General features: G+C 35.8%; 1 protein-coding gene and 1 long non-coding RNA gene across 2 annotated transcripts; both read right to left on the bottom strand.

The window, feature by feature from the left end:
• Nucleotides 1-15212: 15212 nt before the first annotated feature.
• Nucleotides 15213-32978, bottom strand: LOC108354547 (uncharacterized). The gene is made up of 3 exons (XR_001846515.1): nucleotides 31308-32978; nucleotides 24135-24856; nucleotides 15213-15223 (listed from the first exon to the last, which is right to left on the bottom strand). It is a non-coding gene; the product is annotated as an uncharacterized LOC108354547 (long non-coding RNA).
• Nucleotides 32979-55439: 22461 nt separating this feature from the next.
• On the bottom strand, nucleotides 55440-58179 carry LOC108354528 (uncharacterized). The gene is made up of 2 exons (XM_017605710.1): nucleotides 56416-58179; nucleotides 55440-56342 (listed from the first exon to the last, which is right to left on the bottom strand). Exons 1-2 carry the CDS (start codon nucleotides 57733-57735, stop codon nucleotides 55485-55487), a joined length of 2178 nt encoding a protein of 725 aa, XP_017461199.1. The 5' UTR covers nucleotides 57736-58179; the 3' UTR covers nucleotides 55440-55484.
• Between the last annotated feature and the right edge of the window lie 12191 nt (nucleotides 58180-70370).

Here is a 70370-nt window from a genome sequence, read left to right as displayed (position 1 = left end):
TGTACCTCTAGGCAACTTTGTTTTTGTTTTTAATCTCAAACCGCTAAACCGCTGAGAACCATTTCCATGTACATTATTCCCCTTGAATTTGACAATTTACTCCCAACCAACCAACTGCCGCTAAAGAAGTTTCACTTCATAAATTCAAGAAATGTTCTTAAGCTTTCAGTTACCCTAATTCTTATGTATCTGTCATTGTCTCCAGTTTTCGTCTTTATCTTCACTTTTGCCTTCTTTTTTTTTTGACTTGATCGTTATCATTTATTTCTTCATCTTCTTATTTATCTTTATTTCAAAGCTTAATTTCAAATGTGTAGTGAAACAACAGGCGAAACATGTCAAATTGTACATGTTGCAGCAACATCTATACACAATTCGAAAATGTTTAAACGACGGTTTTGGCCGTGATTTTCAACCAATTGTGAAACCATAAAAACTCTGCTCATCTACGTAAAAAATGCCTTTGCAACGGTGTTCTTGGTTTTGAAATCGGTTCGGTAGAATCGCCAAACGAACGGAGACAAAATTTATGTTAGCGTATTAATATATAAATAGATGTACAAAATACAATAGGGGTATTCTCGATCCGGTGCATACTGCCTAGCATGGAGGATAGTAGCATAAATAGCATGATTGGCTAATTTTGTTGTTGTTTGAACATATGAAACAACAACAATCATGCTATTTATGCTATCTATCCTCCATGCTAGAGAGTATGCACCGGATCGTGACAACCCCTATAGTGAATGTGCATATGAATAAAAGAGATTATTTATTTAAGAAATGCAGCTCCAGAATTAGTTTAGACTTAAAGCTATCACGAGAATTTGAGAAAACGTTTAAATTTTTCCAAATTTGGTTAGTCTGCCTCAGACAACGCGTAAGCGGCACATTACACATAAAGTTGGTATTGTTATTTGGTAAACGAAACATGTCACTGAATCTGAGATCCCGAGCAGGACAATTTCAAAGAATTAGTTATGGCTGATGACTATGTCCCTAATAAACATTTTTCTACGCATTTCTAATGTAGGTAATGCCAATAAAAGGCACCTACTATTATAATCGAAAATGCTGCAGTTCCACCGGAGGGAGTGAATTGCATATCTGGTAAAGCGTTTTTGGACCTTCTCTACCCTTGAACATGAACCCGAATAGAAGAGATCCCAAATGATGCTGCAATACCCAAGGTTCGATCTTACAAATGAGAAATATAAGCTCTTAAGTGTGAAGAGGTCTTGAAATTCATTTGAATTCCTTATTACAAAGCCAAGCATCGACCTCGCCTTGGTGATCATAAAATCGATATATTTAGAAAAGGACATTTTCGATGTAAACATGACGCCCAGATCTTTCTTTTCATAAATTTTTGTAAGTGATGCAGTGTCTAACCTATAGTGGTAGTCAACTGTCATTTTGCGTCTACTGTACTACTGTGATTAGCACGTGAACATATGTTCGTGTGTGGGGTTTGTACTTGATTTAAAAAAAATGGTTGCATATATTTATGCATTGTTTTAAATTTCCTCAACAGTGGGGACTAAAATAAATGAAAAATCTTTTTTCTTCATTTGGTTCTTGATTTATGATAAATTGTCTCATTTCAGTTTAATTTATTGACAAATTTTACAAAGCCAAATTACTTGATTCCAGCATGATTTGCTTATAAATTACAAAGCAAAGCCGTAAATTACGATAATATGAACTTGATTTTAGTTTTGTTCCTAAGAACGCTTAAAAAACCTAAATCAAAATGAGAACCAAACCAAAAAAATGTGAGAACAAAACTGTCGAGAACGTTCTCAACGGGAATTATACAAGCAAAAAAACCCTCGGGAACGTTCCCAAAACGAACAATACTTTCGCGAACATTTTTAAAAGGACAAATTGGGAACAAAAGTCTCCGGAACGTTCTGGCAAAGAACAAAAATTTAAGGAACTTTCTCAGGAAGAAGAATTAGGAACAAAAGTCTCAGCAACGGAAACAAAAATCATCTGAACTATTCGCGAAGAATGAAAGGGAGAACAAAAAAAGTGCGGAAGTATAGTTATTCAAATTAAGTCGACGAAAGACTTAAGCTGATGCCACATAAAACTTTTGCTTCGCTTTTCGTGACACATTCGCTTTGACAGATAAGATAAATTGTATGAAAATGCACAATGCATGCCACATAAATCGTCGAAGCTGCAGCGCGAAGCGAAAAGATGGCCAACTCCCATCTTTTTGCGCGCTTTGACAATCAGCCAGTTTAATATTTATATTGTTTCATCCAAATTCGAGTTTTCATGCAGAAACATAAAACTTAATTACATTGCTGATAATTTTAAAGCAAAATGTGTGAAATCCACAGCAACTTTGACTAGTAAAAAAGCGGTACAAAATTGTTTTCTTGGCGTTCATTGTGGCATACGTTTTGCGTTTGGCGCTTTGCTGGCAAAGTTACAAATGTCACGCAAAGCTACAAAGTTTTACAGTTGTCCACAAAATAATAGGAGTGGGATATTTTAACCTGTTTTGGCTATTTGTCTTTAGTTTATTTAATGTTTCGTATTTTTTTGTAAAAGCCTAGCTGGTAATACAACAAACACCATATAAATTTACATTTTCAAGTTTGTACAAAAATTATAAAAATTCTGCAAATTTTCACCAAAATTTCAAACTATTTAACCAGAATCTTTAGAAAAAATGTTGGTATGCAGTTTTGTAGCCCATTCAATTCTAGTCTGAAGAAGTGCAAGTTTCAAGCTGCTAAAAAATTCCGTTGATTTTTGAGAATTTTTTCGGTTGAAGGTGTTTCACGTTTTTTCCATACAAAGTATGTTCGACAATTTTCTTTTATATGGGGACAGTGCCAGCAAAAAAAATTGCCAAAAATCAACGGAATTTTTTAGCAGCTTGAAACTTGCACTTCTTCAGACTAGAATTGAATGGGCTATAAAACTGCATACCAGAATTTTCTCTGAAGATTCTGATTAAAAAGTTTGATATTTTGGTGAAAATTTACAGAATTTTAATAATTTTTGTACAAAGAATGAAATATGAATTTATTCGTTGTTTGTTGTATACCCAGCTTGACTTTTACATAAAAATAATAAACATTAAGTAAACAAAAGGCAAATAGCAAAAACTGACCAAAATAACGCACTCCTATTATTTTGTGTATCTGTCATCAGCTTTACAAGGCCAGTATGCAGCTGTCAAGAAAACGGTCAAGAAAAATATTGCCATTATTTCGTGTGTGTCCAGGGAACTTTAATATCTGATATTCCCCAGCCTGTTGCCTCACTCTTTCCTAAAGAAATAATAGAACGGGCATATATTCTTCTGCTAACATGGGTTTCCTTGTGCTCTGTTTTCACTTTAGAAAACCGTAATAGAAAGCGTAGCGAATTTCATAACAACTGCGTACTACCTTAAGGAAATTTGACTCAAGCAAATTTCTTATTCATTTCTTGTACGTAATTTTATATGGAGTTTTTGCTTTTCTTGAAAGTTGCATATTGGCCTTAAAACTCGAACTTTCCTTGCACAGAAAGTGAAGAATTGTTCCATAAATAGACAGTTCACCCTAATGATAAACGATGTGGCAGTGAAATGATCCAGTTTTCCTGTGGCTCAGAATTAACAATCTGGTTCTAGTTGTTCTATAGCTCAACGTTCCCCAGACTTTGGATTTTATTGGATACTATTTGAAAACGTTTTAGATACTTCCGTTCTTGTTTCGTACTCAAACGGAACGTTCCTGACAGTTAAGTTCTCGAGTTAAAACTCGAACTTTCCTTGCACAGAAAGTGAAGAATTGTTCCATAAATAGACAGTTCACCCTAATGATAAACGATGTGGCAGTGAAATGATCCAGTTTTCCTGTGGCTCAGAATTAACAATCTGGTTCTAGTTGTTCTATAGCTCAACGTTCCCCAGACTTTGGATTTTATTGGATACTATTTGAAAACGTTTTAGATACTTCCGTTCTTGTTTCGTACTCAAACGGAACGTTCCTGACAGTTAAGTTCTCATTATGTTCTAATTGAGAACTTACTTAAAATTTTTGTTCTCATTTTGTTTTGTTCGCATTTTTTTCTTTACGGAAACGTCTCCGAACCTTTTGTTCTCATTTTATTCCCATTCAAAGTGCTCTCAATACTTTTGTTCCCGTTTCTTTTTCTTTTTATTGACATTACACTTTGTCCTCGTGCAGAACTAAACTCAAATTGGAATGCGTCCTCGGTCGATGGAAATAAGTACAAATAAGAACACAAGCTTGGTCTTTTTTTGCCAGGCCACAGAGAAATCGCAGTAAACTGTACCACAGGTGAGAGGTAAGACACCAATGAGGAGGCGTGTCCGAGAAAAGAGTGGAGCAGTTTTTACCATGTATAGTTGTTTTATTTCCTGCAAATACATATTTTTTAAAGTGGTTCCCTGTAAGTGAACATAAATATTTATTCAGCATAAATATTTAGGCAAACAAAATGAAAATGTCTTCCCTAATTAACTCCTCGACGCTTTGTTATGCTCCACATTGGGGAATCAATTTCTCAAAATAGTTCCGAAACTAAAGTTTTCAACCAATAAATTTCATGGACGTGTCACAGAAAAGCACACACATATATGTATGTATTTGTATATGCGTATGCATTTCTGTAATATCCCTGCGGGAAAAGAACATCAATTGATAAAAAATAACCAACTTATAGTTAGCTTTTTTGCGGGATTTCTATAAATAATTAACTTTTAATCAACTATGACAAAACTAACTTTCAGTGAGTTATAAGGTCGGGCAGGAGGCATGCAGACTTATCGGGAGTTTGTTTTAACAAGCTTGTATTGAAATATCTCCATACAAAATTCCATTGAATACACTTTTTTTCTGCACTTCGCAGATGCTTTCTCATTTTGATGTTATGTCTGCTGGAATTCAAATATGGGACCACCTACAAAAGAACATGTAAACAAATAAGCAAATACATATTGTCAACTTAATACACAAAGGCTCTACTAAGAATTTTTTCATTTTACAGGAGATGCAAAAAACTTACAAAAATTTACAAAAAAAACAGGTAGAGCTTTTTAAAAAGCAGCATGTAACACAATTGTTTTTGGTACTAACACTTAAAAATATTTATTGAAGGTATATTTTCATATTCAGGCCGATTCTAAGCAGAAACTCCCTGGGAGTTTTCTCCTGAGGATTTTGTATATTAAATGGCGGAACTGAGCTTTCAAAAAAGTGTCAAAGAGCTTTTTCGAAGTTCGAAGTTCCCTGGGAGTTAATTATTGGAGGATTTCCTTCTCGGGAGAAACAAATGCGCGGAAAACAAACTCCTCGGCTGCATAAAGAGAATTGGACTGATATTCTTCAAAAATCTATGCAAAACGCAGTTTCGAAAAAAGTGTTGGTTAGTGCCTTTGTGAATTAAGGTAACGATATGTAATGTTAAATAAACTAAATAAATAAAAATGTAAAAAACTGAACAAAAAATCTTTTTCGTTGATATTTTATATCCAAAAGTACTTAGCTATAAGTTAGTTGACATCTTATGGGGAAACCAGTTCTCACTTTTGTGCCGCCGAAAGTAGTTAGTTACGGCAGAAGGAAATAAGTAATACAAAGTTAAAACTAGCTGACTGCTGCGTAGTTAAAAGTTAGCTATAAACTAGCCCCGTTTCTTGCAGGGATTGAACGAAACTAATTTTTTGTCCGAATAACACGAAAACACGCTGCCATTTACAGCAAAATGTCATTTTTGACACTTACAAGCGCGTTTCTGTGCGCGTGTGTGTGTTTCCTTGAAACACGAAAACATATTTGGAAAGTTGCCTTTTATCGTGTCGCCGTTTAATGTTGCTGCAACAGCATACATGTGCATACTAGCAACATCAACAGCAACATATTTAAAACGACAATTTTGTTGTTGTGATGTATGTATTTAAATATGCCTATGTGGTCGTATGTATGTTAGTCAGTGCCTTCGTGTCGCTACTTTGTAACAAAAGTGACTCTTGTCAATTCATCATTGAATGCAGCCCAAGTCGTTATTGAGGATTTTGCAACGTCTGCGCCTGCGCCTGTGGTTGAGCAGCAGCGTCACGTAAAAGCGTCGACTGTAAAGTTTCGAAAACTTACAACACAACAAAAACTGCAAGGGAGCGCGCACACGCCATTAAGAAAAGAAAACTCAAGATGAATACAACAAATGGTGACAGCAACAGCAACACAAGCGTTGCCTGTTGACAGCCAGCAGTGACATGAAAGACGACAATGACAACGTTGATGATGTGGATGATGTCTAGGTATTGCCATGTTATTTCTATTGCTATTGTTTTGTGTTATTGTTTTTGTTATTGTTGTTACAAGCATTGATGTTCACTAAATGCTGACTATGACGTTGGCAATGACAACAACAACAGCACACATATACGATTAAAAACAACAAATCTGTTTAGCGTCAGCAATAGCAACAGCAACAGCTTGACAATAGAAAACACCACGTATCGACCATTGAACGCTGAACATTTGCGGCGTCCATATCTACTTGTCGGTACTCGATATTCGATATTGGATACTAGCATTCGAAGTAGCAAGTATGTATGTATACGCATGCGGCAAGTAATTTACGGGCTTTGACAGCTGTCAGAGTGATATGCGCCTTTTTTATCTTCTTCCGCCGCGCTACTTCTCCGCCATCACTCAACTTGACGGTTGGGGGTTTTCAATGCGTTTTATTTATTTGTACTGTCGATGTTTTAGTTTGTTTTTGTTTCTGTTATTGTTTTAGATTTCCCTTTTTAACATTGGTTTTTGCTTTTTTAATTTTTTTCTAATTTGAAACTTAATTTAGTTATTGACAACACGACAGCTGACATGCACTGTTCTCTTATACATACATACATACTTTTGTATATGTACATATGTGCTTCAGTAAACCCTCTTAACATATTCGTAGCTATTTGCTGCTCTACGGCCTCTCCCTTTTCATATTAAACCCCCCTCGCATATTTTTTCTGTGTTGTAGATACTTAAAATTTATCGACAATAATCCACGTACAATTCATTTAGTGATTTATGTCAAAGTTGCTCTTGTCACCTCGTCCTCAACACCATCTCGGTGCCTTTGAGGTGTGTCACAATAATGTGACAGCTTAACTGTATTTAAATGCACTGCTACGTATTTGATAAGTTATGTAAGTACATATTCATGTGTCTATGTAAATATGTATGTACATATATGGCTGGTAGTATTAAAAATGATGGATCGCTTGGGAAGATTACTTGTTATTTAAAGGTTTTACTATATATGGAAAAACCAGAGGACCCGAGAGACGTTTTTCTGCCCGAACTTGGCTATGTGCATACCTACATACTCGTATATACTAATTATAATTTGACATTTGATATTGACTTCGTCGAATTTCAATCTATTCATTTCTATCGCCCAAAGCAAAATCGTACAATTAAAGAAGTATAAGTTCGGTCGAAAACTAACTTTGTACACCCGGCGCACGTATTACATATCGTGTCTTTCCTTTCTGTAAAATAGCAAATGTGTTTTATCCCCGATTTCAAACAGTTTCGATAATATGCTGGCGACACTGGTTTTGGTGTGAGTAATGTTAAAACTGTTTTTGTTAGACTGTTTTGTGCTTATTACGAATCCGTAAGTATAAAGTTTCCATCAGCTCGAGATTCTGGTATAAACGAGGTTGCCGAAAACGAACTGCTGCGTTGAAAGGCACTGGGACGGGGAGAGACAAAGGCAAATACACGGTAGTGATGAGAACAGAGGGTATTCCAGACCACCTATCCACCCCTTTAAAAAAGAAGGGAAATGTTTTTTATTGAAACACATAAAATTATGACCTACCAAATCGGGGATGCCCTACCTTTTGGTGGTATAATCGACTTCCGTTTTCGATCGAAAGTGGGTTAAACTCACTGGAAGTAAATTTTTTTATTGGACATACATGTTTTTGTCACAGATGCGAATTCTGAGTATAAAAATTTGTTCCTTCTGCTTGAAACTTATTTCGGGAAGTGCCTTTTTCAACCTCCAAATGACCTTCGGACTGGCATTCTGAAATGTGTGAAAATGGCAAACGAAAAAATATGAATTACCAAGTCGAAGATGCTTTATCTTTTGGCCGTATTACCGACTTCCGGTTTCGACCGGTAGTGGATTAAACTGACCGGAAGTCCATTCCTGAAAAAAGTTTTCTACAAAAGTTATGTATTTTGGTCCGCAGAATCTACATCTGTGGTAAAAACATGTGTATGACACACATTTAAAAAAATGGACTTCCGGTCACTATAAGCCCCATACTGGCGAAACCGGGAGTCGGTAATACGACCAAAAGATAGAGCATCCTCGACTTGGGGATTGATATTTGTTGTTTTTCAATAAAAACATTTTCGACCATTTTTGATTCTAGGAGGAGTTGAAGTTTGAAGGTCATTTAGAGGTTGAAAAAAACATTTCCAAGAAGAATATACCAAACAAAAGTTAGGTATTTTTATCCTCAGAATCCGAATCTTTGGGAAAAATATGTGCGTATGTATGTCTGAATTAAAAAAATGGACTTCCTGTCATTTTCACCCAGATAAGTTGATGTTAAAGGAGGATATGAAGAGGAAAATTCGGTTTGAGAAAAAAAATTAGGATAAAGAATGAGATTCGGATTAAGACAAAGACAAAGCCAGGGAAACTAAGAAATAAAAAGACGAATAAAAAGGCGAATGAAAACACAAGAACAAAGACAAGTACAAAGAAAAAATACAGATAAATATAAAGGCAAAGACCAATACTAAGATAGAGATAACAAAAAGGTAAAAAATGTGATAGAGACAGGCGGAGATAAAGATAATCGGTGAAAAGTAAAACTTTGTAAAACTGAAGATTAGTATGTTTTATACTCACTTTACGTCCCCTCACCTCACCTCTCCTCAACAGAACGCACCCCAACTCACCTAAACTCTATTTGACGAATGCGATGAGTCCTAGTCTTCATAGATATTGTCTTTTCTCCCCTTCTAAATATTTTGCTATCGCCGATAAAAAATAACCCCTTATATGTATTTCTTTTATCCTTCTTAAGGTATAATAGTTCATTCTGTCTTATATTATTGCAATGCATTCCTACTTCCACTCTTCTTATTAGTTTCTTGAAGTTATCTTCTATAACTCTGTAAATTTTTAACATTTACTAATTATAGCTGTCAAAGCGATCAATAGCTTCACGTGAGAGATGGGCATAACAAAATCGTTATCAAATGTTCAGCTATCCAACAATTGTTTAAATGATCACACAAAAGGGGCTCAAGTTGATGAGCAATGCTTGGAAGACAGTTTGAATGAAACCTTTAGGGTTAAAATTAGCCGGTGCTGTGACTGCTTGTCAAATTTGTCGCTCACATGCTTATAACAGACAAACGATAAAGAATCAATAGATTAGACCAGCAGTAAATTTTTAGAAGGCGGTTGAGAAAACGGCCTTAAAGACACACAACTGAACTCAGCATACTTATAAATGTAGGCGGTTATGAGAAGGGCGAAGGCCACATTGGTCTGAAGACTATATAGATACATAAGTAACTCTTTATGTTTTTGTGTATTTATCGCTTCTGTTATTGTTGATGTTATTGAGATTGATTGTCGTCTAAGTTAAAGCGCATGTCCATACACACTTACTAGTACCCGTATGTAAGAAGCAAACAAAATACCATTCAAGCGTCACGAAAAAATTTTGTTGAATAGCTTCAAGTTTTTTATTGCCCTTACTTATTAAATAACAAAAGTGTTATGGCTTTTGTAAATGAGTTTGCTTGTTGTTGTGATAAACGAGCAGTGCTACCCATTTCTATTTGTTGGATATTTTTGATATATTTTTGAGCTTAACATTCATAGACTTATATAAGTATGTACGTATAAACCGTGCCGGAAAGCCAAGTTCAACCATAATAATGTTCATTGAGCGATTCGTACTGACACTTTCTCGTATTTATTGCTTTACTCTTCGATCACTAAAATATTGTTATTTAAAAAGAATGTCACAACTTTCAAGATGAGTAAAGAAAGCTTTTCTTATAGCCGGAATATGTTTTTTTATATGTTAATATGTACTTATACTGACCAGAACCATTATTAACCGATCTAAATTTTTCCTACAGGGTAGGGGTACATTCATTAACTTTCTTGGTTTTTTGTCTTCTGTAAGTCGACTGTAATTGTTCAGACACAAAACGATCCTAGCGCGGCGGCGCCAGTGTTTTTTTATTTGTCAATAGAAACTTAAATTTTAGTTCATTGTTTCACTTTTTGTTAATATATAATAAATAATAATAATATTAAATATTTCTGAACAAAAAATGTATACACAAAAAAGTATGCATATGTATGCACTAGAAATGCCGCTTTACAATTTATTGAATCGAAGATCGAATAATCGAGCCCTTCCGATTCGATTTCTTGTCGATTTTTTAGTTCCGACTCGATCCGTGAATAGATACGAAAAAATCGAGAATCGATATTAGATTTTTCCTCAATTGATGCATATTTAGAGGTCGCCCAAAGAGCTCAAAATTTTCCATGTATTTTATTTAGGAAAAAACAATTTTTCATAGAAATCGTATAGAATTCTTGAAAATCAATATTTCTCGATCGAAAAACTTCTTTCTTTTCAGAAGACTTTCAGTAATAATACCTAATTATTTATTGAACCATTTTTTAATATTAACTATTTTTTATAGGAACCTTAAAAGCCCCAAATTGCAATGGGGAACCCTTAAAAAATCGCTAGTTATAAAAAGTGGTAAAATAAAAAATTGAGTATTATTATTGGAAGTTTTCTGAAGAGAAGTCAAGTTTTCTGATCGAAAAATATTCATTTCAAGAATTCTATACCATTTCTACAAAAAAAGGTTTTTAGATTTTTGGACCACCCTAATTCCAGTGGGGACCATTAGAAGATAAAAGGCCTTCTGGGAGCCTTTGGAAGCGATACGCCTTCCGTGTTCATTTCATTGCTCCTATTTTGCATGGAATGGACAGAGTTTCCAGGCCTTCTGATTCAGCTTTCCTTCGAATGGGAAAATGTGCATGAAATAATAATGCAACAGTTTGACCTCAACTATTTGGTAGACACACATCGTTGCGTCCACGCGATTTTTTCTTTTATTTCACTTTGGTTGCTTTAGAAACACACTTTTACGTCTGCATTCCGATTAGTGATGCGCGATGTTAACCGAGACATCGCAAACATAGATATTTGAGTCTATGATTACAAAAAATCTTACATACTACATTAGTTTTGCCCACCTGCAGCCCCTCGATGCATCCCAGTCATTACTGAGCGAAGGATTCACCCAGTTTCTGATGGGAGCTTCGATGGCCGAAGGTGGGAGTGCTATAACTGGTTGCGGACCGAGGATCACCTGGTCTGAGCCAGTTGGTCAGATGTCTCATTACTAGGTACTCCCGAGTGACTTGACACCCAGAGTAAAACAAGCTCGTTATGTTTGACAGCATAATTTAGTCGAGACTAGTTTGGAAGTAGTTAGAGGGCTGGCAAATACCTTAAGTGCGACTTGGCTGTCACTGCACACACGTAACTCCTTCCCCAATCTTTGCAGGCAAGCATGAAGGATGTCCTGCTAATAGGCGCAAAGAAAATATCGTCCTCGCCAGGTTGAAGCTCGATGTATCTGTGGTCCGAGAAAAAATCTTCATTCAGGACTCTCTAGTTTAGGACTTACCACCCTAACTGAGAGTTAGATAGGGTAAGATCAATAACTTCCTGTCTTCTGGGCGTAACAATTGTTGGCTTAGTGTCCACATTGAAGATACTCAGTCCTCTTTAGTGAACACTCTTCATTCCAGATGCGGCAATTTTTCATACCGACATGTCAATTGAATCAAAAATTAGCCCCACCACTGCACCATGATTTTCGAAATGAATTCCCACAATTTTCCAACGTTGTTCTAATTTTTTTCTATTCATGATTAGACTGCGGATTTTTATGCAAAATACGGAGCCTAGAAATATGTACCACTTAACTGAAAGAAAAGTGTATAAATTTGTATACAATTTGTTTATAGTTAAGTGGTACATATTTTTAGGCTCCGTTTTCTCCATAAAAATCCGCAGTCTATCCATGATGCAATGGCAAACGAAACTGAGCCCAATTGATAATGGCGTAGGAACTCTAAATAAAAACAACCTTTACACACATATCGCTAGCTTAGAGTGAAAAGTTGCTAAGTCTACAAAAAACTATCATTTTGATACAGGAAGTAAGGAAAAATAAAAATATACCGTTTCCAAATAGGCCGATTACTTCTTATTCTTCCAGTTGCTCATTCAGGGTGCAGACAGGTTCTTCCGCACTTGGACCTTCCATTTTGTTCGTGGGAGCCCTTGTTTTCGTTGTCCGCACATGGGTTCCGAGGATCTTTTCACCGGAGCGTCGTCATCCAAGCGTACAACATGTCCGAACCGGCGCAATGTCCATGTCGTTGAAAAGCTCATTCGATTCGTCATTCTACCTTCTCCGATACCCGTTGTCCAAGCGATCAGGGAGGTAGATTGCCTCGAAAGCACCCAAAGCTTTATCTTTGTTCGACAAAGTCCACCTTTCTGCTCCAAATAGTGAGAAGAACGGGCATGACAAGAGACATGTAGAGCGTAATTTTGTTTCGTTGAGAGAGGGCGCTGCTTTTTATTTGCCTACCGAGCCCAAGGTAGCACCTGTTGGCAAGAGTTATTCTTCGCTTGATCTACAGGCCGACGTAGTTTGTGGTATTTATGCTGGAGCCTAGGTAGACAAAGTCCTTCATTACTCCAAATTTATAGCGGGCAACAGTGTTGTGTGCTCGGAGAGGCAGAGTCCACGCAGAGTTTTATGTTGCTTGAAGGCACTTTTTTGTCCTCATTCACCGCTAGACCAGCCTCTTCAGCTTTTTTTCTAAACGGAAAAATGCTGCGCTTGCGTTCTTAAGGCCTTAGTATAAAGCCAACGATGTGGATATTATCTGCATACGCCAGCAGTATCGTTCTTTTGCAAGATATAGTGCCGCTGCGATTCCAGGGTGACCGAATTTCTTAATTTACACGCACAGAAAATCTGAGTAATTCAAAAGGATGCAACAAATTTCCATAACGTCAATTTCTACCAATTCGTATGGAATTAGTTTTTGTGTTGTATAAGAAAAAATGTGTCCTCTCACACTTTTGTAAAATATTTGAAGAAAATGAGTTTGGGAAGTTTTTCTGCGCTCCTGTAAAATTTGCTAACTGGACTTGGCAAGTTTTCACTTCAAGCTAGCGATATACATATATTTTACTAGTCGTTTACTTAAAATTCATCTAATTAAGGTCGACGTCAAAGTAACAATCCGCCCAAATTCTCAGTAAAAACTTTTTTAAGTAAATATAGAAATCACTTCTATAAATAAATTACGTTTACGTGACTGAATGAATATAAAATGCAGGTCAAATAATTATAGCTGACCTCTCAATCAATCAAATTCTGATTGAATTATTTATTACAATATTAGAAAATTATATGCATTTAATTTAAAATGAACATATCTGAAAATAATAGAACTAACATACATAACATGCAATACGCGCGTACACCGGTACCTGTAAGTATATAATTTTGTATGTTTGCTTGTAAATAAGAGGAGCTAAGCTCTTTATACTAGGGAATGCTGAATAATAGTTACATATATGTACATAAGTATATTTATCAAAAATCAGCCAAGAGAAATATAACATCCAGGATGATGAACGCGTACCCTAATCCGCAAACTTTAAAATTGAGATCAAAGTCGTGGAAATCATACATAACAGCACAATCTGGAATCATATCCGAAAACGCACTACACAAATTACTATCTAAGAAATAAGCGTGTAAAAGAGCTTCTATTCTACTCGTACTTTTGACAATTCCCCGGTTGAAAATCTACGAGAAAACTCCTTGAAGCCACAAAAATTACACTTTATTTATTGGAGGTAGCAAGCAATATTAATATTTCAGCCTCATTTTTTTAGAGTTGAAGATAAATATTATATAATGAACTATTTTTCTGATATAGGTCATATTTCAGCTTTCGAATCCATATTTTTATCTTATTCACATCGAGAGTTCTACGATTTTGTCCATAGACACACCCAAATCATACACTGCCGCTGTATAGTATGATAAATAGCCCATACTTACGGATAGAAACTAAAGGTAAGTTGTACCGGTTTCAAGCCCTATGAAGAAAGGGGAAGACACTTTAGAAAGAGAGCCTGATGAGCGTCTCGATAATTAAAAATTTAACAGATATAAAACTTATTGGAATACATATGTGATGGAAGATCACTTAAACATCGAGACGGGAGTCGTGCACACTCATCGAACCCTACCCACGTTTGCGAGATGGATGCGGATTCGATAGCTCCCAACCAACACTTAAGGCTCCATAGTTAACATTGGGCCTTTTCTTGAAGGGATAAGGGCTAGACTTGCCCAAGATTCTGTCAAATTCGCCAAGAACAAAGTAGCGGTACTGCTGATTGCGCCACCTCTGTCTCCCTACATCGTGAGACTTGCCCACTTCTCTTTGGTGTTGGCTTGAAAACCTGTTTACATTTTTAGTAGCTCTCGATCTCCTTTGGCTGGCCCTCCTACTGCTTACACATCCAAGGGAGAGAATGCTTAGTTTGTGCACTTACATTTTTCCACTACTAAAAAAGGTAGGTCTACAGAGGTGTGACCTTCTGAATCCGGTTGCTTTTTGAGGTGTAAAGTCGCAGTCAGATTATTTATTAAAGCAGGGAGCAAGTCACCAAGTGGCCATGAAAAATATATTGCAATAAATAAATCTTTATTACGACTCTTCTTTATACAAAGTGTCGCTGAAGTTCCCATGGCGGGGTGCTATGAGTTCATCTCCGGTACAGTGCTTCTATCTAGCAAAGTCTGGGCCTGGTATGGGTTTCACTATGGAATATGACGTGGTCTGGTGCTTCCTGTCCCTTGTCCTTCGTACCATAATCCGCAACGATCAGGCCAATAAATTTCCAGCCTTGACAAGTACTTCGGGACCATATACTCTCCAGTAAGGATGGGATCAGGAATTTAGCTGTCTGTGATTTGTGCAGTAATGTTGCGTTTTCTGCCTTTATATAAACATTTCGCTTGACGAGGCTCGTAGATCTAGGAATCTTGGTGTACAGCTTTTTCTGCGTGAATATTTGCTTATTAATTGACTTTGACGACGCTGTGACCACGAACCCATAAGTGTAAAGAGCTCAATGCAATACTAAACCTTTTTTGAGATGACTTCGCTTGATTTAGGAGCAACACCGTGTTGTCTGTGTGTATGTATGTGCATGAGATTGTTTTTCGCGCCCTTAAGACTACGACCTCCCACATAGCTTTAGTCGTTCATTGCTCCGGTTGGTTCTAAGTAAAACCTCGGAAGACATATGTTGGTCCACGAAACTAATGCGTAGCTCTTCCCCTGGTTCTAACCACAACTCTGATCTTTAATGATTGTACAAGCTTATTATTCTCCCTGAGCCCCGTTGTTAATAGTTGAGGCTGTTTATTGATTACAGCGTGGGTGTGGTTTTTATTGCACTAGTAATACCTACACTCAGGGAAAAAACATTGTAAAATCAATAAAAACGTGCTTAAACGAAGCAAAAACATATTTAAAAGTGACGTAAATATGAAAATTTTTACTTTAAAAATGTGCGTTATAACATTGTAAAATCAAGTAAAAACATATTTGATTTAAATATTTTTCATCGTTATTTTAAACACTATAAAATTTTGAATCGAAAACTTTCATTTTTAATATAACAATTTTCATTTTTAATTTAAGCTTGATTTTTGTTAATTCAAATAACAAATGTGCTTGATTTAAAAATATTCATTTTTAATTCAAATATGATTCACATCAAATCAAATACCTATATTGTTAAATTAAAACTGTGTGTATTCGTTTTAATAATGAAACATTTTAGTTTTTTTATATTCACCACTCTTTATTTATTCACCTTTTTTAAGCCATACAAAAATTATTAGTCAAGGTACAAATTTGTGTTTGTATACATTTTGTAGGTACACACCTATTATGAGAAATAAAAACTTAAAATAATCCTATAAAAACGGTCATATACATGGGGTGGGCCGAAAAACAGCTTTACTAGAGTTCTTATTGTGCGACCCAAGATATTGACCGCAACCGTTCATCTTTCGCACAGATTTTTGCTATTAACCATTAAAAGTCTAAAAAAAGTGGATTTTCGGCCCTCCTTATGTCAAAATAATAGACACTCGACATTTTGACCACTTTTGATTATTCTTTTGTTTGAGTAATATTCATTTATTTTTTATAAAGTTATAGCTAATCATATGGCAAAAGCCATTTAAATCCAAATTTAAAACTTTTTACAAAATTCAGGAAAATTTGCAACTTTTTAATAAGAGTTTCAGAAAAAGATTTAGCATGCATTTTTATAGCCTTTTAAATTTTAATATAATATGTGCTAGCCTGAATTTGCTGAAAAATTCCGTTGATTTTTGATAATCTTTTTTCTCACGGAAAAAAATGCACAACACCGTAAAAAAGATTATCAAAAATCATTGGTGTTTTTAAGCAAATTCAGGCTAGCATATATTGTATTAAAATTTAGCATACTAAAAGTCTTTTTGGCAACTCTTATTAAAAAGCTTAAAATTTTAAAGAGTTTTTGTTGAATTTTCCTAATTTTTGTACAAAGTTTAAATTCGGATTTATATGGTTTTCGTTATGGATGAGCCTTTATAAAAAAATAAATAAATATTAGTCAAAAAACAGATTAGTCAAAACTGGTCAAAATGCCGAATGTCTATTATTTTGTTACAAAATAAATACATGATAAATACAATATTTACAGAGATTTTGGTTTTGCGTATATTTTTCCATTATTTATAGAATATAAAAGCAACGGTTGACTTGTAAACTTAGAAATATGTATAACATTCAATACGTCTACTTTCAAGCCAACTTCATAGGAATTTTTTAACAATTTTAACAATTTCATAATAAATAGATTACCCGGGCACCCTTTTCGTTTGGAAAGAGATTTATTATCTGCTCTAGCAAATTCACAAAATCATTCCCTCTTAGTATAATGTCATTTGCAATAACTTCGTCAATGACAATGCTTATGAGGTCGTCCCGGTTCCCGTTGGTCAAATGTTGATTCTTTTTGTAGGATTGCAAGATTAGTTTCCCCTTGCACGTTTGTTAAAGTAAACTCGGTAAATGCTTGTTCAAGTAATATTTACATAATTATAATGTAATTTAGTTTAAAATAAAATTAATTGAAATTACTTTACTGAGACAGTGGGGCGAAGAAGATGACTGACTTGATGGCATAAAGTTGTTTTTTGTAACCATTCAGTTACTTTGCTTGGCATTGAAATGGTTTCATCATCTATTCCGAACTATGTATGTGCAAAATAAACTATGAGACCTAAAACAGTTTGTTTTATAACATATACATACCTCTTTCTTCTTCCACATGAATAATTTCTCTCTAAACTCCACACGTAGACCCAGCGGCGGAATGGCTTCCTTTAGGTCAGCACCTCTAAGAAATTTAAGGCTTCTAAAAGTTATCTGCGAAGCTGCAGATCGCGGTCGGATATAATAATAGAGAATTAATTAAGTTGATTAAAATATTAATTTATTAAGTCATTTCTCACCTTTTAGGAATGGCAAAACATTCTCCATTTCGAATTCTTTTAGCAGCTCGACCATCTTCTCCTCATCGTCATTGTCAACAACTGGTGTGGTAGCAACAACCACTCCTTCTAAATTTTCACACACTTCTTCTGATTCAACGTTATCGAAATTATAAATATAATCTCCACTTTGCAACGAGTTATTCATTTTGTTCACAAAATATCAAAGGAAATACACGAAATTACTTTTTCGGTCCGAACCGACAGCAAACAAGAATAACTGAACTCAGCCAAATGCTTCTTCTTGCACATGCATGAGCGTGATCATACATTTAATTATGAGCATGTTTAAAATAAAAACGTTTCTATTGGAAGTGAAGCTTTTCATTTTTGATTTAAGTATTGAAAGTTGTAAACTCATGACATTTTTAAAACAAATATGTGCGTATTAAAATTCAAAACGCAGCATTCTTAAATCAAATATGAAACATTTTAAAATCTAAGATGCATTTTTATTCTAAAAATTACATTTTAAATTTAAAAATATTTTACTTTGTTTTAAAATTTTTCATTTTTAAAATGAAAATGGCCTCATTTAAAACGTGCATAAGAAAAATAAAAATTTTATTTTTATTTTTAAAATGCCATTTTTCTCTGAGTGTATGTAGGCATGACGTTGGAGTTTGCTGAGCTTGGCCTGAGTAGGTTCTATTTATGTTTCCCTACACCAGAGGAGCTAGGCTAATAGGTTGTCATTAGCCCTGTCAATTAGGGCCCGATACCCCAGTTCCTCATCATTACTTTACGGTAGGTCTAAATGGAGATCCTGGCCCTGTGAATAGCTTACTTCTCTTCGTTGCCGATTCCATGGGAGCTTACTATCAAACTCCCACATATTTGACTCTTTTGGATAAGTGCATCTTGTGTTCTTGTATATTTGGATTTTTCTAGCTCGAGAGTAAATATATCCTAGACTCATGGTACTAGATTAAATTCAATGACGCCAGCTACCTAGCGACATGGAATAAAGATAAACCCCTTGCATTGGACGCCGTTACTATTATAGTCTTCCGATTTATCAAAAGCACCATCTGCTTCCAGAGCGCAACTTGTTTTCCATGGCTGTTTCAATTTTACTTAGTGGCCGGTTGACCTTTTTAGCGGATATATGTACATATCTTGGTTTTTGTGCAAAGGATTTCCGTTAACGCTTTTATTAAACATGATTTTTAGTAGAAAATGGATCGACGTAACTCTGTTTGGTCCCCACGTAACTATGTTTTGGCTCCCCTCCCCTGGGAATGTGCCTGTTGTAATTAATCTTGCTGACGTAACACTCTCTGAAAAAGGCTGGGTGGCGAAAAAAGTATAATTTTACAAAGTTTGCCCTTGATTCTTAATTTGAAAATCCTTATTGGACCGGAAGGCTAGGTTGCGTGAATCTGGTCGGCCTTGAGCATTGACCGGTAGGTCATTTACGCTGCCAGCTCGTTATTTTAGGTGTCTGCTAACTCCTCCAATTAATGAACTCCAAAGCATTTTAGTCGTATTTTTGACAGTGCGGGACATCGGCTAAAAGATGCTCTAAGGTTTCCATGGTCTCCCGCTCACGACACTTCCTCCACTTGTTCACGGTAGTGATACCCATTATTTGTACATGAGCATCCACGGCCCGTAAGCAATAAGGTAGCAACTCTGCTATCCTTCGTAGATAGCTTTAGTTATTTTGTTCCCGTGTAGGCTAGCTCTTCTATTATGCTCATAGCGAAAACCTACACTTAAAATATGCTGCACTGCCCCTAAGATGCGGTTGGGCTTCATTCTAATCCGCATGCGAAACCTTCATTCTCAATTAAAGCAAGGTGTCAAATTGGGGGCTTACATTTATTCTTTCTAGAGCAGAGCTTCCATGATGCACAGTGGCACGCGGTTATCAAATTTCTCCATTGACCGGAGTTATGAAAACTTTTATGCGGCATTCTACTACACCAAAGCGCCATAGATTAGTAAGGGTCTGACTATTGCCCTGTACAATACATTAAGGCAGGCGACAGACCCCAAGTAACTACCAGCAATATTTTGCAAGTATAGAGGGCCGATTACTGGTATTTCTCACTCTTTCCTACACATTGCGGTTCCACAGTAGCTTAATATTGAAGACTACCCCCAATAAATTTTTTTATTATTTATATTATCTGGAATGATACCTTTCTTTACTTAGAAGTTGACGATACACCTATGAACATAAACATATATAGTGATAAAATTTTACTAGCCCACAGTCCTCTTAAATAAGCCTTTGAGGTTATGAAAAAATTACAGACAGGTATGGTTTCGTCCACACTAATCAAATTTAACTGTGAAATCAGATGACAAGGTCAAAAATAACCACCTTGGGCAATTTAAAAGCTGTTCATCAGCCTTTTTTATACAAGAAGTGCATTATATAGGAGCATTCTTTATAGCGCATTATGTTTTCTTACGTCAATTCGAATGAAGGGCTGGGATGCTATCTGGATGTTTTATAAACCAGATAATCAAGATATTTGAATACCTGAACAAAAAATACGAACATCCGGATACTCGAATCTAAAAATTAACAAATAAAACAAGTAATGTTTAAGCATTTCATGTGACTTCTTTAATCTGATGTTGGAGAAGATAATAAGAGCTGCAGAACTGAACCGCTCAGGAACAATTTACTATAAGAGCGTGCAATTGCTGGCTTATGCCGATGACATCGACATCATCGCTAACAAAAACCGCGAAGTCTGTTCTGCCTTTTCCAAGTTGGATAGGGAAGCAAAGCGAATGGGTCTGGTGGTAAACGAGGACAAGACGAAGTATCTCCTGTCATCAAACAAACAGTCAGCACATTCGCGCCTTGGCACCCACGTCACTGTTGACAGTTACAATTTCGAGAAAGTAGAGAATTTCGTTTACTTGGGAACCAGCATTAACACCGATAATAATGTCAGAATTGAAATCCAACGTAGAATCACTCTTGCCAACAAGTGCTACTTTGGACTGAGTAGGCAATTCAGGAGTAAAGTCCTCTCTCGACGTACGAAAACCACGCTCTATAAGTCACTCATCATGCCCGTGCTGGTATATGGCGCAGAAGCATGGACAATGACAACATCCGATGAGGCGGCTCTTGGAGTGTTTGAGAGAAAGATTTTGCGGAAGATTTACGGGCCTTTACGCGTTGGCGACGGCGAGTACCGCAGACGATGGAACGATGAGCTGTATGAGCTTTACAACGATATGGACATAGTGCAGCGAATTAAAATACAGCGGCTCCGCTGGCTTGGTCATGTCGTTCGAATGGACACCGACGCTCCAGCTCTGAAAGTATTCAACTCGGAACCCGCTGGTGGTAGCAGAGGAAGAGGGAGGCCCCCACTGCGATGGAAAGATCAGGTGGAGAAGGACTTGGCTTCACTTGGCGTTTCCAATTGGCGTCAGTTGGCACAGAGGAGAAACGACTGGCGTGCTTTGCTGAACTCGGCCAAAATCGCTTAGGCGGTTACAGCGCCAAAAAAGAAGAAGAAGAGAAGAAGAAGAAGAATGTTTAAGCAAAAATCAAAACCGACTTGAATTCTCACATACAAATTTGAGAGTATCGTTAATTTCTTCATGATGCAATGATCGGATTTAAACCAAATTAGTATGGGACCACCTGTGAGGTAACACCTTTCCTTTTTAAAAATAGCTATTGAAATCGGTTAAAGTGGTCCAAAGTTATGCAGTAACATACATAAAAAAAGGAAGGATTTATACTTCTAAATATATATCATCAGAAAATACTGAAAATTCGCTCTTTAAAATACATTTATGCAAGTTTTATGTACAGTATGAAATAAATAAATAAACTTTTTAAAGTTTCATAAATTGCATTTTATTTACATAAAATTTACAAAGAACTCAGACATTTTCAACCGGCTTCAAAAAAGGGNACATAAAATTTACAAAGAACTCAGAAATTTTCAACCGGCTTCAAAAAAGGGAAGGTCATCAATTCTTCGGAGTATTTTTACTCCTTTTATTTATTCCACCGCATAACTTTGCACCGCGGGAACCGATTCCAATAATTCTTTTTTTACCGGAAGTTAAGTGTCGTCCCGTAATTTGGTTTAGATCCGATTATTAAATCAAGAAAAAATTAACGGTTAAAGATGCACTCAACTTTCAAAAGTAATACAAAATTTTACAAAAGAATTTTAATATAAATAAATTGATTAATTTCACGAAATTTTTACATAGTTTTATTCATTTTCGTCGATTTCTGGTTTCTCATTTTTTAATACTTCGAATAACGAAAATTTAACTGAACTTGTATTTTTATCATGTAGCTAATTTTGGTGGCACGAATTCGAAGTTAGCAAATTAAATCCTCGAATGCTTATTAAGTACATTCAGTGGTAAACTTTTTTAGGCTGTAAAGTGTAAAAATCAACAGTAAGTGACTTTTTATTTTATTTTATTTTTAGGACAATGTTTTCATTCGCAGTTAAACTTTAAAGAGCTCTCAAGAAAAAAGAAAAATTCTTACAAAAAGACGCACAAGAAATGGAAAAGAAATTTTTTTCTATAAATATTGATTAAGAGAGGAAACTGGTTACTGGTCTTTTTATGCGCAAATTTGAACAAAAATTTTTTAGAGTGCATTTTACGAATCAGTTCAAGTACTGTTAAAACATCCATGCTCCCATAACCAAATGAGTGGAACTAACCGGATAGACAGATAAAAAAAGGAACGGATACTAACCGATATCCGAATTTTATCCATATACACAATTATCCGAACGCATGCGGGCACATCTCTGGAACTTTTGATTTTAGTGATAATGCATACATTCTTAGGTATGTATATGGCCAAAATCGCTATATCTGTTAGGTATTTCCGATCTGATCTTTGTAATCCCAAAAGTATCTAAAACACTAGTAAGTCAATGTCCAGATTAAATTTTTTTTTACACGCTACATTTCTTTTACCGAATGTATTTGGAACCAGATGACACAACTCCACAAAACCATATTCACAAAAAGTTCCAGAACCTTGACGAGTCCTACTTTTGAGGTCTCTGAATCCAAAACCAAGGTCAGTTTTCTCAATAACATTTCCATGATAAGGCGGATATTTTGTGACAGGCACGTTTTATGAGGAAAACTTCCTGACTGTTCTGGGCTCTGGCAGTATTATCCGATTTTTGTTTGTTGAGCTATACTCTTGAAAATGACGCCAGAATTTAATGTGCGCCTTTTTCAGAACCCGAGTTATTTGCATTCGAAATTTAGTACGTGAGAGCAAACTCTTGAGGGTATCGTAAGTGTCGTATTGTTGTATGTCGTAATTTTTAAAAGCTTAAATAAATGTTTAGAGAACTTGAAACCACCACCAACTATTTTTTAACACTGCGAAAATGCATAATATGACTTTTATGGTACCTTGGGAACCCACTTAAAATATTTTCAGGCATTGAAAGTTTACGACATACAACAATATGACACTTGCGACACCGTTGTGAATACCCCAACTTACTTATCGTTAAGTGGATGGTGTTTTATTTTAGTAAGGTATTACTCTACACTTGTATAATGTGTTCATAAATTAGTAAGTGCGCAATTAAAGTTTAAAGGTCAATATTTTAAAGACCGGTTGCAGCTCTCAAGAAAAGGGTCAACAAAAAAATTGCCTTTATTTCGTGTGTGTGTGTCCAAGGAATTTCGACAACTGATACTTCACCAGCCTGTTTCCTCGCTCTTTCCTCAAGAAATCATGAAACGGGCATATATTTCTGTTGCAAGCATGGGTCGCCTTGTGCTCTTTTTTCACAAAAAAAATTTTAGAAAACCGTAGCAGAAAGCGTACCGAATTTTTTAAGAACTGCGTACTGCATTAAAGAAATTTGACTCAAGAAAATTTTTAGCCATTTCTTGTACGTCATTTTATAAGGAGTTTTGGCTTTTCTTGAGAGCTGAATACAGGCCTTAATCATTTACACTGGACTAAAAAAAAATCGTTAAAAGGCATTCTGGAGGCCTTCCTCTTTAATAATTGCTATACCACATTCGTTTGTTTTTCCCCTCTCTTTTTGTTGCACAGTGCATTATTACACTTTTGCTGATTCAATCAATTTTGGTTAAAATTTCTTTTATTATCTACACAAATATACTTTTTTTTACATTATCTGCATATTTTTCAATTATGCTTCAAGGTTCAAAGAGTAAGGTGAAATTTGTCAAAGTATTAAAGAATAAAAGTTCCAGAGATATACGAATATAGATACGAATATTCGAACTTTTTATGGATGCATTATTATTAGCACCATAAATAAACCGAAAGCGATTCTTAACCCATTCAGTCCAAAAACTTGTGAATTTCAATGCATTTTATGGACTTACCACATTCGGTGCGGCCAGGTAATCTGGCCGCAAATAGTGATTGCTGGACTGCAGCAATTTATTATAATTTGTTAAATCCACTTTGAAGGCTTTGGTTGCAAGCTCTGGACGAAGCAAAAGATATTCAGCCGGTATCCAATGTTTTAACTAAGCGTGTCAGCGTTGAAAATCTGTGTGGCAACTCTGCTCCTACGATAGACCACTGAAAAAAATACACTGCTATTAACGATGTGCAGAAGAACGAGAGAATGAGAGCGAGTGCCAAAACTTGCGCATGCGTGCAATGAAGACACGTGTATGCGTGCAACGTCGTTTGGTGCGCTTGGCTATTGTTTGGCGATTTTATTTTTTATTCACTTTATTCACTATATCAGCAGTTAGTGCTCTTACTTTTTCAAGTGTACCTGTCAAGCTGCAAGGGTTGCTGCATTTTGATAGAGTGTTGATGGTGGCGCATGCGTTGTAAATTCAATACGCTTTTATTGTGCGCTTCGTGTTGTTTGCAACAAATTTACAGTAACGGTTTTTTGCTGCTGCTGCTGTTGATTAATGTGTTTTAGTTACCGATTGCAATGTAATTATTTCACCTTTTTTCTGTTGTTTAATTGTAAATATTTTTTACACAAGACTGCACCATACAATTTTTCTTGTTATAGGCGGTGTTGTTTATTATGTTTTTATTTGCGGTTTTTTATTTCACATCTTTGCTGCTTACACAGAACCTGAAAAAAATAAGTTAAAATTGTATTTATTAGTATAAATCTGTGAGTGTGTAAAGTTTTATGACTGCACCACTGCGATGTGTGTGCGAAAAACGAAGGCGGTGCGCTTGTTCGCTTTATTAATTTATATGAATTTTCATTAAGTTTGCACAAGTTGCACAATGTATTCGTCACGATCAATGTTTTTTGTTTGATTCTTTGTGGCTTTATTACAATTTAATTGCAGTAGTTGTTGTAGTTTGTTTTATTTATTAATTGCTACTACATACGTTTGCCCTTTTTTCATCGCAACTATGACGATGTCGACGGCATTGGCTGCTGCTCGGTTGCTTCACTGCTATTTGCACTAATTGAGCAATAAATTATAATTTGTTGTTGTGATGATTTCTGTTGAAGCTCTTCGTTTTCAGTTGAGGTTTTGTTGTTGCTTAACACGAAGCAAAACAAATTCACAATTGCGCACATAAGAATTGCTTTTGAAAGAAGCTTAAAATTACGAGATATGTATGTATGTATGTGTAGGGCCAACGCTCGCGTAAGAGAAAAAGAAGAAAGCAAATATATAATATGCGTGCCTGAAGAACCCAGTTCGTACAGAATCATACCCGCGAAGTTCTCCAGTTGAAGGGCTGTGACAATCCTATGCAAAAAAAAATGTTTTCCGAGTTGCGTACCAATGCATTTTTTAGTTTGAAAGAGATTGTTCTGAAAGATATAAGCCATTAGGACTCAGTTTTTAATGTAAGGGTATTCATTTGTAGGATAACATTGAGGCGAATGCTTCTAATGGAAGGAGAGCGCCGGCGTATGCTATGTTGACGTCATCACCCGCAGGAATGTACAATCTCGTATTCTATCATTCTTGACGATTCTGTCAAATTCGTTAAGAGAGGAATAGCGGTCGGCGCACCCTTTGTATTCTCTCAATCGTGTATGCACACCAGGTTCTTGTTCTTTACTTCTGGAATCTACGAAAGCTAGAAATATAGCTTTAAAAGGTTTATTCTTCCATGATTCAAAGAGGGGTGAGGCAATGGATGCGGCTATATGAGGCCCTGTCATTAATTAGTTAATCAGTTTTTTTGGCCGAGGTGTTGACGATTTTGACGTATGTGGGCAAACATTTCAACTATCTATCAGTCATTCCAAAACGCCAACTGGTTCTCAACAGCCTCGTTTGTTCACAGTCAAATGGAAGTTAATGAAGTCGCTAACGGCTTGTGATTGCTTTAAAAATCGGATAAAGTTGTGACTGTTTTTGAATTTTTGTTGCATTATTAGTTCTTCGTTTTCCTAGATGGAATAGTTGCAGAGATAGTCTTCCTGGGCTCATAAGCAGCACCAAAAATAGTCGCTTACTTGTCCCAACTTGATAATACATATACCCATAGGTTATGGCTGGCTATTAGATCGTTTTTAATCGACTTTACGATATTATCTTTTTGTCCCACAATAAGATTTCATGGACTATTCTGTTTGGTTCTTCAATAAAAATCGCTCCTTGCTTTTTGTAATAGTTCGCTCTGCAGGGCAGTGATGATCGGAGAGAGCATTTACTCTGCATGCGTCTATACCATCGATGGGCAGAGAGAGCATTAATACGCACGCGCCAATACAAAATGTAAAAGAAGCTTAAAAGAGCATCAGTGGTCTATACAAAAGTCACTGGACCCGGTCAATGAGGTGCGCAGTAACGATATAGAATCCATAGAAATCTTTTAAAAGCTTTTCCCGGGGAAAGCCTTGATCATATATGATGTTTGCCCACAGAATGGCCTGCTTCATTGTACTGTTTTATTATTATTAGGACTCGACATCTCATGCAAATGCATGTTTTTATTGTACATCTTCAAATGGTTAAGTTTTCTCTACGAATCATGAAATTTCCTTTAAAATGGCATTCAACCGTTAGTGGATACTTTACAGTAAATTCATGATTTTGCAAAAAATACAATAAACGCATATAGTTTTTGCATATTTTTACTTTTTATGATTACAACCATTTAAATTTAGTGCGAAATCTCTTGACACATAAATTTCCCTTCACAAAAAAATTGCCGATGAGGCACTCTCTTCTACCTCTGTTAGATCTCAACTAGTGGAAAGAAGCGGCCTATATATCTGATTAATACGAAATTACCCAAATATGGGTCCTGGGACATAGGGACATTTATATCAACGAGGCAGCGGACGAACTAGCAAGGTGCGGCTCCGTACTGAATGTGTTTCACGCCGTGGACATGGGCGCCTCGCTCAGGAAGATAAAAGCAACAATTACCGAAATTTATCACTCGAAGGCCAAGCAGAGGTGGAACCATACAGGATCGTACAGGATTACCTGGTAGTTAAGGGTGTCCTACAACCCATTTAAACCAAAGTTCTCTTAGGAATTAGCAAAGAAGATACCTACAAACTTACTGCAGTGTGCACAGTGTACTGGCCCGTCGGGGTACATGCAGAAATGATTGGATTGCCCTTCAACAGGTTCTGTCGCAGTTGCGATGACCGACTTAAAAGAGACGGTCGAACACTTCCTGTTCGACTGTCCAGCCCTCGCAAGGATAAGGCTAAAGACACTCTGAAAACCATTCCTGCAGTGTTTTTGAGTGAAGCTGATTCTCTCTCTATGACGTATTGAAATTCATTAAAGCCGCCAAACTTTCTCAAACTATTAAACTGTCCATGTTTCTATTTACACAAGATTGTAACTGACTGCTTGATTATAAATAAATACTTAAATATGTTAAAACGCATTTGTTATTTATTTTTGTACAGGCAATAAAATGTTAGGAAAATCTTTTTTACTGCATATATATTTTACTTGTTTAAAGCCCATATTTTTGAATTTTGATTGCATATTACACCCTGCGACAAAAACAAAAAAAAAATGCAAAACACTCAAAAGAATCGATATACTCACAAAACTATGGGCCAAATATAGTAAAACTGCGTTTTTAGTTTTTCACTCTGGCGTAAGGATTTTTTTTCAAAGGACTTTGAAATTTCAAAGATATGATTAATTAAAAAAAATATTTAAAAAAATCATTGCAATGTAGAATGACAATATGGGTACCAAATGAGAGAGAAGATTCTGTAGAATTTAAAAACGATCAAGTTTCTTGGTTTACAAGAACGAATAGGTATTGAAAATGCGCTTTTAATCAATTTTATCTTTTTAAGTTACAAAAGTTTGCAGGACGAAATTCGATGATGAGTTCGTGCGTATATTAGTCCTCAAACAATAATTTTTCCAAAAAAAATATTTTGCAAATTTTCAAGGATATTTAGGGGCAAAGTTTGTAAAGAACATTTTCAATACCCATTCCAAAAAATGTATTCTTTTATAATTTTTATCCTACACTGCACTGAATTTTTTAAATAAATTTTAAATTTCAAAGTCCTTAAAAAAAATCCCGACATCAGACAGGAAAACTAAGTATGCAGTTTTACCACAATTTACCCATAATTTCGGCAATATATTCATTTTTTTTGTGGTAAATTTACTGTCGCGCGGTGTTATTTTCGATTTTTTAATGTATGAGATTCCGAGTCCTGATTATAATTATTGTTTGTGGCTAGAACACTGCGAGCTTCGGATCTACTCTGCTTCTATATACATAGATTTAAAGTGTAATTATAGTATTGCGCTTTCGATTACCCTGCGCTCTCGGTTGAGAGATGATCCCCTTTGCTCTAAATTGTACCGTGCAGTTTCGTTACCCGTTCTGCGGAATCTTATTGGTCAAATTTCTTATTTTAGTTGGATTATATTTAAGCTGGCAATGTCCTGTCTTGTGATGATTATTAGGTTATTCTTGCATTTGCTTATGAATTAAAGTGTTTAATGTTATATGTTCCTGTGAGCTCTTTGCAATCACATGCATAGTCTTTGTAATTATGCCATAAGAGATTTATCTGAGCATCTTCTTCTTGCTTGGTCAGGGTAGACGATACTACCTTTCCTATGCCTCACTTTGGCTCCCTTTTCGCCTATCCATTTTCCTTCAAAGTGCCCCGAAGTCCAGAAAACCCGAACATGGCACATACATTGTATAGCTTGTTGCTTTTGTTTAGTCAAGGTATACCGTAATACTTTTCCTATATCGCTATGCTCCTTCCTTTTCAAGTTTTTCGGCAATCTAATTTTCTTAAATACCAGTGTTTCATAGAACCCATATTCGATTGGTTAGACGAAGAGAACTCGGTTTATTAAGGCATGTCAACACCAGTTATGGCTATACCTGAAGATATCTGATATCCGTAATAGACGCTTGGATGTCCGTCAAAATACCAATGGCTCAGGACGTTGCACTTCATATCGAAGTCAGAAAATATTTCTATAGCGTGTGTTTTTGTAAAATGAACATACGCATGGATGGTTTCACAAAGGTACCTGGTATCTCCACTTCGGTCCCAATAAATTTATTTCAAACCTTCTCAGTCAATGAACTGTCCGACTTTTTATTATTAAGTTTTTCTCTTCTTCTTATTTGGCGCTGTAACCGCCTAAACGATATTGGCCGAATTCAACAAAGCACGCCTGTCGTTTCTCTTCTGCGACAACTGACGACAATTGGAAATTCTAAGTGAAGCAAAGTCCTTCTCCACTTCTGCCGAATGCCACTATTTACTGAATACATATGTATGTACATAGTTAATACCGGAATCACCAGTAAATATAACCATTAGCTCTCAACGTTGTACTATATCACATTTCCATTCATGGTCTCTAGGATTCTTTTGAAAAGTTTTTTTCACAAGAGAGAGTATAGATGTAATATAGTATACATAGTAGTAGATAACCTGGAAGAGCGTCTAGGCATCCTATGCACTTGAATTGCATTAAGTGGACCTGCATTACAACGACATTCAATTGGTTACTAGAAAAAGTTTAATAGCAAGAGGAAACCTATCCTTGCCAGATATATATATTATTAGTCCAATTTCGGCAGGGAAAAGCCTTTAACTTAACTGAACTTCAAAACGCTTTACGCCTTAAAATTGCATACTCGTATATTCTTAGATATTTACATACATGAGCTCTTAGACAAATTATGTTAATAAACTTTTCTAAAAGTAGCCTCTGGCAGCACAGGCCGCCAAATCTGTTTGTTGACTAGGCATTTAGTGTTTCGTTTTCGCTATTCCACTAGTTCGCTCTTGCCTAATGCCTTGGACACGTTTGCTTGCCGCCATCTACATTACCGACATCTACATACATAAATCGCTAGCATTACCGTTGCCCGCGCATTAAACGAAAACCAGATTGTGTGTACTTGATGTGAGCGCCCGCGCTTGAGCTTTAAACTCATAAATCATAATTTGCTTCGACTAGTCACTGAGTGCCGGTTTTGTATACATACATATGTATGTATATGTATATTTTTATTTCTTACACTATTTGTACAATAAATTTTGTTACACTCATTATGTTTTTTATGAGTCTTGCGCATTTATATGTACCTAATAATAAATAGCCTTTTTGCTTTCTTTTTGCGTTTTTAATTTTATTATGAAATGTAGCATTTAATTTATTATGTACACGAATAGCGGATGTGGTAAGAGATGCGGGTCGGCACGCACATGCATACTCCCACAAACACAGACTAGAGAGCATATATGCATGCATGTGTGTGTGTTGGCATGTGAAGTGCGATGTAGTGGCATAGGACAGGGGAATAGGAAGTAGGCGCGCGCAAATTCCAAAAATTACCAAATCGTACCGTTAACCGCGTAGCGGATACGACAAAAAGTTTGTGGCAACAAACCATCGGAGGGCGTTCATTGCAAGTACGTGCATACATATATACATATGTATGTATGTATGTAGATAGATATGTGCATAAATAACTATGTGTGTATGTATTGTACAATGTATATACATACATACTTATATAGTAAATAAATATATACATATTTACATGCACAAATAAGTATTATTACGCTTTTGTGGGCAGTCTTTGTGGCCAACTTCGACGGTAGTTTATGTTAACTTATACAGGGCCATTTTCTAATGTAAGCAGTAAAGTTGCCTTTACTAACAGGGCAGATAAATTGTTCCTCACTTTAAAGTGTTTTAATTTTCTTATCTTACCAGTAAAAATAAATTTGTTATTTCGTAGAGTGAAACTTCACTACAGTTCCGAGAGTGAAACTTCACTACATTCGTCATATAATTTCAAAGGTTGGCAATGCAACATAAGCAAATATAGAGCAAGAGCAACTGTTAGCAAAAACCAAAACCTTGGGTGGAAATATCTAATATAGCTGGCTCATGAACCAAAACCAAACCAAAATTTAAAGTTGGGTACAAATTTTAAAGGTTGCATCGGGTGAGCAACAGTTTATCGATTCGAGAATTTAATGCGCTGATGAGAAAACGAAAACTCGTATATCGGGACGATAAAGTGGCCGGTAAACTAAAGGTTAGATGAGAAAACGGCCCACATACGTTTATGTTTAAGGCTGTACACACATCTGTTTCTGTAATATGTATGCATCAGTGTTCATATGCTCTTAAAGCGCTTTGCTAGCTGATCTGATCGTCTAAGTGGGTGTTTTGCTTAATTTCCCTGCAATTTACGCGAAATAGAAATCACAACCGCTACAACTGCTAACGCACCATTTCATTGTGCTTACAGCGTACGCTATACAGTAAAATTGCGGCAATAATTGGTTATTTTTTCAATTATAGCAAATTTTTGTGCAACCGCTACAGTAGTTGGCTGCTGCTACCTCGGTGCGAATGGCTATAATTTGCAGTAATTAATTTGGAATTGAATTATCAGCCTGCATGGGCGCGCACACACATACACAGCCAATGTAGATACGTACATATATGCGTACAAAGTTTTTACATAATACACGCTTGAAATATGATCACGGCCATGTAATGATCTGGTAATTGGTTGATTTAAGCATGACATTAACAAACTATCTGTTCGATTTGTGTTAATTTAAATTTAAAATTCCATTTTGTGAAGTTTATTGCGCTGGCGGTATAATTACATACATAGTATCCGTGAAGGCGTGCATGAGGGCAGACTATGGAAATATGCGATTATAGCGTGAAGTTTGTTGAGCTGCATTTTTTTTTAACATGAGTGCTCACACTTTACCGTTATACTCGTATTATATTTGTTTATTTTATCACTTTTCACAAATGTTTCACACCTTCTTTCCCTTGAGGTTTCTTTCATATTCAAATTTAAGTGCATTTTTTATTGCGCTTACTTCATAATTTGCGATTTCTATGCCAACTCAGTCGCCGCCAACTCGATTGCCGCCAGTAAACGCTTTTCCACAATTCACACTGACCGTAGATGACTGTCCGCGTTGACAGGTTTTTCTGCCTGAGCTTGCGCTCTTGTGTTTTCTAACTTTTTGCCACTATAACTTACTTAGGTGGCAATATCCGGCAGTTAACCACTGATAATTCCAATAAATATTCAACGATTGAATTTATTTAATATTTCACTTCCGTTTCGCTTTTACTAGCCGCCATTTACAGCTTTATGGGGGTTACTTTTTTCAGACCGTTCCATAATTTATGCAATAAAAACAATTGCTTCCATGTAAAAAATGTCGTTAAGTGATTTGCAAATAAAATTCCACTATAACCATTTAATGAATTTTTGCAATAAAAATTTAATAATCGCTTCTTTGTAAATATGGCTCGACACCATTTCAGTTGCATCCGATAGCTACTATGTATGTATGTTTGCAGCCCACCTTTATCACTTCTCCACGCTCCACCTTACACGTTGCTCACACGGTAAATTCACTGCTTTGATATATGTATTTTGTGTGTGTGTTATTTTTTTAATTTTTTTATTGTTACTACGATTTTCGGCACAATTTTTTCACTCGATTTGATTTGTTATAGCGGCGGCCCGCGCGCGCCACTTTGTACGTGAAATAACAAAATTCGACTGAAAATCTATAAACATTCGCCACAATGCTGCGTTGGTAGTAGTAGTAGTGGTAGTGGTGGCAACGGCGGCTTTGAATGCTTCCAATGCGATAGTGTCGAGCGGCTGCGGCGGTGGATTCTCCCATAGTCATCGTCGCATGCCACACACCAACGGCAACGACAACGACACCAACGACGACGATAAAAACATCTTCGGCAGCGGTTGAGTTTTGTGTAGCAAACGACAAAAATAATTGAGAAAAAATTTATGATACAATAACAAGCAAACAACAATAATAAAAAATTGCTACTACTAAATTAGTGTTGCCATTTTCCTTTGACCACTTTATGCCGCCGATGCATTCATATTCTGATTATTGTTGCTGCTTTTGTTGCCGCTTTCAACAAGTGCGCCGACAACTCTTTAACAACTCACTATCTCTCAACAGGTTCTCACAATTATTAATTGCATTCAGGTTTTATTATCTGCTCTCTTCGCTTCTCAACAAAACTCGTTGGCTTTTGTAATTTCGCTTTAGCGGTTTCTTGAAAGCTCACTGCCACTCCCAAATAGCCGGTCATGCGCAGTACAAAGTTCTCATTTAACAGTGTGCCGCTACGTTTGTATTGTATTTAGCTTTTCTACAGTTACAAAAAACACGTTATCACCAAGCGATTGTTGTTTGCTTTACCCACACTCAGCGTTGAGAAAATTTGACCTCACTGGAGACCAGTGAGCAATGATATTTACGAGAGCAAAAAAAGTACCAGATTTGTGGAAAAATAGTAGCAATAGTTGGCAATGGCATGAGAAAGACAGCAAAAGCGTAAGCATACGAAGTTGCCTACTGTAGGTAACAACACAAAAAAACCAGTCAGGGTTTTAGCTATTTCTTGAAAAAATCCGAAAATATATTTTGATGGAATTAAAATTCTCGTAACAATAATTTCATATTTTTCTCATAACATCTGGGGGACCGCGATCGATTAACTGAGCTCACCATTCCATGACTATGCATACCCCATTGTTTTTTGTAAACGTAAATAGTTCTTAAACTTTCAGTGTGGTTTGCGTCGCTAACTTTTTAAAATGATTAACGTAGTTCCTTGACCAATGGTCATTTTGAAAGCCTCTCTGATATATCTTGACGTACACTTTAAACCTCTACTCATGACACTGAACCAACCTTGTACAAAAATTTTTGCTTCGATTTTTTTAATTTTTTCGAAAAATCGCGACGAAACCACCATTCCCTTCATCTCAAAGAATGGGCAGTGTTTTACAAAAGTACACCTAAGCCATTTTTCGAAAACGAATGGTGTTTCAATTGGGACGGATCATTGTTCACATTCTATGGCGGTCATGTTGATTTTGGCAGCGTCTATCTTAGCTGTTTTCTGGTATTCAGCTACTGGTACTCAGCTAAGATAACCTAGGTCATGGCTCATCTTTATCCTGATATGTTCAACGAGATGAGCCGCGGCGGACATTTGAGTAATATTATGTGCCACACTTAACTACATAACTGGGCCTCTTGAATAAAAAAAAGAATTTCGTGAATACCTCTCACACAGGTTGCGTTATTCCAATTAAACATCAATATTGCGTTTTTAAGCCGCTTTTACGTAACATTTTTGGCGACGTAACGACCCATAATATCATAGTTACTCTCTCTCTCTCTTGCTCTTTTCTTTTTATTTTTTTGGAAAGGAAATAATTTCCGCGGGCTTTATTTCTTTTTGTCGCTGGGCTTAATTTCTTAAAATAAGGAAAAGGCTCTTGTTTACATTTTAGAATGCGTCCAAAACTAAAGCAAAACTAATAACTAATAATAATTAGATTAAACTAAATATTTGTTTCCTTTTATTAGAAGAAAAAATTCTAATTAATGATTTTTAATGCATATATTTAGTGCATACATACATACATACGTAATGTGATAAAATCAAATAATTAAAAGTTTCAAGAAAAAATATCAGTAAAAAGTTAAACGCATATTTTCGTCGATTGTGAAATAATTTGACGGCCAATCGAACACAAATTGCTCGTATTTACATAAATATAGAGTTATTGCAAGAACTTAATAGCACATCTCAAGGCTAATGCCACATAAAACGTTTGCTTTGCATTACGTGACAGATTCGCTTTGACAGATAAGATGAATTGTATAAAAATGCACAAAGCATGCCACATAGATCGTTGAAGTTGCAGCGCGAAGCGAAAAGATGGCCAACTCCCATCTTTTTGCGCGCTTTGACAATCAGCCTGTTAAATATTTATTTTGTTTCGTCCAAATTTGAGTTTTCATGTAGAAACATAAAACTTAATTACATTGCTGATATTTTTAAACAAAATATATAAAATTCACAGTAATTTTGATGAGTAAAAAAGCAGTACAAATTTATTTTCTTGGCGTGCATTGTGGCAAACCTTTTGCATCTGGCGCTTTGCTGGCAAAGCTATAAATGTCACGCAAAGCTAAAATTTTTTATCTGGCATCAGCTTAATTAAAGCAAATAAAAGAACAAACATAATTGATTTAAGAATTCGGAATAAATCATATGTATGTAGTTATTACAATAAACGTCGGCTGAAGCATCTTCTGTTTCGGTGGATAGGTTACATATCATCATCCAGCGTAATTATGTTATTTTCCCCGTTACTCATTTGATTTTAAAAAGTTTTCCAAACGTATTGTGTTGTTTGTGAAATTTTCAGTCGCCTTCTCAGTTAAATCAGCCCATGCGTCATCCACAGTATTTCTGCTGTGTATTTCTGTGGATACACAGCCAACCAACTCCTCATCGTACATACATACATATAGAGCATTTAAATTATATAAGTATAGCAACAAATAAATTTTCCGGCGTAATGGCGCGGATGGAGGGGGGAAGCGAGGTTGGTGGCGCTCAAACGCAGCGGTCCGCATTTGCGCAATCCCGCGACGCGGCGTGGCGCGTGGCTGTCCACCATTACCTCAAATACACAGTGGGGACGATAAAATGACACAAATAAAGCTTTTCTAATTCAGGTCTTTTTCCCGAGATATTTTCATTTTAAGTTTGCATGGAAAATGATACTCATACGCCATGCACGAGTATGTACGTGTTCGGCCGTGAACGATGTGGCGTATGAGTAACATTTTTTCCAGATCCCATTTCATACAAACAATTATTGCACATTTTCATTTGACCATTCACAACTTGTTTATTTATCCATAGATCTTTACCGTTAGTAGCTTCTTTTTTTTGCTAAAAGAACAGGCTTTAATATAAATGAAAAAATATACAAAAGATTTGTTATTTTTCAAAGTTTTTCCTTGTTAAAGGTTGAATTTTATTTTCACTAAAATTAAAATATCCTGGGAAAATGACCTGATCTCGAAAAACGGTATACAGATCGATAATCTAATAGAGGTTTACGCCGACAGGCTTTGCGGCGGCGGCGTGGTCAACTTCAAAAAGAATCGGCGGCGACGCCGGCGCGTCTGGAAACGCCGGCGCTCCTGCCCATAAGGTAGAGTCCAAAGAGCCATGAGGCTTCTAATCTTATCATGTCATCAGATTATATTTAATTCATTCATTGAATTCAAATGTTGAGTGACTGCTGCTGATGGATGGGCGAACAGAAGAAAGTCTATATAGTATATATATTAGGTTTCCCATCCAAAATGCTTTTTTTTGAAAATTTTAAGACCCTACCCCCTAATTTGATTCGTTTTTATGAGAAATGTTATTGCCTATTTTTATAGATTTTTTAAAGGCCATTTAGAGGTCGCGGCCTGTCGATTTAGGTCAGAAAATACGATTTTCTAGATTCATGAGTTTTTGAGTGACTATTTTTGCTTGAATTTCAAAAATTTTTTTAAATTTTGACCATCGATAATTTCCACAATTTGAAAATATGTAGTACTAAGGTACAAAAAAACGATTTTCAATGGGCACCCTAATATACATACATCTCTATGTACTCTACAAATCCGTATGTACTATTTCAATTTAAAGAAATAAAAAAATTTAAAGGTTAAGTTATTGGGGTAATTTATGTCGCTATCAATAAAGTTTTGCAATAAGCTTNAAAATGGCTTATACATAGTTAAATTTCCAATAATATATTAAGCGCCAAATTTTTCTAAGGAGAACAGAATGTAATGCAAAATAATAGTAATTTTTTCCAAAAAGGGGGACTTCAACTCTGTGTAGAAAATATTGCGGTGCGCGGGAGCAAAACCTTCCTGGGGTTTGACCACTACTTAGGAAAAAATATTTTCTACTGCGGAAGAAATCGCCAGTTTACCAGTATTCGACCCTAATTTAACTGTAATAAACGCTTTCGATCGAAAGCGTGTTACCTATGTTTTTTTCTGAGTTACGCTTTGTTGTGAAATGTTCAGTGGCCCAAATTTTGTCAAAAAACTTCTTTTAAAAATGTAATTTTCATTTCGTAAAATAGTGTTTTTATACGAGTAGTTTTTAGTTCCTTCAAACGATGTATTTCAATGTGCATACAACAGGAAAATTTTGTACAAAATTCCTTAGGCGCCGAACGCCGCCGCCGCCGCGGCTGAGTTACGAAAATATCGTGAGAAATGACAAAAAACGGCGGCGGCGGCGTGGCCCGACGGCGTATACCTCTACCCGGCAAACATTGAGGTTAGTTATCGATTAGAGAATGATTGAAGGACTAGCCACATTCTCCAATCTCAAACGTTAGAGAACGACTCGAAAAACTATCGAGAATCATAGCGATCTCAACAAAAATGGGACATAGTTCTCGACTCGAGAAAATATTGATTCTCTAATCGTATTCCAATGTTCATCTCTAATAGGATTCGAGTGTGAATTTCAAATTGCTGTTTCGCCTTGCTTTGTTTGTAAAATTTGTATTAAATGTATTTGCAATAAAATAATAATGAATTATTTTAACTTAAACATAATTTATAAGTAATTCATTTGGATTATTGCTTATTTACATTTATTTGAATCTGCGTTGTTTCTCTAATCGTTCTCGAATCGAATTCTAATGTAATTATCTAACTTCGTCATCGACTCGAGAACGATTAGAGAATTACCCTAGTTATCTAATGTAGAAATCCAAATTTCTCTAACGTTAGAGACTGTGTTTGCTGGGTATAATCTAAAGCTGAACACACACGAGGGAACCGTTGAAGCGATCAGGGCATGTTGCTTCGACCGTTGCCTCGTGTGTAGCATTGCTGCTCATAGAAATTCGTGTTGCCGCAACCGTGGCCCGAAAATCAAAATATTTTGATATCTTGTATTTGTTGGCTTGTCGGTTGCCTCGTGTGGATCGTTTGTATTGAGTTTATTGGCTTAGTTCATTGAAAACAGTAGTGAAAAGGTGTACTGGTAGAAAACCAAATTTTCTTCCGTATGTTCATTTCATAACAGTGCACACACTACTGAGATTGCCGCAATGGTTGCCTCTGCACGTTGCTTCAACGGTTTCCCAGAGTGTAGTCAGCATAAGACCCAAAATTAATTTTACGTGTTCCGGCGTTTTTTATGTCAATCAAAACTTGATATTTTCCCTTCAGTGTTATTAGCTCTCCAAGGCATAATGCATTGCAACTTTGAGTGAAGCTCCATTATCGGTGTTACCCTCAAGGTCGAACAAGATTGTTCGCTACAAAAATTATATGTTTTGGCCTCGTTTTCAGATTTTCAAAAACTAAAGCAATTTTTTTTGCTCTGAAAATTTCAGCAGCTAAAGCGATAGTTTCGTCGTCCATCACGCAGCCTATGAATTTCAAAAAAAAAAAATCCAGCAATTCAACTCGTTCTTTTTCGGTTTTGTTTTTGAAAGAGTTTTTTATGTGTGATGTAAGTCATCAGCCCTGCTTCTTTTTTAGTTTTATGCAAATAAGATTCTGAGAAGTAAGACTTGCTTGTTAATTTCCTTATTTGAATGCTTAGATCTTTCATTAACGGGGTCACAATCTTCCTTACCTTTTTTAAATCGGTGGGGTTTACCGGAACCTTTCGGTAAATACGTAGGTCTCCTCTAAATGGGGTTTCAACCCAGAAACCTTTTTTGCGGTAACATGTATTAAAATCTGAAACAAGTTTCTGTAAGAATATATTTTCGTATCAAACAATTCAAACCATGTTACTTTTTTCTTAGTGGATAGCTAGTACTCTGCTGAAGAAGGCCATGTTCTTACATTAGAAGCTCAGATATGAAAATCACTTTGGAGAAGCTTCGAGCAAATGGGGGTTTTCCGGTTTCTTTTCTTGCGTTCATTTTAGATATTTTCATGTCCTCTTATTCCCATTTGGTTTGAACAGGAATATTTAATTCCTACGAGAGAGATTTATTGTTTAAAACTTTTGTTAAACTTTCTGTATGAAACGAAAGCACCGAACACATAATTTATCCTAATCTATTTAATTTATACTATCCTAAAATTCGCACTAAAAACGCATATGCTCACAGGCAATTGGCAACTCTACATAAGCAAAAAATAAATGTAATCCTGTAAAGACCAAACTTCCACTACTACTTATACATGGTAGGTATTAGTATTATTGTGACACTAAACCTACACCTTTGACGGTGCTCTTCCAGCATGTTGTGGATGACCTCTTGGTGGGCGCTTGTTGACTTGCCACAAACTACGAGGTTGTGAAGCCATAATGTCACTTTCTGCATTTACTTACCTACGCGCACAAACGAAACCACGATGGAAGGCAAACACTTAATGCTCTTTTCACTTCCGTTCTCGAGTTCTCTCGTTACTGTTTAACTTTTCACTCGTCTGCTTACTTTGCTGCCCACTCAGTTTGTCAGCCATAATTATTTACATGCCACAACGCCTTTTGCACCGCCAGCCATGTTGGTATAAGCATTCGTGCGTGTGGGTGTGATACATAAAATGCATTCAGAATTGTAAAATGCTCTCCTCTATACATGTGTATGTACATTAAAGTGGTCCAATTGGTCTTTGTATTAGAAAAAAAATATCATCATAGGAAACGGGGCATCCCTTAGTTTTTTCCGTTTAAAATTTGTAATTTGTAATATCTATACCAACTTTCGATTTTCTACTGAAACCTATACAGGGTGCTCAATGACTTTGAAATGTGCTTGTGATATTTTTTTAGATAATTTAAATTTGAAATATTCTTAGATTTCTTAACCAATTGTTTGGTTAATGTATGTACACAATACTTCTAGAGTAAAATATGAGCATCATGAGCTTCCTCTAAATTTATACTTAGAAACGTAAGGTTTGGTACCAGCACCAGAGGGTGCCCAAACACTATCTTGGAAAAGTTTTTTTTTTGGACCACTCTAATGTACATGCAAATTTATACATGTACATATTCATATGTATACGGACACTCAACGGAAGCTCTCTTTGTGTTCTGTGGAGCAGAGCGCACTTTTGTTGCTTGAATGTGTTTATGGGTATTGTGATACGAGTTAAACGGAAATGCGACGCGATTCAAATTGTGCATATTTCATGTGAATGCTGATAGAGTTGGTGTAAACATAAAACAGCTGTTTTCAAGGCATTGCGCATTGAAACCTTCGTCTGACTGCATTTCGATTGTGAGCGACAGAGAGTATAAATGAGAACTGGTGTTGAAGGAGTATATGAAAAATCGGCAATAGCATGTCTAAAAAGTGCGCCATTTTTAACGTACAGTGTCAGCTAGAGAGTGCCTAAAAAATATGTGTATGCTTGAATTCAGATTTGCGAGCAACGCTGTATTTATACATACATATGTGTCTTAAGCATGAAGGAGGTATACAAGCTTAAATTTATGAACTCGAGTACCTATAAATGTACACTCGGGAATATCAGAGCATTAGGCGGGGCCGTGAAAAATGTTTGTAACATTTCCTTCTAGTTCGTAAACTTATTTGTAGAAAATCTTGATGTCATAACAATTTTTGTCCTTGAAAAATCCCAAAATTTAGTTTTGATTGTAAATTTTATGTTTTTAAGCCGACCTTTAAGTTTTACATATCTTTGAAAGTATGAATTTAAGTAACTGTTTACTATACATATATCTTCTTCGGATCGCACCGGCCAAGGTACCTCGTTTGTATCCTAAGATCAAGTTAAAACTGAGGGGTTTGGTGATGAATTTTTCCTTAACTCAAAAGTGGGAGACATTTAGCTACATATGTAGTACATAGCTCTCTCAAGTATGTATCTACATTTCCAAGCATGCATTGCACTTCAAAAACGGTTCAATAATAAAAAATTTTTAATAAAACTCGAAATCGGTTGTTGGTCGAAATTGGTTTGCCAAGATTCTTTCTTTCTTCCTTGCACATAAAGAGCGGCCTGGTCTAATGCACAGTCATACATATATTTATGTATGTATACAGGGTGTCCCAGAACTCAACGTCAAGCCGAAACGGGGTGACAGGGTTGATTGTAACCATCATGAGAAAAATCAGAAAAAACTCTATCCCATGCAGTTTGAAAATTATGGGCATTTAAGAAAGGCCTAGAACTTTGGTCAAACTGTAACCATTTTTCGGTTATTGTGGTTAATTTTTATTATTTTTGTTCATTTAAACTTTGGAACTTTAACCCTAAATAACATTTCTAGAACCTAAGTCAAAAACAATGACACAATTGCCCCAAGTTTTCTAGAATTAAGACTATTTGTTAAACTATGAATTTAAAATTTTTATAATTTGCCGACTTTGAAAGGCCCTCCTTTAAAAAAAAAATGTACTAAAGTGCCTTGGCAAGTGACATTAAAAGTTTGCGCATTTAATCAGGATTGTAAAATGCTACAATACTTGTTAGTTTCATACCAAAAAAAAAAAACGAGTAAAAAACTAAAAATCTCAAGTAACCCGATTTTTGCTAACCCATTTTACTCAGTTCAAATGTTTTTTATTCGCAAAAGCTCTTGGTAGGTTCTTAATTTTACGGCAAAATGATGAGAGAGATGGATAGTGGACATGTTTGCCATGAGCGAGCGAGACAGATAGTGACACCACTTTTACCAAAGTCAACAAAAGTAAGTAAAATTAATAAAATAATGAAAAATCTTGACCTAGTTTAGTTTAGGCAAGGCGAATTAATATAAGGTGATAGCAGGAGTACAAAAACAAAAATTTACATGTATTTTGTTTTTGCTTTGGCGGCATAAACTGTCAAAATCTGTAAGAGTGTGTGTAGAAATTCAAACAAAATTTTTCAATTTGATGTCAGAAGCCGTGCGGCGAAACACACACAAAATCAGCTGAGCTAGTAACACCACCTTATATTAATTCGCCTTGAGTTTAGGTTTATTGGAATAAAGGTCAGATAGGGAAATAAAATTTTTTATTACAATAAAAGTTCAAATTGTTTACCATCAGCCTCAATACACGCCCTACATCTTCTTAAAAAAGATCTAGTTATTAGCCGGGCGTATCCTCGAGAGTGGATGTCCTCAGCAGCTTGAAAAATTCGTTCACGCAGCTCGGCTACGCTCTCAATAGGCTTTGAATAAACTTTTTCTTTGAGAACGCGCCAAAAACAGGGGATTTAAATCTGGGGAACGGGCTGGCCGCGAGATAGTGCCTGAACGTCCAATCCACCTTCCCGGATATTCCTGGTCAAGGAAATCTCTTACTTNGTTAAAACTGAGGGGTTTGGTGATGAATTTTTCCTTAACTCAAAAGTGGGAGACATTTAGCTACATATGTAGTACATAGCTCTCTCAAGTATGTATCTACATTTCCAAGCATGCATTGCACTTCAAAAACGGTTCAATAATAAAAAATTTTTAATAAAACTCGAAATCGGTTGTTGGTCGAAATTGGTTTGCCAAGATTCTTTCTTTCTTCCTTGCACATAAAGAGCGGCCTGGTCTAATGCACAGTCATACATATATTTATGTATGTATACAGGGTGTCCCAGAACTCAACGTCAAGCCGAAACGGGGTGACAGGGTTGATTGTAACCATCATGAGAAAAATCAGAAAAAACTCTATCCCATGCAGTTTGAAAATTATGGGCATTTAAGAAAGGCCTAGAACTTTGGTCAAACTGTAACCATTTTTCGGTTATTGTGGTTAATTTTTATTATTTTTGTTCATTTAAACTTTGGAACTTTAACCCTAAATAACATTTCTAGAACCTAAGTCAAAAACAATGACACAATTGCCCCAAGTTTTCTAGAATTAAGACTATTTGTTAAACTATGAATTTAAAATTTTTATAATTTGCCGACTTTGAAAGGCCCTCCTTTAAAAAAAAAATGTACTAAAGTGCCTTGGCAAGTGACATTAAAAGTTTGCGCATTTAATCAGGATTGTAAAATGCTACAATACTTGTTAGTTTCATACCAAAAAAAAAAAACGAGTAAAAAACTAAAAATCTCAAGTAACCCGATTTTTGCTAACCCATTTTACTCAGTTCAAATGTTTTTTATTCGCAAAAGCTCTTGGTAGGTTCTTAATTTTACGGCAAAATGATGAGAGAGATGGATAGTGGACATGTTTGCCATGAGCGAGCGAGACAGATAGTGACACCACTTTTACCAAAGTCAACAAAAGTAAGTAAAATTAATAAAATAATGAAAAATCTTGACCTAGTTTAGTTTAGGCAAGGCGAATTAATATAAGGTGATAGCAGGAGTACAAAAACAAAAATTTACATGTATTTTGTTTTTGCTCTGGCGGCATAAACTGTCAAAATCTGTAAGAGTGTGTGTAGAAATTCAAACAAAATTTTTCAATTTGATGTCAGAAGCCGTGCGGCGAAACACACACAAAATCAGCTGAGCTAGTAACACCACCTTATATTAATTCGCCTTGAGTTTAGGTTTATTGGAATAAAGGTCAGATAGGGAAATAAAATTTTTTATTACAATAAAAGTTCAAATTGTTTACCATCAGCCTCAATACACGCCCTACATCTTCTTAAAAAAGATCTAGTTATTAGCCGGGCGTATCCTCGAGAGTGGATGTCCTCAGCAGCTTGAAAAATTCGTTCACGCAGCTCGGCTACGCTCTCAATAGGCTTTGAATAAACTTTTTCTTTGAGAACGCGCCAAAAACAGGGGATTTAAATCTGGGGAACGGGCTGGCCGCGAGATAGTGCCTGAACGTCCAATCCACCTCCCCGGATATTCCTGGTCAAGGAAATCTCTTACTTACACTGCGTAATGCGCTGGGCAGCCATCTTGTTGATACCACATGTGGCGACGATCTGTTAGTGGTATGTCCTCTAAAAAAGTTGGTAAATTTTCTCGCAAAAAATGTAGGTAATACGTGCCATTCAAGTTCTCAGGGAGGTCTAAAGGCCCAATAATTTTGCCGTTTAAAATTCCGTTCCACATGTTTACTTTAAAGCGATACTGGGATCTGTCTTCTCGCATTAAATCTGGATTCGCCACATGCCACTCGTGAAAATTGTGTCAATTTATGTAACCATCTTTTTTAAATGTAGATTCATCTGACCAGAGAATTTTTTGAATGAATTATGGATTTTCATTATGCCTCTGTAGCGTTGTTCTACAAAATGAAATCCTTTCAGGTAAATCTCGAGGAAGAAGACTTTGAACTCGTTGTACGTGAAACGGATGCATTTCGGCTCTTTCCACGAACGGAAATCTGCGACCTCTTGCAACACTTCTTCCCCGTAAGGAAAGCGGGCTCTACCTCCAGCCCGTATTTGATTCGGCAAATGGCCGCCGTCTGTGAGTGAACGGTGCACATTAACAAACCGCGGTGATCCGGATAGCGCTCTAAATTTGGATATCTTTCCCGATAAAGTGTAGCGACGGCACTTGCGTTGCATCTGCATTCTCCATAAATGAGGTGCATGTTCGCATATTCTTGTGAAGTGTAGCGCGTAGGCATGGTTGATAACAAGGATGCTAACACAAAAGTCCAATTCCAGAAGAGAGAAGCCAAAGTAGCCGGTATGTAATCAACAAGTCCAATTCACAAAAATCCAAGTCCAAAAAGCCAAAGTCGTCAGTGCTAAATTAACACAAGCGAATACGGAAAGGTGCGCTGTAGATGAATGAGCGAAACGTACTAACTGCAGTGTTGCCGTTACAGCGTCAGACTGGTGTCTGACCAGCGTTGCCATTTTAGCCGTTTTCCGGCTAGATTTAGCCGGTTTTGATAGCAACTAGCCGGAGAAAATTCGATCTAGCCGGCAGCCGATTTGTTAGCCGGTTTGTAAAAAAAAGTTAGCCGTTTTTAGCCAATTTTACTATTTGCCTAATTTTCAGGTGCAAAAAGTAAACAAGTTGTTCGAAAGCAATAATGCAGACCCAATGAAGATTTTTAATGAACTCAATGTTTTACTTTCGCATCTATGCTCCCTAGTGGTTATTAGCGCGGACACATTTGATCCTATTGCTCCCCGTTGGAACCATACCTTGCTCCATTTCCTCAGTTTTATCACAGTTTTGAAGAGTATTTAAAAACAAAAGTAAGCACAAACGCTTTTGACCACGAAGCCGAGAAAATAATTCGAGAAAATGGTCGCTATTTTATTATCACTTTAATAAAGGAATTACGCCAACGCCTGCCTACAAATATTGCCACACTAAAAAAATTGAATTTTTTCGGTTGGAAATGCATTAAGAGTAATTAAACCAAAAGTATTTGTTCAACTACAGCAACAAAAACACAAATATAATGCCGACGAAATAACAATCAATGGCAACGGTTAACGTTACATACCTGGAGTAATTTAGACTCAACTGTAAAATTTTGGGCCGAAGTTTATCAATTTCGAAATGCCCTAGGAGAAAACCCTTTTGCTGACCTTTGCAACCTAGTTTTTAGTTTTCTTGTTTTGCCTATAAGTAATGCAGAAGTAGAGCGAATATTTAGTTCAATGAATATAATAAAAACTAAGCAAAGAAATCCAATGTGCGTTAAAACGTTAAACGCTATTTTGTATATAAGATACGGTTTAAAACGTGAAGAAAAATGCTGCCATAATTTTACTGTAGATGACGATCTCTTAAAATTAATGAATTCAGGTGATATATACAATAGTGATTAATTTGATGATGAGGAATATACACTCGATATAAATTAATGGTGTTAACTGGTCTTTCGTTTCTTGCGATTTATTTAAATAAAGCATGTGAATTTTCACTAAAACATTTTAGCCGTTTTTAGCCGCTTTTTTTTGCCAATCTAGCCGGTCGGCCCAAAACGTTCTGGCAACACTGTGTCTGACTGGTAGCGTAGCCATTTGCTTGGTATGGCGACTGTATCTGTTTCATTCGCTCGCGTTTAAACGACGCATCTCCGTCTCACTGCGTGGCGTCACTATCAGTCTCTCTCGCTCATGGCAAACATGTCCACCAGTGTTGCCGCGAATCTTTTTGAGTGTTAGCCAAATTCCTTAAAAAAAAGGGCTAAAAAAGAGCTAAAAAAAGTCGTTGTGGCTAAAAATGGTAGCTAAAATTTTTTTCTTACATATACATATACATATAAGTATATACGCAAACATTTTCAATAAGTAGTGGTATAGAAAAACAATGAACTCTGGAAAAAGGCTAATATTTTATCCAACCAAGAACCTTTTTGTATAAAAGGGGAAATATACGACACGAGCTTGCTGGCTCGATCAATTGGTTGTACCATCAGGCTCGAAGCATGTAACTTAGCAGCATGCTGGTACAATATTTATTTCTTTATAAATGAGGTCGAGGAAAGATCGAAAAATATTGTGAACTTAATCTTCCACAAACACGGCTTTGACCCATATAGTGCAAGAAATTTCCGCCAAAATACTTTTTACTTAGAAAATTTAGCTAATTGCACCACTCACGAGACCAGCAGGCTGGTACAATCATAAAATTTACAAATAGTTTTTGAAGACGCACAAGCCGCTGGTACAATCACACCATAAGAACATATACGGTCAATCGATTTGATGGGCCATTTAACAAATTAAATATATTAAGGGCCTTAAACTTATCTATTTTAAACTATAGTTAAATTGTTAATATATAAGTTAACGCTCTAACACGTTTACAGTATGTATGTATAAAAACGTAAAGAACATACAATACATATATGTATATATATCAGTCTTTCTTAGTTTAAAAATTCATCTCTTAAATAAATGAAAAAAATTAGATCAAATTAAACATATACAACTTTTTATGGCCAAGTATGAATAAATTCTCCAAAGGGCTAAAAAAGGGCTAGGGGCAATTTTAACTTTATGTGGCCAAAAAAAGTATGTGGTAGCTAAATCTCGCCACCAAAGGGCTAAAACGGCAACACTGATGTCCACTATCCATATCTCTCATCATTTTTCATCAAAATTAAGAACCTACCAAGAGCTTGTGCGAATAAAAAACATTTGAACTGAGTAAAAAGGGTGAGCAAAAATCGGGTTACTTGAGGTTTTTATTTTTTTACTCGTTTTTTTTAGTATGAAACTAACAAGTATTGTACCATTTTACAATCCAGATTAAATGCGCGAACTTTTAATGGCGCTTCCCAACAGTGTTGCCATTTTAGCCGTTTTCCGGCTAGATTTAGCCGGTTGCGATAGCAAACAGCCGGAGAAATTTCGATTTAGCCGGCAGCCGATTTGTTAGCCGTTTTGCAGAAAAAACTAGCCGTTTTTAGCCGATTTTGCTATTTGCCTATTTTAATTAAAGGAACCAACACTGAAGTGAGTCAAAATGAAAATAAAAGAGCACAAAATTCTATGTAAAGCAAAACTCTCTTGGAATCCCACGAGACATCTGCCGGTCATATGACCGGTCATCTAAATGGGAGATCTGCAGTCTTTTGGCATCATATTTTACATCAAAATTGAAAGGATTTCTGAAAAATCTGACTAGTTCTTTTGTGTAACTGTGATTTTGCATCCCTTGTCAACATATGGCCTCGGTTGATGTTAACTTAAGGTCGTTGTTTTACTGCCCTAAAATTTAAGGGAAACTTTTACAGCGTTTTTTATGTGTATAGGTTTCTATTTGAGTGTATTGAGAATCGGTCAGTCTGAAAAGGCCTTGTAGGGAAGACAATAGGTTTGTTCGTCAAAAATCCAGCGAGAATTATCACTCAGAATATCAGATTGTAAGAAAAAATGCTCCCAAATTCTCTTTCATGTAGAGAAACTTGCAATTTTCTGTACGAACGCAAATTTGCAAGTTTTTCTGCCACCTAGTGTCCACGGTTGCATTTCAAACAAAAGAAATTTGTATAGAATTTTTGAAATTCTTTCAGAGGGGCCAAAAACAGGATCTACGTGTATATATCTTGTCACCCCGACTTTCTTCAACATACGTTTCAATTTCTTTGTCGGGTTTACTATATCGACTCTGGTTGAGATTGCATTCCGATTACGAATACACTTTTTTTTTTGCCGAGTACCTTTCAAATCATTAGAATTAATTAAGTTAACATGTATGTATTTACTTACATTTAATTTTAATTTAATTAATTGTTACATCACTATTTCGTACTAGATGTTCGCTTCGTCTTCGTAAACGAAATCCATAGTTCTGATAGTGAAGCAAGTGATGATAATGCAGAAATCTCAACTGAAGATAAGACTCAAACCAATGTTCTCTGTGTTACATATGTTGCGAACAGGAATGGCAACATTTGTTTGTTCCATGCCATGACGGGATTATACAGGGAAAGAAGCAAAATTTGTTAGCAAAACTCAGATTTTGGTGTTAATTCCCATTTAAAAGTGAAATAAAGCAAATTTGCGTTACTGCTGTTTGTGTTATTGCAGCCCAAATAAAATCATGTAATCGACATTTAAAATCTTAATACATGCTTTCTTTTTTCATGTCTACTTGTTATACCCGCACTATGCACAAGGGTATATTAACTTTGTTCACATAACGGTTCTTTCTAACAGCCAAAACGAATCGATATAGATATAGACAAATGTATACATAGATGCTCAGAATGAATAGAGAAGTCGATTAAGCCATGTAGTCTGTCCGTCCGTCCGTGTATACGAGACGTCCGTCCGTCCGTGTTTACTCGAGTAAAAATTTAGATATCTCAACGAAATTTGGTATGTTGGTTTCTCTTTACCCGAAGTAGGTTGGTATTAAAAATGGGCGAAATCGGACTGTAACTTCGAAACCCCGCCCATATGATGAAATGCTGTATCTCAGTAGTGGCTTCACCAAACCTTACCAAACTCGGGCCTAGCTAAGAAATCTGCTGAAAATCTTTGAAATCGGGCAATAACCAAGCCCACCTCTCTTATAACGGTAATTTACAGAAACATAAAAACTGCGATAAATCAGTTACTACTGAAGCTAATTGACTCAAATTGTCGGGTTTACTATATCGACTCTGGTTGAGATTGCATTCCGATTAAGAATACAGTTTTTTTTTTGCCGAGTACCTTTCAAATCATTGGAATTAACTAAATTAATTAAGTAAACAAGTATTAACTTACACTTTTCATTTTAAATTCGCTCCAGTTTGTAAATTTTTAAATTTAACGAACTTGTTTATTCAAATTATCGTCGACAAAAAATCAAACCCTGTGCCACAATCATATGTTTTTCCTAATTGCAAATTTTTTCCGGCTCGCATTTGTAACTTCTCTCCAAGAAATAGTCTTTTTACTCGTGATTTATTTAAATAAATCATGTGAAATTTAGTTGAAACATTTTAGCCGTTTTCAGCCGGTTTTATTTGCCAACTTAGCCGGTTCGTCCAAAAATTTCTGGCAACGCTGCTTCCCAAGGCACTTTAGTACATTTTTTTTAAAGGAAGGCCTTTCAAAGTCGACAAATTATAAAAATTTTGAATTCATAGTTTAACAAATAGTCTTAATTCTAGAAAACTTGAAGCAATTGTGTCATTATTTTTGACTTAGGTTCTAGAAATGTTATTTAGGGTTAAGGTTCCAAAGTTTAAATGAACAAAAATAATAAAAATTAACCACAGTAACCGAAAAATGGTTACAGTTTCAAACTGCATGGGATAGAGTTTTTTCTGATTTTTCTCATGAGGGTTACAACCAATCCTGTCACCCCGTTTTGGCTTGACGTCGAGTTCTGGGACACCCCGTATACATTTACGGCAGAGTTTATGGGAAATGTTTAGTAGCGCTCATATCGTTTTTGATACTACCACTTGCCACTAGAAAGTTGCAGTCCCCGCTTTCTCCTTTATGTGTTGCCAAAGAAGTGGGGCTGAACACCTTTTGCAGAGAACACCTTTCTGCGTAGGCGGCCTTCGGCCGCACTTAGGGATTATAACCCTCAGGCAGTAGAATTCTCCTTTCTGTTTTGCGAAGAAAAGGAGCTGAACACCTTTTGCAGAGAACACCTTTGTATATTTTTAATGCTTACTGGGTTATTTTGTCGCTCATTCTTTTGCATATTTTGGAGTTTGACAGTTGAACTCCGCCATTTAATTTGCATATGCAACCAAAGTCAGACGCGTGATTTTGAAGGTGTTTTTATTTAATGAATTGTGATTAATTGGTTAATATTAAAGTCGTAAAGCAAGTTATAACTAATCGAGTAAAGTGTAGAGTGAAGAGGAATACAAAAATGTATTGGTGAAGTGGCTGCTTTAAGGAGAATAGGAGTGATAAATGTACGCTAATTTCCGAATTTTATAAAAAGGGGCATATTTCAAACTTGTAAATAAATTAGTGACCAAAATTTACAAAAGTGAGTGTTAAAATAATGCGTAGACCCATGACTACAAGTGTGTGGAATTTTTTTTGGATCGGGTCACCGCTTTGGGCGGAATAGCCCGCTACTAAACCCCACCCGACTTTATATTAAAAGGATTTGAGAGGATGCTTGTTGTCGACAGAAATAAAAAATTATTTAGTTTTTTAAATAAATTTAGAAGATTTTAAAGAGCTTACAACTCTCGTTGTACACGACTAGTGTTCAGTTCTTATTATTACTCTACGGTATTGGTTTACTGTCTACTGTGGGTTTCGATTATGAAATGATACAGAAGTTTTTAAATAAGTGCATTATCTTTGGTTTGCCAACTGGACAATGAAATCGTATAACCATTTTTAATAAAAATGTTGTTAAAATAAAATGCATCTAATTATGTAATAAAAAATATTAGTCTAAGATCCGAATAAGGCACGACCTAAAACCATCTGTGCAATGGATGAAATCTATTTTGTATGAAATTTAACGTGTTAATAAATATTTTGCGAATGGTTTGGCTGAAAAAATCCTGGCCAGGATATTTTAAATTAAATATTCAAAAATTTATATTTTTTTATTCTGCATGAATAAGCCTATAGATTGTGAACACGTTGGGTTGTATATTTCTTTCCTGACCTACCTATCGAGTTGGCAGGTATGAACAAGCAGGTAATACCAGTAATTTTCAATCACCTGTTTACCTCATTCTATAGGCTTTATGCTATTGATTGGTATATATGTACACAATTTGTTCACTAAACAAATGAGGGAAAAATATAAAAAAAATAATAACTTTTGAATATTTACTTAAAAATAACCTGCCAAACTACTCGCGAAATATTTCCTAACACGTAAAATTTCATACAAAATAGATTTAAACCATTAAACAGTTGGGTGAAGGTCGTGCCTTATTCGGATCCTCTACTATATAGCCCAGTAAAGTTAGATCAAATAGCTACGAAGAAAACAAAAAAATTTTAGTATGGAACTTTTGATGTATTTTACTTATATTTGACACGTAGATCATGGATCCACAGTCTTGCTCAGATTTTATGTTCTTTTGGCTTTTTTGCGATGTGCAAGTTTATTTTTTATTTTTCGTTTTGGGAAGGAAGTGAGACTAACCCCTTTTTTCTAGAACCCGAATTTTCGTAATTCGTAATTCGTAGCCATGCTACGAAAAACGAAAAATCCACATGCTGCAACCCTTGCGGAAACATGTGCAGCATTGCCAACTATCAGTTGTTTTTCGAAGATAGCTGCATGAAGGAAAACGAAGTGGAAAGGAATTAAAAAAACACTCATTAAGTGCTTACTTATAGTAAAATTGTTTGATTTTACATATTTTGAAGGAAACGATCGATTCTATTGCATTTGCAATTATATCAGCGGAGTAAGAGCGCGCTATGGGAATGATTTCACAAAGATATGCGGAGCTGTCGGGCATAGCAACCATGGGCGCATCTATGTCAGCTTCTGGTTGAATTGCTGAACTACAAGCCAGACCTCCTCCTATGACTGAAGAAATGGTTCGCAATCCAGTTAATGCAATAACAGCTTCTTCCAAGCCATTGAAAACATGCACTTGTATAGGTCCACCACCTGTTGCGCTTGCTTCTGCCTCCGGCCGCGCTTAGGGATTATAACCCTTACTAGGTAGAATTCTCCTTTCTGTGTTGCCGGAGAAGAGGGGCTTCCGCATGTCAAAGGTGTACAACACTTCTTGTGCATATCACTCCGGCTACGCCATCCACAGTATTTTTGCGCAGAACCCACGGCCAACCCTGGTGCGAAATAAAGTCAATTGACATTATTACCTTTTTAAAAACGAAATAAAATCCATTGACATTATTTCTCTTTCAAACATTAAATTTGCTTAGCTTCGCGGCGACCCGCGTTAGCGCGCCACACCCTCGCGACCGGCGCGCACACCACGCACTTTTGTTAAAAAAATAACATTTCAATATATTTTTGCGAAATCCTTTGCGTGCACTTCTTTTTCTCAACTAAAATTTTATAATTTATAAAAGCTATTCAACGGGTTTATCTTATTTTATCATTGCACTGTAGCTTTATTTTATTGCTAAATGTGAATGATTAAAAGGAATTACACCTTTTTTAGCACTTTTATTTTTCTATTTGAACATTTTGGCAGTTTTTTAACCTCAATATGGCACCTCATAACTAAGGATAGTTGGCAGCCCTGATTGGAAGATTTCTGCTGTGTTTTGGGGCAACAACTTGTCTGCAGTAAAAAAGCATAAAATTTGTGTTTCAAAATATTTAATAATCAATAATTGTTTATACCCGCATTTTGGCACATTGGCTCGTTGAATGTGCCATCTAATAAATAGTGTCGTCATTCTCCTTAGCTGCTTTTAAATGATGTCGTCACAAATTGCTGGCGGAGACAGTGTAAGAAAATTCTTTTTCTATAATTATAATTTTTCCTTATAGAAAGGTTGGTTTCTTTTCCACCTTAGACATTCCGAATTCGTTCAAAATATGGCAATTTTAAACACAGTGTTCCTCCGGGGTTTTTGGACATGGACTGTTTCTTCAATTTAATAGTGTTCGCTTTATTTTTGTGGAAACGAAACATGTTTTGCAAGTTATGGATCATTTCTACACTCTTTCTTCAAATATTTCTCGTATTCCAGCTGGGCGCAGGCGTTTAGTTTTTCGCATCGTGTTTTTACATATTCGTAATTTAAATTTTTTTAATAAAATCAATTGGTGGTAGTTCATGATTGTGTGTGGATTAATATCACAACACTGAAGATTAGGCAATAACCTTTTTTATTAAAAAGCAACACTTACGGGGCAATGGTTATTGTAAGAACAACATTTTTTTCTATGAATCGACATACTTTAAGCATTGTTGACGCTATTTCCATTTGAATGAGGAAATAGCGTCAATGACTTTATTTCCAAATTTTTGTTGACTTTATTTCGCTTTTGAAAAGGTAATAAAGTCAATTGACTTTATTTCGCCCCAGGGTGGGAAATAAAGTCAATTGACCTTATTTCCATTGACCTTATTACCTGTCACCTTTTAACAATCCTTTGATTACACGTGATCTTAAAGTTTTTGGATTCGGGTTATGCGTTTGGAGACAACAACCGAAAATCATTGTACAAATAATTAAATCGGACCCAAGTTTCTCGATAAGGGGCAACAAAGATTCTTGTTTGCTCGTTTATATAAAGCAGTGGATAAAAATATATATGCGAAAGGCAAATTTATCTGTTTAACTGAACACAACTAATATTTCCTGCAAACAAACATCGATTTACATCTTTTATCTCGCCTCCGACACAGAATTTTTTTGGTACAAAATTACGCAAAAAAGCTTACTCCTTCGTTTTTAGGCATGCCATTGTTACGAATTTCGAAAGTTCGAAAATACGATTCGGATTGCAGCATACTGTTTCTACGATTCGTAGCAAAATCCGAATATGAAAGAGTTGCAGAATAGGGGAGTAAAAACTCGTAATATTTGCTTATATGTAGATACATGTTAAAAACTTAAATGCGTTTTTAGTTCCATATACCACTTCGTGTCCCACCTGCTTGCATTTACGAAATTTTTTTATGATTGGCGCATCTATTAGTACTGGAGAATAGAGCATACAACTATTTAAAGATTCCCGTGTATTTCAGTTTTATCCTACGGAAATTAAGATAGACCTCACTTGAAAGTTTTTGCATAAAATATATTGTCCCGTTTCTGCTTTAACCACGTATCTACAATTTTTGGGAAAACTAATAGTGGTATTCATTAATGCTTTTCTTTATTCAAAACGCGAAAATTTTAGAGTTTCGTGGTTGGTGCGTTTTTTTGCTTTTGTTTTAGTTTGAAGACACCAAATCTGTAAATCTTAACAAAAAGGGGCAAAATGTATAGCAATCGTAAGTTTTGTATGAAACTTTACAAAAATCGAAATCATGTCACAATGGCAACCATAAGCGAGAGAGCATATGTTTATCAACAAAATATGTGGCAGCACTTTCAATCATATCAAAATTACATTCGGTTATTCGCCATTGTTATACCTTTAGTTTGGGCTGAATGTGTTATATTTTTTACGACCATTCAAAAAAGGAGCAGCATCTCCTAACATTAAAATTAATATCTAACGAATTTTTTGAAGAAAAGAGAATAGTCGAAATCGGGTGGGATTTGAAGATTAGACAGCTTTTTTGATACAAAAATATTTTTCCCACTATATATCAGTGGATAATACGCTCAAATAAGACATTAAAATGGAAATGGTGTTAAGTGGTCGGACAGAAAAGTCCTTTATATTCCTTTAGTTCACAAGATCATAAGAGACTGCATTGTAGATTTAAACTATCACATAGTTCATGAAACCTCATTGCATACAAAGTCAATTAAATACTTTAATAAAAATTTGGTGTTTTTTTTCTAGATTTTTCTTGGGTTTTAGTGCTTTTTCAAATTCAAAACTTGATTCCAGGGGAATAAAATAAACATTTTTTCTGACACTCTCTAGAATAACTCTATTGCATGAGAGGTTAAGGCAGAAACGGGATGATATGTGCATATATACATACATTAGGGCGGGTCGATTTAAAAATCGCTCATTGCTCTGTGAAAATCGTATTCTAGGGATCAAAATAAGAAACTTTGCCGAAGGAACCTAGAGGTATGAATTCTGATGTCCCCCAATTTGGGTCGAACTTTTGGGTAGGGGCAAATTTTGAAAAATCCCACTTTGACCCATTTAGAGTGCTCCAATCGAGTCCAAATGTATGACCGACCCCCACTAACTTTGGACGGCCGATCCACCCATGCCAGTGGCACACCCCCTGGAACTCCCCTGGGGGGTTCCCCATACAATCATTTCAAAAAATCACCATTTTTGGCCTTTACATGAAAAAATCAGCTAAATGGCTATGTTTTTTCTTTATTTTTATTTATTTATTTATAATAATATTTATTATTTATTTATAATAATATCTATTTTTTCTCTTAAGAAATTTATTTAGTCAGAACATATGTAAATGAAAAAATTAATTTAAGTGAGTTATAGAAAAGAAACTAAAAAAAATTATTGTTTGAAGTCTTTTTTACTTTCAAGTCTGGGCAATTTCGCACGGCTCTCTAATGTCGTCGCCATAACAGCCTCTACATTTTCCGGTATAACCCGTTTGGAAACGCTAGCTAGCAATTGAACATGTCGTTCCGTTCCTTGTATGTGTGATGGAATTTTTGGATCATTAAACGGTGGATCATCTTGATTTAAATATTCTTTCAATGTATCGTACGGAATGCTTCGCGTGAATGGTGGTTCAAATACGATATTTATATCATTCAAATTGATCATTTCCGTATAACTTGTGCAATTAAAGTTTATATCTGGTTTTTTATAAACTCTAAGTTCCATTGGCTCGTCAACATCGGTTCGATAGCGTAGAATTTTCTTGATGGCACAGTCGCGCTTTTCTTTGCTATCATCAAACAACATTGATAACAAGATATTTTCCGAATGCGCATAATATGAATTATCTTTAATTACTTGATTGACAATTTTGCGTAAACGAGGTTCTAGAAATCGTGACCAACCAATGAACTTGAAAAATAATGCACTGCCGTACACGACAGAGCTGTAATACTTGATATTGAAGTACATTGGCACATAACATTTAATTATAAATTCAACCAGAATTCTTAAATTTGCATCTGGATTTTCCGTTGTCACATATAATCGCAATAATCTAGCGGCCTTGGTGAGCCACCGAGAATGTACAATTTTCCCTGGTTTGATGTTAGCCAGATCCACCGGAACCACGCCGCTAGAAATTGCATGGGCCATGTCGTATAAGTACTTCGAATCGGTGGAAAATTCAATTTTTTCTGGAGCAGGGGGCATATTTTGCAACTCAATTTTCTGGAAGCCGTCCACCACCTGAAAATATATAATAATAAAATAATTAAAAATGGTTGACAATTATAATAAATGAGTGATAGCAATAACTTACCGGAAGAGTTTCACAAGTTTCGATTTGACGGCTCAGTTTTCCGGTTGCCGATCTTGGTCCAGTGCTGGTTGATTTATCCAAAGCTTCAAACAAATGCCGAAACGGAAGTTCGTTGAAGTGTAGAAGGCAAACGAACCAATGCAATGGTCTTTTTAACAGCAATTCGAATCGTCGTATAATTCCACCGTGTGGGCCAGTGTTTGTTGGCTCACCGTCAGTGCATATTCCAATTAATGCATCCAGTGATATATTTTTATCGTTGAAAAAACCATTTAATTTGGTTGTTTTGTATTCAGCGGTTTCATGTTCCAGTCTTACGTAACCAATCAATTCAGAATTGGGTTCTCTCAAAATAACAAGATGAGGTTCTTTTACCATCCTAGTATGATACTTCTCATCAATTTTATCTATCGTTAAAGTATCATCTTTTCTGCCATCGAATGAAAACGCTAACAAATTGGTATCATCTAACCGTTTGCGAAGCACTTCTTGTCTGCATTTCTCTTTTTCTCTGCGAACTTTCGATTTATCCATGATGAGAGGTTTCCCATGCTTATCTTTAATTTTAAAATCTTGCAAAAGAGCGGTTCCCAATGCTGATGCTACTCTGTCAGGCACACCAAATCTGTCACATACCAAGGCAAAGTTAAAGCAATCGTATCTCTCTGTGTATTGTGAACTTGTGCTTCTATCCATATCTTCTTGAACCGGTGGCGGTGCGTATGTTGAATCATCGGGATCTTGGTATGTTGGCATTGATGACATAGACGTTGCTCCTTGCTCTTCAGTTTCCATCACAAATGCATCCATTGTTAGTCTTCTCTGATTATGTTGATCGTGCATGAACTCTTTGAGGCGTTCGGGAACCCAGCCGCATGCACATGGAGCTGCCTTCAAATCGCATTTACATGTTCCAATGTAAAAAATTGTTTCCAGAGATTTTACATACTCTGTAAATTGTTGGGTGTTGTTTCTTCTCTTGATTTGCTCTTGATACTTGTCAAGCAATTTATTCAATTTATTAAATACACCTTTTTTCAGCATTATTTCCATACCAAGTTTTTCCCAAATTCCAATCAACTTATCTTGTACTTGAATAGTGAATGATTTATGGGAAAACTTTTTTTGTTCTGTTTTAGCACGTTCGCTTAAGTAAAAATAATATCTCAAGATATCCAGATGGGTTGGTAAATTAAGATCAGTTAAATCAGTAGACACACCAAAAACAGTAACATCATGCTTGGGTATATGACTCATTGGGTTTTCGATAGTTGTTGATGTAGTTGCTTCATCTTGCGGTGTAGAGGATGGTGGATTCATTGTAAACTTTTTGATTTGGAATGGTCACTTCACTTATTATTTTTTTTGAAATATTTTTTTATCTGAAATTAGCACTTCACACTTTGAGTTCTTCACAACGACTTAATGCATTCACAAAAACTGTTGCGTTATATATGGTCTACGAGACGAGGTAATAAGAATGAAATGGTAATTTCAATTCTACCTGCTGTGTCTTGTGGTGGCTTAAAAAAACAACACAAGCAATTTTACGATCTGCAATTGTGTCACAGTGATACCTTCATTGTTTAAAAGGGTTGCGGTGCATTCCAGTGATACCTTAATTGTTAAAATGGTTGCAAAAAACGCGCATTTCTTAAGAAGGTGCCTTAAAATACCCACAAAAAGGGTTGTAAAAACAACCTTCATTTCTTAAGTAGGTGCTATAAAAAAACTACACAAGTAAGTTTACGACATGCAGCTGTGTCTTAAAAAACGCACACAAGCAATTTTCCGATTTGCAATTGTGTCACAGTGATACCTTCATTTTTTAAAACGGTTGAATAAAAAACCCACACAACTATGTTTACGACATGCAAATGCATCACAGTGATGCCTTGGTTTTAAAAGGGTTGTAAAAACGCTAATTTCTAAATATTTTTTTTAATTTCTTTTCTATTACTAAGTTAAATTCATTTTTTCATTTACATATGTTCTGACTAAATAAATTTCTAAAGAGAAAAATAAACTCCAAAAAGAAAAAACATAGGCATTTCGCTGATTTTTTCATGTAAAGTGCAAAACCGGCGATTTTTTGAAATGTTTGTATGGTGAACCCCCAGGGGGGTTCCAGGGGGTGTGCCACTGGCATCGGTGGGTCGGGCCTCCAAAGTTAGTGGGGGTCGGTCATACATTTGGACTCGATTGGAGCACTCTAAATGGGTCAAAGTGGGATTTTTCAAAATTTGCCCCTACCCAAAAGTTCGACCCAAATTGGGGGACATCAGAATTCGTTATAGAGGTATGGTTCCTTCGGCAAAGTTTCTTATTTTGATCCCTAGAATATGATTTTCATAGAGCAATGGGCGATTTTTTTGCCTCCCCACAAATCGACCCGGCCTAACATACATAGTATACAAAGATAACTTTGTAGAAACACATCACTTCCGTTTAATTAGAAAAAAACTGTTTGGATTTAGTTCAATTAATATTCAAAATCAATACATATGTATGTATATTTAATTTAATCATATTTTTTTGTCTTATTAACAAAAACGAAAGAAAGCAGTTTAATTTCAAGCTCTTTTTCAAAAGCATGAATACTGATTTTACCAGTCTAAAATATTATTCATAAACGTTTTATTAAAATCAAATTGCGGTAGTGCCTTCCTACTATTTGATAAAATATTTGCATGTTTCTATGCTACTATATATATATATATATGTACATATGTATGTTTATATGTACATTTACATATGTGCCCATGCATATGAATGTGCTCCATTCAGCCCGAAATCAACTTCATCGTGATATGGCAATCGTTAAATGCAAAATTTATTTGTCCCACGACGACACTCAATTAACAAAACATTAACTTTGTGATGTGCCATGCTATTTTTATGGTTTCTGTCCTTCCATCATTTTATTTTATTATAATGGACACATTGATTACTTGTGCCGCTTTATATTTTTGTCGCATTCGGCAAAAATCTCAAAATGTCAAAATTCAAAGTGAAACATTTAAAAACATAAAAAATGGAATTACTAGCGGATGACAAAAATGGTAGCATGGTACATAAATAAAATATTGAGGCGACAAAAAATACATTAGCATATGAAATTGTCAGATATCACATAGTATTCGGCGAAAAAGTAGCATAAAATTGTTATTTCATTAATAAAAATAAAACAATAATCGTGAAAGATCAACAAAATGTTATTTTTTTCTTGTAAATAAAATGTTGAAATTATTTATTGAGTGACTTTTGAGTTTTACATCAAAAAAATTAAGTGTTTTTTATTAATTTACTGTTACTCATTTCCGTTTTTTACTTTTTAGTAGAGCGCGATTGTATAGATTTTTTAGCGAATTTTTTTTTGTTTTTTTTTCAGCCAAATGTGGAGTAAAGAAAATTAAAAAAGGCACACTTTTTATGTGGGGTTTTTTATTTAATTTTTGCATTTTAAATGGTTCTTATGGTTGCAAAGGGTTAAAATTCGAAGCATTCGGTCGGATTATGAAAGATCTCCGCAGTATCACGGGATATTTTAAACGCACATTGACTATAAGCACATGCTTCCTGCCATTCCACAACGAGCGACAGCGATTATATCAACGTTTGCCTGTAATTTTGTCGAATAAATTGTTGGTGATTGGCAATGGATAAGTACTAATTAGTCGACGTTCGCACCAGATTGAATTCGTTTCCGCAGAGCATCACCTATTTCACTACGATGAAAGACGAAGTCATTACCAATGTTTATAATTCAAGTTTCATAATTCAAAATGTAATTTCTAGATAATTAATTTTATCCGTTCTTATCAATGGATAGTATGACTAATCCAGATGAAGCAGTAAATTATCCAACAAAGTTCCAAAATTAACGACTGAAGGTTGAATCTGTTATCATAGTGCTCTATAACCTCAATCAACCGACGTTGTGCAATGGAACAAGAATAAACACTGTGGAACGTAGGTTATGACATTTCAGCTGGCAGTTCTCATACTTTCAGCGTTTTGCTGGTAATATTTTATTACGGCAGCTTAGAGCAAGCGGACAGTTTCCTTCAGGCGGCAACAACTGTAAGTGTCATAGCAGTGGTGGCAGCGACAACGCCACTGGCAGCAATATTCAAATGCAGAAATGCTAAAATGAGTTTACGTTATGCAAGCAACAAATAACAACATACAGCAGCAAATCTAGCATAGGCAGTAGTAACATCTACAGCAGTAAGAACAACTGCTAGCCTAAGTAAACCCCGACAGCGATATGCAAGCAGCAACTGCGTAAATATATTTATGGATTCATACATATGCACATATGTGTGTATGTAGAAACATAGCTTCACCGTTGGTTGGCAGGAACAGCTGTCGTATAATAAAATTTCGCGCGCCATCTCACAAATGCAAAAATTGTACATATTTATTCATGTGTGCGCATATGAGTAGTCATGCACTGCCGCCCCCCTTGCTCCCCCGTTTCACACGCCGTACTCTCTTCCGCCTACTTTCCGCGTTAAAACTATGTTCACATATCAATATTATCTCAACCAAAGCTCGTTTTTTAATCATCCCGTTTACACAGGCAAATCTCAGATTATTAGCCGTCAAATTTGTTGTGCTTGTTATTCTCACATCTCAAGGAAAATTTATGTTTCTTTTCTGTGCCACCGTGATCACGTTTTTCTGCCATAATAAGCAATATAAATATATTTTAACTTAACATTTTATTAAAAATACCTTTACAAACCTCTTTTACTTTCTAGCGTACATTTTTGTTTACTTTTACATTTGGCATTTCTCCTCTCTTTCGCAAAAACAATCGATATAACTAGGATGGACACCGAAAAGATATCGGTTAAATCTGAGATTATTTTATAATTACAGATTAACAAGGGAGGAATTTTATATGGCTAATCTCTTGTTATAATTACAGATTAGGGTGTTAAGCTCGAAAATGAGGATAATCTGCTTATATGTGAACCTAGTATAAGGCTCTGTTATGCATACTTGGCATTGCTTGAGAGTTGTCACATGAGGAATCTGTTAAATGAGCTTCGCGTGTAAGCGGTTACCCAACGCACAGCATTACATACGTAAAAGTCTGTTGGTTTTTGATTTCTACGTAAAAATGGTATAGCAGTGCATGCAATGCCAAGTATGCATAACAGAGCCTTTAGTCTCTTGCTCGCTTTGTTCTTTACATACATGTTGCATGCGATCTGGTGTGGCTGACTTTACTTTAGCCGCCGCGCTCAACGACAGTTGCTGTTGTCACATGCACGAACGCATCTGAAATTTATATGCAAATGAAAAATTATAAATTATGATAAACGTCAACAGTTGTCCGGGCTTTGCCATGTTGGCAAGTATGAATTGACAGCGACAACAACAACGACATCACTAAAATGCAACAGCAGCAAAGAGTTTTGGCGTCATTGCAGTTGCATACATTTGTTATGTTGCATGCAACAAAGCACATGTGAGTGCGCTCGTTAAACTATAAGTGGAAATGAATAAAACTCTCCGCTTGTTGGCGTCAAAAATTATGTGCGCACAATAATAACAATAATAATAATACTGTATAGTAATAACAGCCAACGAACAAAGAAGAATACAAAACCACAAGTGTCGCCTGCGGCTAAGTCAACATACATAACTTTTGTGTCTGTGAAGAGTTGCGAAAACATTGCGTGATTGCTGTGTACGGGTACTTGTAAGATTGCTCGTTATTGTTGTTATCGTTGCATTTGCCTCGCCGTTTGACGATTCCCAATCAACACAAAAAAATATTTCTCTAACCTTGGAGAAATTCATAGTTCTGAAGTTGATATCCAACATCATTCTCCAACTCATCTCTAACCTACGCTCAGATACGTAAAAAGTGGAAGAGAAACGAATTTTTAATTATTAAGTCAAAAACTAAAGCTATATAAACAGGAAAATTACCAACAAAAAGTAAATTATCTTCTCAAAGTATTCTCAAAATAATCTTGAAAGAAAATAAAACGCTAAGTGAATCAAATGGAAAAATTACTGTCGGACTGTATACTGTGAAGCGAATTATTGCTATACCATATTGATTAACTACATAATACAAAAGGCGTAATAAAATGAAAAATTAATATTTAAATTCGTCCATGTATGTCGTTTCAATCAAAAAGGTATAAGGTATTACACTATTTCAATTTCAGTATTTAAATGATATGTTTGAGACCAATTGGAGAGTTATATTGGAGTACAAGTTGAGAACTAACATTTTCTTAATTTGAGAAACAAATCATACAAAGAAAAATGCCCTTTTTGTTGAGAACGCTACCTGAGGTACTGTTAAGAAACGAAGTTGGAGATTTGAGAAATAGCTTAGTTCTCAACTTAACCTCAAGTTAAGCTCAAACCCAAATGTTTGTTGGGTTAGTACAATTAATTGCAGGAAACATTATGTTGATGAGCGTATTAAAATAATCCTTGTAGAAATTTTCATTCCATTCCAATTGGCAGTTTTAAGCTGCAGTTTTATGCACATTTCGCTGGATAGAATTATAAATTGATCATAACTCATACGCCATGATGTACGTATGTATGCATGTATGTATATATGTATGTATGCATGTAGTATACATATAGCACAAAGGGTCACAACTCAAAATTTTGCATTTTTGAAATTATGCGCTAAAAATGTACACAGAGCGTTTATTTACCTTTCAGCAAAAGCTGCAGCAATTTTTTGTTATAATTTGTTAAGGTAAAGTCGCCCTTGCCCATATGATTAGCATGTTCTACGAAATAGTTTTTCGCATTTTCTGACGAACGTATTATTTTGAGTTGTGGCTCTTTTGAAGACGGTGTGCGATATGTAGCTCTAAATGCTTTTGAATTGATAACAAAATTTGATTTGAAAAGGTGATGTATGTGAAAGCAAATGGATCAATCATATTTTTAACTGACTTCAAAAAGGAGGAGGCTATCAGTTCGTCGTTTTTTTTTTATGTTACCGTATAACTTTGGACCACCTTAACCGATTTCGATAATTCATTTTTCAGCGGAAAGGGGGTCCCATACTAATTTTGTATAGATCCGATAATTGGATCGTGAAGAAATTAACGATAATCTTAAATTTTTGTATGAGAATTGAAGTCGGTTTTGGTTTTTTTATGCTTAAAAATTACTTGCATTTCGACGTATCGGGGCTTATAAATATCCAATACCCTCTATCTGCAATTTTCACAAAAACTACTTTGTGATATTAGATCCCATCTGGACTTACCTGTCATCACTGATGTTAATTCCACTTTATACAAGGTCAGCATTAATATAACCGATGACACTTTAGGTGGATTTTTATATCAGAATCTCATTTTTGTGAAAAGTGCAGATAGAGGTTGTTTAATAGAAGCCCTCTATATGTATGTATGTACATAAATAAATATGATATTCGTCGTTTTCGATTAGCCGATTACATGGTACTCAATCGAACAAATTTTCCGTTACACCCGAAGCATTGTTAAGGATCTAAAAGCATAAACAGACGGCTGCGTTGATCCGGATCAACTCGGGAATTAACTGCAGTTGATCCGGTTTAAGACCGAGTTAATCGGGATCCACGCCGCCGTCTGTTGAAGCTTTAAGCCACTTAAAAAAAAGCTGTTGTGTTTCTCTCTGTTCGCTAACCCTATTCTTGTTTCGCCTTACTCATTTTTCGTTAAAACGGTGTTCACATAAGGCGATTTTCCAGGGAATTTTAAGGCGATTAGTTATGTGATGCGAGGTTTTTGCAATTTCACATTTTGCATCGTTGCAATTGCATTTCGCATTAACGCCTGAGTACCCCTTTACTAATAGACGAGATTAGGGATGCGTAGCGGCAATAAAAACTCGATATACCAGTATCGAAATGTTCTTAATTCACGATATCCTATACCAAGTTGATCGGGTTTAAGACCGAGTTAATCGGGATCCACGCTGCCGTCTGTTTAAGCTTTAAGCCACTTAAAAAAAGCTGTTGTGTTTCTCTCTGTTCGCTAACCCTATTCTTGTTTCGCCTTACTCATTTTTCGTTAAAACGGTGTTCACATAAGGCGATTTTCCAGGGAATTTTAAGGCGATTAGTTATGTGATGCGAGGTTTTTGCAATTTCACATTTTGCATCGTTGCAATTGCATTTCGCATTAACGCCTGAGTACCCCTTTACTAATAGACGAGATTAGGGATGCGTAGCGGCAATAAAAACTCGATATACCAGTATCGAAATGTTCTTAATTCACGATATCCTATACCAATATATCTACTGAAATTATATCGATATATTGAATATCGGAAATATGGATGACGAAATAGTCAATAAATCAGGGTACGAAAATAAACTGTACAAAACAATTCCCATTTGCTCATCGATTATCATATCATTTGTGGTTTTGTACAGTTTTGTAAATAGTCAGAAACAAATTGTAAGATTCACTGTCATTTTCCCCAACGAGAAACGTTTGCTTTTCGTTTGTGACAATTGTACCATAGGGTACGTTTTATATGTATGCAAACGTTTCAATTACGTGAAAAAGAATTTTTTCTGTAAATTTTCATATCCAATTCAATTAAAAAACATTTTTATTTTTTTATTCATTGCAGCCATTCGTTTTGTATTTGTTTATTGCATATATGTGCATACATAAATATATTTTCCCTGCACGATTCATTTCGTTTGTTGTTTCGTCTGTAACTACTAAACTACTGTAGTGTACTATCGCCAAAGTGAACTCAGCCGTTTTGTTTCGTATTGTACCGAACTGTTAAAGTAATAAACGAAACGAAATAGTAACGTACAATATAGTTTATTTTCGTACACTGCAATAAATATACACAGGCCAACAATTTGAAAACAATTTTTTGGTGCCGAGATATCGTTAGTGGTTTTTTATTGGTGTGAATTGACAATACTAAAAATATCTTAAATTTGTTTCCTAGCTATAATTTTGAATTTAATGGTCGGTTTGTATATTGGCTGTAACCAAAACTTCTGAGGGCGCATTTTGATGACTTATCAGGAATTGATATTATTATCACGGCTTCATCGCGCAGAAGTTTTCTTACTGAACTCCAAAGCCAAAACTTTTCGCCCAGAATAATTAAATTAATTGATAAGAGGAGTAGGATTATCTAAAGAATATCCAGAGGTATTGGATTTTAGATTAAAAAAACCTGTTGACGTCGGGTGCAAAAAATTGGTAAATATAACCAAATAATGTAACTATAACCAAGTTATGTGTTGAGGAAAACATATTTGGTTGACGTAACTAAGCTCCTTTGTCAGTGCTTGCAAGGCTTGCTACCATTTTTCATTACGGAAATTATATTTTTTTGTTTAGGTCTGCAAGGCCTTATTCTGAAAATGGGTCTGACAGAGTATGTTAAATCTACTTTTAGTTTCAAGAGATAAAATTATATTGCTTCCGCTCGTTTAGTTTGTTCACAATAGTATATTTTTCACCGCTGAGAAGCTTTGTTGACAAAATCGAGCAAACTAAAGAGTGTGCTTTTACATATTTATGTAAATTTGTGCAAATCAACATGAAGGAAAAAAGAAAGCGAGTTGATAAAAACTTGGTAAAAATGAGCACAACGGAGTTCTGGTTCGTCCACTCGTCAGAGGATGAACGCATAGTAAACTGGCCTGGACTAGAAAACGTTTAAGTGTAGTCTTTCGAATATATCTTGACATACAATATACGTATTTTTAAGAAATTCGTCTACAGATTTTTTAAAAACTTCCGACTATCTAAAGTGGCAGTTGTTGACCTTCTTGCATCTACATAAAACCTGCTGCAGCAATGCTCTCGAGCCAAATATATTTAAAATATTTTAAAATTATGAACAGATCTACGATTTTGTTCTCAGAGATCGTGCCAACTGAGTATTGAGATTTTCCTTCATAAGTGAAACCGGGAATTCGAGCTTGTGCTTGGTATTCATGACGTTAGACCTGCATTAAATTAATAAAAATTGTACATCGGTACATCATCGAAAGCCAAATTCTGTTCGACTGAAAATTTTTTACTCAACACAAATTTCACATTCGATCTTCGATCTTGGCGAATGCAACTCATAAGAAGGGCCAATTTGTTAAGACGATGGCCAAAAATGTACAATGGTTTTATTGTACAGAAAATGTACAGGGGAATTATGTGTAATTAAACTACGCCGAAATCGTAATATGCTGAAGGGCTTTCAAACCTTAGAATATAATTTGTCCACCAAAGTGCACTACCCACACAGTCATCTTAAAAAATGTCTAGAGATTCTTGGATCTTAATAGCTGCCACCATTTTCGGACAGCCATGGCAGGAGATCTGTCAGTTTCATCGCAAGCGAAATGCTCATAGCAGAGAAATCTTTGTACTTGGGCATTTCATCGCTGAAGATTTAATTTGAAAAGGTGCTTACTAGCACAATCCGCATGACGAAAATTACTATATTCGCAAAACAATCTTACTCGTTGTTTTGAGCATTTATTTTATAGAAAGCACAACATTATAAAAATTCTAAGTTAAAACAAGCTGTGAAACTAACTGTTTGACAGTTCAGCGCCTGCGATTGCGATGAGCGCTCTCCACAAGCGATTCATCGCATCAGATGACCAATCGCTAATAGAGAAAGCAAGTTATATGTAGGGAAGAACAGGGGGAGCGATGCCATTGGGATCTGTTTGATCTATGGAAGAGAGATACCAAGTCCGAATTAGCCTATGTACTCCCCAATAAAATTGATATATTGAATATCGTATAGGTATCGCGCATAGCTAGATGATATCATTTTGTATAAGAATCAACGAAAATGCCATCTAATTGATTGTCGATCGTTAGAATACCCCACCAATAAACCCACAAACTCAGGGCCGAGCGTTAAGCCAAATACACGAAAACATATTTTTTCAGCCATTAATTAAGTCAACCAACAGTTGATTGGTGAAACAAATTAAATTCAGAAAAGCATTAATGTCAGTGAAGTTGTATAAAGGCCATATTTTTGGCAGTAAACATTTTAATAACCCACATGCCATGTGTAACTAAATGAAAAACCGCAACAAAACCTGAAAGAGCATCATACATATGTACATACATAAATACAACAGCAACATTGAAACATCGACACTCATACGCACTGTTGTACCACGTCACCGATGAGAATAATTGTTAGGCTTGTTGACGATAGTGTAAACAAAGACATTCAATTATGTGACCCAACAACAAAATGTATAATGTCAACTCGATAAATTTCAAGCGCTGCACAACAACAGCGATAACAACATCAATTAATTTTTCGAAATAAAACACATGTGAAACATATGTCCATGAACACAGCAACTTACCACAAAATTCAAACTCCCACACGCATCAAATATTGAAACCAAAAAGGGCACTCGAAGCCCTCAACTTCAAGTGAGTACCATACAATGAAGTGGTTAGCGAACAATTTTGAAAGCAAATTAAAATTTCAACTGCAGCGAAAAGATGTACATACATACCCCAGTGGTCTATTCAAAAGTTACACAGCTACATACATACATATGTACGTACTTCTGTACCTTTGAATAATAAAGGAGTATTTTTTTTTATTCTCAAAAGAGACTCTACAATTTACTGCAAATTCAAAATAAAAGTAACCTAGACACTGATACCATTGCGATGAAGTGAACATACTGAAAGCTAAAAGTTACAACGAAAATGAACAAATTTGATAACAGCAACAACAACAGCACATAGCTTAACATAACCAAAATGCCAACACTGAATATGAAAGTTTGCTCTAATAGGGAGACCAAGTATTACTAATGTGCCACAGAGTCCATTTGAAAGTGTACTGCTTGTGCAATCCCTCAACTCTGGGAGGAATTTGCACGCACGCATATTTGAATATCTGTACAAAAACATTTTCGCATTTGTAAACAAGTGTGTTCACATATTCTTTTGAGGCTACCCAACCGAAAAAAGGGCAACTGCGGTTTCCACTGTGGCGACCACTTTGGCCACATACTGTTGCTATGTAATTTTCGCTCGCTCCTGTTGTTTCACCTCGGAAAACGACATGTAAAATATTTATTGTTGGGGGGTGGTCTGTTGTTATTGCTATTGCAGTTGTTTGTTTGTTCTAAGCCATTCGAAATAACAAACATCTGCCGTTTCCGCTGCTCCTATTACTATGCTGGGGACTGAAAAAGATTCAAAGTAAATTTTTGTGGTCATTTAATGTGGTTAGCGTAGATTTGCGAATAAAATTCCAGTTAACAAAAATTCATGAGTATAGTTTTGTGTGAAAATGTGAGTGGTCAAGGGTGTAGTATATAATTATGTATCTTCTTTGCAGTTTCTTTTTGGCGTTGCAGAAACGTTCGAGTGTTATTTTAAAAGCTATACAATTTGTAAAACTTCAATGCGCTTGGGTGTGATTGTGTATAGATATGAATCTTTACAATATAAACGGATATGACGAAGTCCTATTACGAAATTTATTAAATGCTATAACTTTTTGCATTTCCGCATGGTTCTTATGCCTTTTTTATTTTTAAACGGAAATACGTAGCCATTGCGAGTTTTACCGAGTCGAAAGAACTTATTTCGGGATTCGACTATAGTAAGTCTTTGAGGAGTTGTCGGATTTCCAAATAAAGAATTCCTAGGCTAGTATCTAGTCGAGCTCGGCAGCACCTGGGACGGTTTCAATATCAAACCAATCCAGGCTGAGGAGGTACCTTGAAAATATAGGGCCCGCATTTGGCTGCAGAAGATGATCAAGGACAGAGATAATTCTACATTGGCGAAACCCACAGATAGCCATGAGTGACTGCGTAGTTTTCGTGCGGAAAAGCCTCTCCGGAAAAACTTCTTAGGCTAAACAAAGAATGCATCGAGCTTTTGGGTTGTTGTTGTTTCCGACAGGGTGGGTGTATTATGTATTTTGGAACGAATTTCTGTCATCGTGGCACAACGCCGAAACCGGTTTGTCTCCAAACCAAATTTGACTAGGGATGACGGAAATTCATTCCAAAATACATAATGCCTCGAGCCTCCAAGATAGGTGTACGATAACAGCTAATTTAAAGATACTAGAAGATCCAGTTACTGTCGAAAATATACCGTTTTTCTAATGCTGCAGTCATATAAACCTAGCCTTAAATATTTTCCAAGCAGTTTTGAAACCATAAAAATACTCCTTACAGGAACCGAAAAAAAAGTTAAAAAACTTGAGCGCCTGGGATAAGTACTGAAATAAAATATATATATATAAATTTGTATTCAACTTAATAAGTATTGTTCTTAGTCTCCAGTTCGTCTTCGTATAAGTCGTCGTATTGGGCTTTGTAATCGATTTTATCAACGAAATCGTATTCATTTCATTCTTGGTGTTCGTCTTATTATTCGTCTTAGTTGTTTACATTCGCCGTCGCGTTCGTTTACTTCTTCTTTCAAGTGCTGCGTTATTATTCGTCTTTTCATTTATCTTCCTAGTTGTATTCGTAGTCGCCCTCATACTGGTCTTCGTATTTCACTTCGTATTATTATCTTCATCTTCATCTTCGTATTCATCTTCATCTGTGTCTTTGTATTCGTATCCGTCCCCGGATTCATATTCATGTTCACCTTCACATCCGTCCTGGTATTAGTTAGTATTCGTATTCATCATACCCGTCTTCGGTTGTCTTTCATATTTATACCCGAGCGCACTTGTGCACAAGGGTATATTAATTTTGTTCACATAACGGTTGTTTGTAACAGCCAAAACGAATCGAGATAGATATAGACAAATGTAACATAAATGATCAGGATGAAAAAAGAAATCGATTAAGCCATGTCTGTCCTGTCCGTCCGTCTGTCCGTCCGTCCGTGTACACGATAACTCGAGCAAAAATTGAGATATCTCAACGAAATTTGGTATGTAGGTTTCCCTTAATCCAAGGTAGGTTG

This window comes from Rhagoletis zephyria, unplaced genomic scaffold, assembly GCF_001687245.7.
Source record: "Rhagoletis zephyria isolate East Lansing unplaced genomic scaffold, Rhagoletis_zephyria_1.1 Rzeph_scaffold_00155, whole genome shotgun sequence".
Classification (NCBI taxonomy): domain Eukaryota; kingdom Metazoa; phylum Arthropoda; class Insecta; order Diptera; family Tephritidae; genus Rhagoletis; species Rhagoletis zephyria.
Note: the sequence above shows the minus strand (reverse complement) of the source record. Positions and strands in the feature narration are given on the sequence as shown.

What these genes read in the sequence shown, in the direction of transcription:
- LOC108354528 (XM_017605710.1), bottom strand. Translation starts at nt 57,735, where the DNA reads ATGAATCCACCATCCTCTACACCGCAAGATGAAGCAACTACATCAACA. An exon ending in AAACTTGTGAAACTCTTCCG is followed by an intron (nt 56,343 to 56,415) that starts GTAAGTTATTGC and finishes ATATATTTTCAG; the next exon opens with GTGGTGGACGGCTTCCAGAA.